This window comes from Castor canadensis, chromosome 3 (genome assembly GCF_047511655.1).
Source record: "Castor canadensis chromosome 3, mCasCan1.hap1v2, whole genome shotgun sequence".
NCBI classification, from domain to species: domain Eukaryota; kingdom Metazoa; phylum Chordata; class Mammalia; order Rodentia; family Castoridae; genus Castor; species Castor canadensis.
The window spans coordinates 91,919,713-91,991,801 of record NC_133388.1 but is presented as its reverse complement, the minus strand read 5'-3'; the positions used below and the strand labels follow the sequence as shown (position 1 = coordinate 91,991,801).

General features: G+C 38.1%; 3 protein-coding genes, 1 non-coding gene and 1 pseudogene across 4 annotated transcripts; all 5 read right to left on the bottom strand.

The window, feature by feature from the left end:
- Nucleotides 1–7,384: 7,384 nt before the first annotated feature.
- On the bottom strand, nt 7,385–8,326 carry LOC109681060 (olfactory receptor 4M1). The gene has a single exon (XM_020155642.2). The coding sequence runs from the start codon at nt 8,324–8,326 to the stop codon at nt 7,385–7,387; it is 942 nt and encodes a 313-aa protein (XP_020011231.2).
- Nucleotides 8,327–29,569: 21,243 nt separating this feature from the next.
- Nucleotides 29,570–30,508, bottom strand: LOC109681037 (olfactory receptor 4S2-like). The gene has a single exon (XM_020155625.1). It carries the CDS (start codon nt 30,506–30,508, stop codon nt 29,570–29,572), a length of 939 nt encoding a protein of 312 aa, XP_020011214.1.
- Nucleotides 30,509–39,690: 9,182 nt separating this feature from the next.
- Nucleotides 39,691–39,854, bottom strand: LOC141421921 (U1 spliceosomal RNA). The gene has a single exon (XR_012446610.1). It is a non-coding gene; the product is annotated as a U1 spliceosomal RNA (small nuclear RNA).
- A 281-nt stretch (nt 39,855–40,135) lies between these two features.
- Nucleotides 40,136–41,172, bottom strand: LOC109681036 (olfactory receptor 4Q3). Its single transcript, XM_020155624.2, is given in 2 exon segments — nt 40,136–40,167; nt 40,170–41,172. Coding segments are annotated over 2 exon segments (939 nt in total). The 5' UTR covers nt 41,077–41,172.
- A 3,176-nt stretch (nt 41,173–44,348) lies between these two features.
- On the bottom strand, nt 44,349–45,166 carry LOC109681035 (high mobility group protein B3 pseudogene; annotated as a pseudogene).
- Between the last annotated feature and the right edge of the window lie 26,923 nt (nt 45,167–72,089).

Below are 72,089 nucleotides of genomic sequence, written 5' to 3'. Positions count from 1 at the left end.
CTTTTTATGCTAATTACAATATATCATATATTGTAAGAAAAAAATCACTCTGAGATCTAGTATTGCATCTTTCATAGGTACATTGGTATCATCCAGTTCAGAAATCGTATGTACACAAAATAAAAATGCTTAAAATATTTACTTTATACTATTGTATATGAACTAAACATTACTTTCAATAGCTATTTTTTATTATTATTGTACGAGGAGTACATTGTGCCATTTACAAAAGTTCTCACAATATACCATAGTTGAATTCACCCCCTCCATAATTCTCCTTTATCCCCCCTCTGCCTTATTCCTGGAATAGTTTCAACAGGTCTCATTTTTCCATTGATTTACATGTGTACATAATATACCCACCATATTCACCATCCTACAGCCTTTCCTTGTATCCTCCCCCCCGCCCACTGGTACCAACCCCCAGACAGGACCTGTTTTATCTTCCTGTTCTCTTTTTCTAATGATATTTTTGTTCTTTAAAATAGCTATACAGATAGTTTCATTGTCACATTTCCATGTATATATGTATTATGATAGCTAATTTTTAAAAGATTTTTAAATGTGATTTTTTTTTCATAATTATAGGCATAATCAGAGACCTTGGTCCCTAACATGTGCCACAGAACTGAGACTTGAATTTCTGCTGGGAAAGACTTGTCCTCATATATTATCTTAGAAACTAAAACCAGGTATGTGGTAGTGTTAACAACACAGCATTTAACAAGACACAAGGCCCTTTTCTTCTGGGAATTTTACATTCTCATGCATAAAGACAGACGATAAAGAGAAACCTCCCAACTGTGATGAAAGCTATGTTAAAACATCAAAAAGGTAATGTTCTGAAAAGAGTCAGAAAAACCAGCTATTCTAGGTGAGCTGGGTAAGGCTGGACTTTCTGAGGAAGTAATGTTTCAAACAAGATAGGAATGAGTAGAATAAGCCAACCTTGTAAGAAATAACAAAAGGCCTGTTGAAAGGCCATGAAGCTGAAAGGGTGGTACATTGAGAAGCAGAAAGAAGCCCAGTGTATTAAATTGGTAGTGGTCAAATGGGAAAATATATGTGGCAAGATGAAGAGGGAAGGCCAGATATAGACCAAATGACAATTGATCACTATTTTATGTGAAATGTAACAAGTGGAGGAAATCTTTTATCTGACTTACATGTTTAAAATGTTACCCTGGAAACAGAATAGAGAACTGGTCATAGAAGAGTAAGAGTGGAGGCAAGGAGACCAATCATGAGGGATATGAGTACTATATACCACAGATGATGGTAGTGGCAAGGAGGTAGAAGAAAAAAATGTAGGAAAGAATTGATATTGAAGATAAATTTTGGAGAGACAGTCAATGGGACTTCTTGATGGACTGGCTATGAAAGTTGTGGAAGCAAGAATAAGTCATTTTTGGTAGCATAACTGTGTGGATGGTTGTATAATTTATAAATAGTGGGTAAATGGAGCAGGTAAATATTATAATTTAATCATTATGATATAAACATTTGATTTTAAATACATATTTAATTTTTGAAGAAGGAATATATATTTTTCAAAACTAAAATATTTAAATATTTACAGTGAGAAAGCTCCTTCCTATCTCAGTCTTCCCCTCATCTCTAAACAGAGATAATAATTTCTTTTGTATCCTTCAAGAAGTTATATGTATTTACAGGTGAGTATTAAAGTAATTTTTATTTCCTAAAATATGATTTATGTACATTAAAATGCACAAATCTCAGTGTTCAACTTGATAACTTTTGTTGAATGTATGCACTCAAGGAACCACTATTCTGAACAAGATAAAGACTGTCTCCACTACTCCAGAAAGATGCCTGGGGATCCTTGATGATGTCTGCTCCACCCATGACTGCCAGAGTGGGCTGCCACTTTGTAATTCCTGATATTATCAAAGAATACTTTTGTCTTTCTTCAGGTTTTATAAAAATAGAAGCATATGGCATACATTCTTTTGTATATGTCTTTTAAACTCAGCATTACAATTTTGAGATTCATGCATGTTGTTTCATTACCTACAGTTGTTTTTTTGTTCTGAGTAATATGTGTTTGGATTTTTATCTTTTCTACTTTTTTTTGCAATGCTGTGGATTAAACCCAGGGAAGTGCTGTATCACTATGCCAAATCCCCAGCCTAGTGTTTAAATCAATTTTATCCTTTAATTGACATTTGGGTTATTTCAAATCTCAGGTTATAAATAAGGTTTCCATGAGCATGCCAACAACCATCATTTTGTAGATGTGCTTTCACTTCTCTTCATTAAAGACATAAAAGTGGGATAATTGGATGATAGAGCTGGTGTAACTTCACACCTATCTGAATTTCTAGTTAGCCATGTTCAATTCCAAACAGCAACGTCTAAGAGTTCAAGTTACCCTACCAACTGATCAATATGTAATGCTGTCTTTTATGAATGCTTATTTTTATTTTTTATTCCTGATGTTCTGACATCTTGGACCTTTACTAACTAGAGAAATTGCCCTTTCCAGGTAAGGCAATGTCTAGAGGTAGTGAAGGCCTCACCTCCAACTACTCCAGAGCTCATATTCCAGCCACTTTTATCAGGCATTCAATGGCCTATTACTCTCCAGGCCATTCATCTCTACCCCATTACCCCAGGGTAGGTACCAAGCAACAAGGGACAAAGCCCACTGAAATTATTCAAATTAGCCAATCCTAAACACTTTTACCCATCTTACCCATTCTTTCCTGTGGAAACCATGATAAGGGCTCACTCTCACATTTTTCTGCTCTCTCCCCATTATCTAGCCACCTCTGGTGCTTCACATAGCTCTCTGTGTGACATGCCATGCCTATTATTTCTAGGGATCTGTAAGTATAAAAGCTTTTTCCTCCATGACAGTCATTTTCATGACTGCATGTCTTACTATGCTTACTTAAAATAAATCCTGGGTGCCTTTACAACATTGGTGAAGCAGAAAAAAAGGCCACACCTTTGTGCACAAACTTTCATGTTGCGTTATTGCCAAGTGGTTGCCATGGATTCCAAACAAAATTGTGTAGCTCCAAAAGCTGAGTCTTTCCAGAGCTGTTGGAATCTAGAGTCAGGTGCTGGTGACTGCATATCTAGAGGCATTCAATATTTTTCTCCATGTCCGCAGAGCATCCAGGGTCCAGGACAGAGTACCTGGGGCACCTAAGTTTCCAGAAAGGACCCTCCAAAGGGGATAAGGAGTGACTTCCCTCTTAGAGGTGTGGAATGATCCTTATCCACTGTCCTGACAATGCTGATAAGCAACTGAGTCATCATATAAAAGTGTCTGATTTCCAGGTTGTGATCCTAGAGACACTCGACAAACCACTTCCTCTGTTCCTTCTGGGCTTCACTGAGGAAATTTCAGCCCATTCTGCAGAGTAGTGGAAAAGTGCTCTGCCTGAATGTTCAGTTATGTGCTGTAGAGCATTTCCTCTCTGATTAATTTCACTCTCATGACCTTGTATATTTTTCTGCAACGTGTATTCCAATCTTTTGCATATTTTTTACTCAACAAGGAAGGAGAGAGCAAGAGAGTACAGTTTTCCCTCTCAATGCATTAGTTTGCTTATTAATTTCATAATGCTGTATCTTAATGTTAGTAATTTTTTTAATTTTTGAGATTCATTTTACAATAATACCTTTTAAAGATGTTTAAGAAATCATTAACTATCCCAATTTTATAATAAACATATCTTTCTGTTTTCTCCTTGAAAGGTTGTAATTCTGCTCACTTCATTTAGATCTATGATCCAGCTCAAACCAATTTTTGCCCAGGCAATGAAAAGGTCCAAGTTTGTCACTTTCCAATAAAAATTCAGTTCCTCTAACATCATTTGTCCTCTTTCTCACATAATTATATTGCTGTGTTTTATCAAAAATAAATTTACCTTTTGGGTGAATCTTTGCACGTCCTATTTGGTTCCATCAGTCTCTTGTCTATCTTTGCATCAATTCCACATTCTTTTGATTACTGCAGTTTTATACAAGTCCTGAAAACTGGTAGTAGAAGTTCTCAAATTTTAGTTTTCCTTTCTTTTGGCTAGTCTATATGAGATAAAAGCACTTTTATCATTATGGTAAAAAATTGAATATTTAAAATTATAGAGCAGGTGGACAATGGAAGATGTACAAAAGACTAGATAGCTTTTGGGACCTCACCTATCCATCTCCCCTTACCTACATTTCTGGCCTTGAAAAATAAATACATCTTCACAGCAAAAGATTCTATGCAGCTATTTCTGCTCATTTATTTCTCTGGGCTCTCAATGTCATTTTATATTTAGACTCATTATTATGTCTAGTCTTAGGGCTTAATTTTGACAACTTATAAAAATATTCACAAATATATTTATCCAACATGTATTTTTATTTTTAGTGAGAAATTCAGTAAAGCCATCCAACATACCAGTAGACAGAAATGGGGTAAAGTTCCATAGTATCTGCACTGTTACAGCATTTTATTTCTAAAGGGAAATGAAATATCTAAGCTGGGGTTTCGCAGTCTTGGCACTAGTGACATTTGGAATTGAATAATTCATGATAGGGGTAGTCCTGTCCCTTGTAGAATGTTTATCAGTATAAGATGTCAGTATTGGTCCCCAGTCGTGATGACCAAAAATGCCTCCAGGCATTGCAATATGCTCCCTGGCAGGGACAGAAAATTACCTCAATCCTTTTTCTAATCATTTCTTCCATGAATCAGGCTAATCACTGCTCAGCAGTTTGTCAAGGGTTCCCCACTTCCCTGTTAAAATTAGTTACTAATCCTAGATATATGAAAAATTATTCACCATACTACTATTTTTCCCTTTTTATTGTTACCTTCAATATTTTCAGCAAGTATCCTGTAGCAGCAGCATACTGATCTTTGAAAAGCATATGAAGTCAGTGGTCTCTTTCCCAAGAATATTAATCTTGGTTAGATTAGGTATAGATCATGTAATGAATAGAATTTGGCTGGGTTAGGTACACAGAACTGACAATAAAGTAGTATAAAATCTGGATCATTTATTATGTACATATATATCTTTTGTATTTTACATATTGCTTAAAATGTTCAGTTGCAAAACAAAAAGTCGACTGTTTTATTTATTTCCAGGTGATGAGTAGTCAACTCAAATATCAGGAATCATGACTCCAGTCTGTGCTGTTGTGTCCCTTAAAAAAAAAGTCATGTAGCATTGAAGATGACATGTATCATATGAAAAATTTTCTAAAGAAAAAACAAACTATGCACAATCATTCTATCCTTATACCTGTGGTATGCCATGTCTAGCATGAATTATCTCCCCAAGAAATCGATCTCTGTATGTAAATAGTAACTCTGCAATTATTTTTATTTACATATATTCATTCCTGATTCTGTCAGGAATCTATTTTCCTCAAAGTCTAGTCATATTAAAACATCACATAAAACAAAAGACTAAAGCCCATGGCACACAAAGTGAGTGCTCTTGTGCTTTTAAGGAATGACTCCCATTTTTTTAGAAACTGAAGAAAACTTTATTCAGATAGGAATATTCTTCAAAAGCCGGTTTCAAAATCCTTTCATTTCAATCTTTGTTCCACAAACTATATTGTGGTGGCAGAAGTTGCATGATACATTATTTGTTTTCCCACTGAGATCTTTTTTGAAAAAAATCTACTGAGTTCTGCCAGAAGAAACTCAAGACATGTTATTAGTTTAATTATGTTCAATTTGTTAGCACAAGTAGAGCTGTGAACAAATTTATTGACACAACCAGAATCATTAGCAGGAAATAAGTCATAGATTAAAAAGCTTATACTTTCATGCCTCTATGGCATGGGAAATTAATCTTTAGTTCCTTGGAAGAGTTTTAGGAAACCTGGCCAGAGGTTGCCGCTTACAGTTCATTGCAGGAATTGTTCATGGATTAAGAATGGTTCTTATGTCCCTTGGAATACAAGTTGAATCCTCTTGAAATGCTACTTTTCACTTTAACATAAGTGATCCAAACAGGGGGATTTGATGAATATGTATTTGATTTTAGCTTAGCTGAGATGCCCTCTCTTACAAACAGGAAATGAAAACACAGTCTTACCTTTCTTGTGAAGGTCAAAGGGATACTCTAAATTGAGATGAACCTTAGATCAATTACCTTTCCTTCTGGATTATCCCTTCCCAGGTAAAATTTCTGTCCTTTCTCCAGAATTGTTTTGCAGAAATAGTGAGGAAACAATGTACAAGTATGAAGCACGTTTCCAAAAAAAGATTTTAGAATCTGAGACCCCTAATTTTGAGATTTAAAACATAAATTTCAATAAATAAACAGGTTTTAAAAGGTATCTAATCTACCTTTTACATTATGGATCATGGTCAATAATTGAGTTCTTAATGTCAGGGATTAGGAAATCAATCCTTAGCAAATAATTCACTAGGCAGTCATGGAAATGAACCCATCTAGGTAGGTATCATCCATGTACATTAAAAATGACTTACTGGAAAAAGAAATAACTTTGAATTATAGTACTAACAAAAGCAGCACTTTTCTAATTTAAGTTTAACATTAAAGACAGAATTAGCATGACAGAAAACAAACAAAAGTGGCAGACAAAAGACCATTTTTTAAAAAATCATATAGCTATGAATCCCATCCAACCTAGAGAGAGCCCTTTTCCTTCAAGCCTGCTTTCATTCTGAAGGATGTAAGTAGAGATGGCTACAGAATCTGCTAGTTGGCTGAAGGTCCTTTGGAAATGAGAGGAATCTTAAGTAGCAACAAAATTCCATTCTACAATTCATAAAAATTGTTTCCACAACATGGTAAAATCCTGAGTTTTATCACCAACACTGTTGAGTGGATATCACCTAAAATACAAGTAGAGATAGCTTGTAAATGTATCCACAGTTTCCATCAAGTCTGGGAAGAGGAGAAGGTAAAAGACAATATAGATAACCTGTTTTCCAGACTCAGGAAGATGGTTTACCAAATACTCCTACTCGGCCAAGGCTAAAATAACTAATTTGGTAACAAGAAGTTCCCAGCACTCACATGCTGACACTTCTTAATATTCATACTGGTTGTGTCTCAAAAGTCTTATTTAGCTTACTGTTCCCAAAAAAATCTCAGCACACATTCTCTTCAGGGTCAGAGTTTCTCCAGGGTAGTTACTCAATAAACAATTAGTGAATATGTGTGTTTTAGCAGATCTGTCAAATATTTCAGGGTAGGTGTGAGTAAATTTATTTCTATCTCAATATTTTTGTTTTCTCATCATAAAGTAGAGGAAAAACATAATGAGAGTTAGTGAACTCAGATGAAAGAAGGAAGTGAAAACAGCATTGTTACACTGCAAATGCTTCCTACTTTAAGACAACGATCTTCAGAAGGACTATAGAGTTTAACTTTCACTTCTCTTTACATAAATTATGTCTGTTGAGCAACTTCCCCATAGCTGTCTTTACTTCCTTGTTTCTCAATGTATAGATGATGGGATTAAGTAAAGGGAATATCACAGTATGAAACACAGACACCACTTTATCTAGGGAAAAGGAGTCAAATGGGCGAGCATAAATGTAGATGGATGGCCCAAACATTAGCACCACTATGATGATGTGGGAGTAACAGGTGGATATGGCCCTATTTGTGCTCTCACCTGAGCCTGAGTGTTTCTTGAGCATGGCCAGAAGGAAAGCATAGGACATTAACAGAGCAATGAAACACACCACGGAGATCAAACCGCTGCTAAAAATCATCACTAACTCTTCTGGGAATGTGTTGGCACAGGCAATCCGGACAACCTGTGTGATGTCACAGAAATAACTGTCAAACTCATTGGGCCCACAGAATGGAAGCCGTACAATGAGAGCCACTTGTATTATAGAGTGAATGAAGCCTCCCATCCAGGAAAGAGCAACCAGGATGAAGCAGAGATGTTGATTCATGATGGTAGCATAGTGGAGGGGGCGACAGATAGCAGCATAGCGGTCAAAGGCCATCACTGTGAGCAGGAACATCTCTGAGGCCCCAACAAAGTGCAAGAAGAAAAGCTGTGCAATGCATCCCCCAAAAGAAATTATCTTCCTTTCTGCAAAAAAGTCTACAAGCATCTTAGGGGCTGTGATAGAGGAGTACCAAATGTCAAGAAAGGCCAGATTAGCCAGCAAGAAATACATAGGATTAGTCAGATGAGGGTCAAGCCTGATGGTGCAAATGATAAGGATGTTTCCTGGAAGAATGAACAAATAGAAGGATAAAAATATAGCAAATAGGACTAATTGTACCTCCCGAGTCTGGGACAGGCCAGTAAGAACAAATTCTGTCACCCTTGTGTAATTATCAGGCTCCATTTCTTCAATTAATTTTTCACAATATGGCTATAAAAATAAAGAAATTATAATTATTCCAAATAGCATACAACTAGAATTATACCACTGTTTTCAAAATTTCCATAAGTTTCCTGTCATTAGGAGATTGCATTAGGATACACTTGTTTCCCTCATTTTATATTTAGAAAAACCAAGTAAATGATGATCTTATAAATTAGAAATATTGAGATCATAATAAATGTATCCCATATTTGAAAGTCAAATATCAGCTGTAAATGTTATAAAATCCTTTTGTTTTATGAAACTCACCACTAATCTTTCCTTCATATATCTAACTTATTAAACAATATGTGCACCTACTTCTAAGTCTAGCCAAATTTGACTGGTAACTGGAAAGGCAGCCTTTCCTTCTACATCTTTTTTATTGATAAATCCTGCCAATTTGTTCACAAATATAGCACTTGTCCTAATATCACACATATTGGTCTGTCAGCTTTTTAAAATTCTAATTTATAACCAGACTCCAGTGGCTCATGTCTATAATCCTATCTACTCAGGAGGCAGAGATCAGGATGATTGGAGTTCGAAGCCAGCCTGGGCAAATAGTTTGAGAGATCCTATTTTGAAGAAACCCATCACAAAAAAGGACAGTAGTGTGGCTCAAGGTGTAGGCACTGAGTTCAAAGCCCATTATCGCAAAAGAAAAAAAATTGTAAAAGCAATCCCAGGTTTTCATGTGTGGGAATAAGCAAAACCTTACTGCTAAACCCTTTGTAATAAATAACCACAATAGACAGCAATGTGGGATTGTCTTGAAGAAAATGGGAAAATGATTATTTTTAAATTTTTGCTTAAGGCCCACTGTTAAACCTGACACTACTAGATCAAAGAAATTCTATCAAATAAAAATGAGATAATTGAGCCAAGTGTGATGGTAGTACGTACCTACAATCTGAGCTCTTTGGAGACTGAGACAGGATCAGGAATTCAAGGCCAGCCTGGGCTATGCAGCAAGATTCTGCCCCCAAAAATGAGATAATCATTCACTTTGGCATTCCAAAGTAAGTATTTCTTATATCATGGTGCATCTTTTCAATGTTGCTTAGAGAAAGAAAGTTGAAGTTTTATAAAACCAAATAATGTCACGGGTACTTATGAACACTATGCATACTATCAAATAAGGATGTCCAACGTTTGTTCCTTGGAACCTAATGATTAAATTTCTACAAATTTTAGCAAATACACATGTGATTCCTAATATGCTACAGGATCATTGAGTTATGAGAAGATGGCTTAATACAAGTAGACACACAAAGAAAAGATCAGTGTGCTCCAGAAATCTAACAGCAGGAAAACAAAAGTGTCCAGAAATCTCAGTAGTGTGACAGTGTAGAAGAGGACTAAGTCTCTATGGTCATGACACACCCAATATGGCCTCAGTGACTTAATAATTGTATAGTAAGATAGGGAAATCTAAAATTCAGTGTAGAAATATTTTTATAATAAACAAATAAATCTACCAGCATTAAACTCTCAGCCTTCTTGAGATTTGTTTATCTGGATAAACAAATATTCCTAATTCCTAATATTCCAGAAGTTCTACTGCCTTCTCACAAAACAGAAGATTCTGATCCCGGCCAGCATTTTTCACTTAACACATGTCACAAGAGGCTCAATGCATGATATTTAAAGCTCTCTTCCAAAATAAATAACTTTACGTCACTTTTATAACTTGTTTGCTTGTTCAACAGATATTTAGTGAGTAACTACTCTGTACTAACTGCGAAGACTGCACCAGTGAACAACGAAGACTCAGACACCACCTACCTCACTGAACTTCTGTACTAGAAATACAGAACAGACAAAAGTAATAAGTAAAATAAAATCATGACCATATGTGACAAGAAAACAGTGTCATGTCAAGGAAATCATGACAGAGATGAATGCAATAGGTTGTGGTGATGAAGCATTTTAGATAAGTGTTTAGGGATAGGGAACAGTAAGTGAAAAGGCCTGTTGCAGGGAAAAGTATCCAATAACTGTAGAAGACTGGCAACTGTTCAAGGCACAAAACAGTATAAAGAGGTCGCCAAATATCAAGTAATATGGCACACAATAAGAAAATTGGATTTTAATATTTTCAATACATTTTAGAATAAAATTCCATGGGATTGTTTAATAAAATTATAACTTAATAATATCTTAATCTGATGCTATGTGAATAAAACTGAAGTAGACAAGATTGCAAAAAAAGTGAGGCTTAACTAAAGATATACCAATAGCTATTAGAGAAATAAACAGTTTGTTTAGAAAATATTTAGGAGACACAACTGGAAGTATTTAATCATGGATTGTGTGTTGCTATTGTCATACCACCAAAGACAGGTGGAATGTGAGCTACATAATGGCAATTAAGAGAAGGTTTTATATCTTCTGTGTCTAAAATGAGGCTCATCCAGCAGCATTCCAAGTCCTTAATACAATTTGACAGAATCTACCAAACACTTAATTATGTCCTGTTACATTCTAAGAAAGGCTAGGAACTGTGTCTATAAAACCCAGAGCAAGGGATTATGTTTGTGAGGAATACATGAAGTCTGAGCTAGCATATTTCTTTCCAAAGTTTCCATTTTTGTTTGGCTATTCCAAACAAGTGCTTACTCTAAAATAACTAGAGAGGTTGGTTTAAGGTAGTTTTACTTCAACCCACACCCACCACTTGCTTCCACATTTCTAGACTCAGGCTTGCTAATCTCCTAGCAACACCTAGTTATTTCTCATTCTTTACTTAGTTGCAGGGAAGTAGTATCTAGAGGATGCCTATAAAAATGCCTAGGAGTACAAAGACCCTCCTCACAGTGAGTGAACTATAAATTTTCCTCAAGGGAACCAATGCTTTGGGGAAAAATAAGAATCTGTGCAGAAATTATTCCTCACTAACAATGTAAAATACATCCAGAATAATGACACAGAGAATATGAGGAGACTAAGAACACACAAAGAAACCAAAATAGTGAAAGATTAAATGACTCAAAAGGTATTAGGTTATACTCATACAAGAGATTTTATAAAAATCAGCTATAATCTGTAACCAATGTCTATTTGCTTCCCTTAAATGAAATGTGAACAAATAAGCCATTGTCCCCCAAGGTAAAAGTCACAATGCCAGACACTGTTGTCTTGGTTTGAACTCAGGGTTTTACCCTACAATGCAGGTGCTCCACTACTTCTATCCCTTTTGCTACAGTTAGTTTGGAGATAAGTTCTCATTTTTGCCCAAGGAGACAGACACCACCATCCTCCTATTTTATGCTTCCCACAGTCACCACGCTGGCAGGTGCACACTACCATGCCCAGCTTTTTTGCACTGAAGTCTCACAAACTTTTTTACGTTTTTACACCCAGGTGGCCTGGAACCCAATCTTCCTGATTCCAGCTTCCTGCATAGCTTGGGATGACAGACTTGCACCACCACAGCAAGCTATGGGTTGAGATGGGGTTCTCAAAAATCCCCTGCCAGGGATGTCCTCAAGCTGCAATCCTCCAGATCTCTCCCTCATAGGTAGCTAGAAGTATAGGCGTGAGTCACTACAGCCTGGCTCCCAGCTACTCTGTAACCGCAAAACTCACAAGTGGGAGAAAAGCTGCATGTCCTTCAATAACACCAGGAAGAAGGATTAAGATGAAACTGAAAGATGAGGGAAATCAAGACAAGAAAAAGTTATATTGAAACAGGAAAAAAAAGCTGTAAAAGAAAAATATCAGTCCTGTTTTTCTTCTGAGGATACCACCACATTGTTATGGGCTATATAGCTACTAATAAGTAGATTGAATATGCTATAAAAAGAGAAAAGTGTTCATAAATAAATTCCTTCAAGTGGTATTTTATTGAAAACTCTTCTCCAGAGCAGTAAGATATGTTAGCCTTTCCTGGGGGAAAAGGTGCAGGTTATGTAGCAAAGAACAAAAGAAATACCTGAGGGATCAGGAGGCCAAAGGCAGAGGAAGAGTGCAGGGGAGTACAACAGGATGTCACTAGACTGTTAGAAAGTATGGAAATAGATAATTTCCAGACTATCCTTATTCAGTAAGAGCACATAACTGAAAAGATAATAATGTTTAAAAAAGCAGAATAAGGAAATATCTCAAATAATGAAATAAAATCATTATTTGAAGGATTTTATTGTATTTTTACAACTGTAAGTGTTGCCCACATGTACATACATCTAATTATATATTTTAATGTTTCCAAAATCTTCTCAGGAAGTTGAATTTTAAGAACTGTGGAGTACTGTGTGGGTGCTTGTTCACACTCAGTTTGAGAGACAGCTATAAAGGATGCTGAACAATGTCCAGCTCAGGCTCACGTTGCTGCTCAGCCGCAAAATCTCTACGATGTTGAGAATGCCACTCGAACTTCGGAAGCAGTTTTTTTCTAGCAACCAGAAAAAAATGGAGTTTAACTACAATTTTAAGGCAGATCCTAGGTCTAAGATTCTAAGATTTCCTGAAAATAAAATTTGATTGAGAGCAAAATCCAGAAAGAATTATGTTAGTGACCATGTGCAGAAGACCTGATGTACTCACCCTGTGGATATACACAAGACCTAAAAGAAACAGCTTCAACTTATTTTCCTGTTGAATTCATCTGTCTTATTTTGTGAGATGTGAGGAAGGAGTACACAAAAGCACCTCATCACATAAATAGGTATGTGCAGGCGCAGGGACCTTGAATCTCATTGTAATAAACCAGTAGCACACACTGTTGCCCATAGTAAACTACTCAAGAGGAAAGCATTAGGATCAGAAAAGGGCTGATCCTAATCTGAGAATTTTTGAGGAACATTTTCTGAAAGAGTATTTCTCTTAAGAGATAAAAGTACTAGTGCCTTGTTCCTAAGCACAGCTGAACTAGTTACTAGCAACTCACACACCTCTCTCTCCTTCAGTGTGATGGAATAATAATAATATTCACTTCATAGGTGTTACTGTAAGAATCAATTAATGCATAGATATAAAGTTTAGGAAATCTGTCGCATAGCTAGGAATAATATATTATCATCCCCCCTTTCAAAGTGCAAGCTCAACACGAACACAATCATCCTAACATAAGATTTCTAAAATATTGCCATTTAGTATCTGTTTATATTTCTCTATCTCCAGCCATTATCCTTGTATCTGTAAAATAAATATCTAAGAAATAGCTTAGAAAAGAGAGTAAGAATATCTGGCTTCTAAACACCTACCCCTTTTTTTCCAGATTTGCAGTCCCAGGTGTCTTTGATAAAACACTGTAAGTCGGTCCCATAGTACTCCCAGAAAGCCGCCTTTCCAAAATGCCCAAAGGTTTTTATGAGTTATTTTTAAAAAACATTCCACACAGATGTCATTTGGGCTCCCATAGCAGTATATGGTCCATAACTCATTTCATTGTAATTTTACAGTTTATGTTTTAACCAAAATAAACAGAAACTCTAAGCCTCTTCAGGTCATGGAACATGTCTTTCACACATCTATCTAGGGCCTAAGTTAGGTCCTGGCACACAATGGTCTTCAGTGTATTTAGTGCATGAATGAATGGATGAATAAATTATTCTGAAAGAAATTTTTCAAATACTTCCAAACTTAATTGTTTTGCTAATTCATTTAATCATTCCTAATTCTACTCTACAGGTCCTGACTTTGTTTGCTGGACTTCTCTTTTCCTTTTTCGCTTTTCTTTTTCTTATTTGAATTCTATTTTTAAAACACCCATTCTACCCATATTACTTTAAGGCAAGATTCTCTTTGACTTGAAGTGTTTTTTTCTCTTTACTATTCACTTTCAAAATTGTTAGTTCTACCACTCTAATCCCTTCAAAGTAAAACAATCCTACCTTCTAGATCCCCTTCACAGGGCTCATCCTACAGAACTATCATAAGCAATAACTAAAAATAGCCTGCCCTCCTTCCAAGAGTGACAGGATTCACAAGATTTTTTTTAGAGTATCCTTTTCTGTTAGAGCATGGATGGTTCATTCTGTAGGTATGAAATGGCCAAGATGTCCTCTCAATGCAGTGTTCAGATGTGAGTTTGAAATGCTTTAGTTGTTGGGTTCAATACAAAAAAGGAATAGTTTGTCCACCAATTCAATGTCCTACTCTAGACTATCACCATTTTCCCTAAGATATTTCCTTCCTTAAGGCTTTCTGTTTCTTACCACTGGTCTTAAGCATTTTACATGGTTATTCCTACTATTATGCTTTCTTGTCTCAAAGATGAGGTGATTAATATAAATATTATAACAGCATTCTTCTACTTACCAATTACTCAAATTACTTTGCCAGTCTTGGTTTAGTCAGCAGCTATGAGGGTGATGTAGAAGATGCTTCTTCCCACATCCACAACAGGGTGGTTGTCTTCTATATTTTGGTATTAAATCAGTTTCTGCCCTTATGTAACTGTGTGCTAACTAGCACCAGGGATTATAACTACGAAGACGAACTCTCTGGTGTCCAAAGACAGCCAAGTAGGAATAAAAGCCCTAAGGGAGCAATTTATACATGATTTATCCTATTCAATGAGCACAGAAATTTTGTGTTCACAGAATAAGTAAAGAAAATGGCTGAATTCCCAGGACTGGGTTGTAAATATCATGATGTGCCCTGTGGCATATTATGTGCATTTCCAATTCCAGTACCCCAAAATACTGTATCACTGAAATATGCTGCATCCTTGGGAAAATGGAAATATGCCCAAATCTGTATTAACATGGAATAAATTGTTTGAACAATTTACCTTTGTTTGCAAAGAACGTCTTTGCACTAAGTCCTCAATCCAAAGAATATTTCTAACTCTATTCACTGTTTTCCACATGTGCTTAATAATTACCTACCATTGTATGCACTGGATATATGATAATGAACAAGAGAGAAACAGACTTCATTTGCATAAATCAAGCTATAATTGACTCTCCCATCTAGGAAACGACAAACAGCTCTATATCTTCCACCTAGAAGTAATAGGCTTGCGCCAGACTTTACTTTTCTACCTATATGTGCCATGGATCCAAGGATGATCAGTTACAGGAAGTAGAAATTGTATACAGCTAATCCTTATTTAATATAATTAACCATAGTAAATAGCATACTATGTACATTTTATGTAAATATGAATATTAATACACACATGGCAAATGTTGAGAATGTGTGGTTAGCTAAATTGTATTTTACTACATAAATGGTCTTCATTCCTACAGCTTCACTCTAAGAGTTCTTACAGACTCAACTTTAACAAATTAAATGCTCTTTGATAAAAACATTAGGTGCCAATTCAGTTTTATTCTGTCAGATTGATCTAAATCTCACATCTTTCAGAAATTATTCTAAGAACACTTGCTGATACTAAATTAGAATAATATGGGATTGCTACAAAAAACAATGGAGAAACAATAGAAAAGGAAGAATACATTACACTTTTGACAGAAAACAAATGTGCTACATGAAAATACAAATAATGTTAATTTCATAGGATATTTTGTTAAAATTAGTTTTAGTTATTTATTTATTCATTGGTGGTACAGAGTTTGAACCCAGGGCTTTGTCTTAATAGGCAGATGTTTTACCACTTGAGCCAAGTCTCCAGCCCTTTTTGTTCTGATTATTTTGGAGATAAGTTTTTGCTTTTGACTTAGTTGACCCTGGACCACAATCCTATTTTATACTTCCCAGAGTATCTGGGATGACAGGTGTGCACCACCATGCCTAGCTTTTCTACATTGAGATGAGATCTCACAAACATTTTGCACAGGCTGACCTTAAACCTCAAACCACAACCCTCCTGATCTCATCCTCTCATTAAAGATGAAGGTTTGAGTTCAAACTCCAGTACTGCAAAAAAGAAAGGAAGGAAGGAAGGAAGGAAGGAATAAAAGAAGGAAGGAAGGAAGGAAGGAATAAAAGAAGGAAGGAAGGAAGGGAGGGAGGGAGGGGCAGGGAGAAAAGCAGGGAGGGAGGGGCAGGGAGGAGGGAAGGAAAGAAGTGAAGGAAGGAAGGAAGGAAACAATACTAGAACAATATTTGGACAACAGTAAAGAAATAGAAAACAGAAAGGAACAAATCCAAAAATTTTGAAGCTGATGGATGCAAAAATGAACAAAATATTTAGCAGAGGCTTCAACAACTACATACAACAAAATAAAAAGAGAACTAGAACTCAGGTTATATGAAATCATCTCATCAGAAGACAAAAGAAAGTGGAATGAAAAGGAATGAAGAAAGGCTACAATATCCACAAGATGCCGTAACGAGAAGTAACATGTGGATTATAGTAGTTTGGAAGAGTACAGAAAATAACAGATAGAAAGCTTACTTAATAGTGGAAATCCCAGGAAAAATATGAACATCCAGGTATATAAAGCTCAAACTTCTCCAACAAATGCACCCAAAATAAAATTCTAGAACATGTTATGATCAAACTGTCAAAAATCAAAACCAGAGAATTCTTAAAGTTGCAAGAGGACCATGGGTGTGACTCAGTGGTAGGCCACCTGACTAGCAATTTGAAGCCCTGAGTTCAATCGCCAGTAGCACTAAATGAAAAATAAAGTAAATAAATAAATAAAATAGAAAAAGAAAGAAAAAATATTACATACAAGGGGATCTAAGACAAGCTGTCAGCATATTTCTCAGCAGATACCTTGAAGACTAGGAGAGGATGTGATAATATATTCAGGTTACTGCAGTAAAATAACTGCCAATGAACATTTTCACCAGCAAAGTTGTTCTTCAGAAATGGAGATATACTTTTCCAAACAATCTAAAGCTAAGGGAATCTATGCTCACCATATCTACCTACAATAAATGCTAATGTTTTTCAAAATTAAACAAAATGTACCTACTTAGCAACATAAAAATGAACATATAAAACTAATTGGAAAAGGTAAATTCACAGTGAAATTCAGAATACTCAAGCACTATATTAGTGGTGTATAAACCACACATAATTGTGGCCTAAAGGTATAAAAGTATGAAAAATAATGATAGCTAAAATAACTAACTTTTGGTAGTCACCATTATTTTTCTTTTTTTGGGTTTTATTTTTAATCAACAAATAGTAAGTGAATAAATTTGTGTGCTACAATGTAATGTTTCAATCCATATTGAAACTTCAGTTCACGTATATAAGTTTCATAATGATCAACTCAGTGTATCAGTATAACCATCATCCCAAACACTTATTTTGGTTGCAGTGAAACATTCAAAAGCCTCTCATCAAGCTATTTGAAATGCATGCTGCATTATTGCTGACTACTGGAATATGGAAACTTATTCCTCTTCTAAAACCATAACCTTATATCTAGTGAACAAACCTCCCATCTCTCAAACCTCTCACCCTGTCCAGCATCTAGTGACCATTATTCCACTCTCTGCTTTTATGAGACCAACATTTTAAAATAAATATAAATGAAACATGATGTGGTACTTGTCTCTTAATGCCTGGCTTATTTCTCCTAACATAATCTTTTTGTTGTTAGTAATGTCATCATCCCTATTGGTCTTGGACTACACTTCAGAAGAAATGAATCTGACAAGTATGCAGAACATTGCACCCAAGAGCACATGCTTCTCAAGTGCACAGAACATCCTCCAGAAGCAAACAGTAGGCCACAAACAAGTTAACAAACTTTACAAGTCAGAAGTAATATTAAGTATCTTTTCTGACCACAATGGCTTGAAACTAGAAATTAATAACTATAAGACCACTGGAAAATTTACAAACATGAAGTTGAACAACAATCAATGGACCAAAGAAGAAATCAAAAGAAAAATGAAAAAAACATCTTGGGACAGATGAAAATGGGCACAACATACCCAAAAGCATGAGATACAGAAAAAGCAGTTCTAAAGGGAAAGTTTACTGTGATGAATGTCCACATCTAAAAAGAAGAAAGATCTCAAATAAATAACCTAATGTTACATGCCAAGAACTAAAAATAAGAAACAAACTAAGCCCAAGGTTAAAAGGAAGGAAATAATAAAGATCAGAGAAGAAATAAAAGAAATAGAGACTAAAAAATAATTGTATAAACAAAACTAAGAACACATTTTTCAAAATACAAACAAATTGAACAAACTTTTGCTAGATTAAGAAAAACAGACAAACTCAAAATCTGAAATGAAACAGAAGACATTACAACTGATACCAAGAAATACTAAGGATCATAAGGTATTACTTAAGAATAACTAGAAGCCAACAAATTCTATAACCTAGAAGAAATAGTTAAATACCTAGAAATATATAATAACCTACCAAGCCTGAGTCAAGAAGAAATTGAAATTTTGAGCAGACAACAACCAAGGAGATAGTATCAGACATAACAAATCTCTCAACAAAAAAGTCCAAAAGCAGATGGACAGCTTCATGGTTGGATTCTGACATTTAAAAGCAACTAATTTTAAAAGATTTAAAACTAATTAATGATAAAATTTGAACAGAATTGGTGGACACTTTCCAACACATTTTATGGAGCCATATTAACCTCATATCAAACACAGATAAGGACACTGAATTTAAAAATTACAAACCAATATCCTTAATAAATAGATGTAAATATCTTCAGCAAGTCACCAGTAAATCAAGTTCAAAAACAAATTAAAAAGAGCATACATCATAACCAAGTGGATTTGTTCCTTGGATGCAAGGGTGATTTAGCAGATACAGATCAATAAATGTACTACACCACACTAAAAGAATGAATAATAAAAATCACAGAATTATTCAATAGATGTAGAAAAAGCATCTGACAAAAATCCAACATTCTTTTATGATGCAAATTAGTTATAGAAGGATTGTATCCCAATGAAATAAAGGTCATTCATCACAAGTCCATAATTAATATCATACTCAATGGTGAAAAGTTGAAATGATTTCCTTTAAGAAAGATCTGAAACAAGGAAAGGATGCTTATTCTCTCCACAAAATACCGGAGGGCCTCACCAGAGAAAACAGCAAGAAAAAGAAAGAAGCAGCATCCAAATCTGAATGGAGAAGTCTACACTGTCTCTGTTGAAAGATGATATGACATTCTATATAGAAAATCCTGTAGATTTCATGAAAGAAAATTGAAAAACAAATGAACTTAGTAATTAAAATCAACATACAAACTTCTTCAGCTTTATTTTATTACATTAATAATGATCTATCTATAAAAGAAATCAGGAAGACAATCCTTATTATAATAACATCAAAAAATAAAATAGGAATAAATTTAACAAATGAAGTAAAATATCTGTACAAGAAAAGTATAAAGCATTGATGAAAAAATGATAGAAAATTTAAAAATGGAAATTTATACAGCAGTCATATGTTGGAAAAGTTAAACTGACAGAACTAATAAACTAACTCAGTGAAGTTACAAGACACAAAATCAACCTACAAAAATTAGTAACATTTCTATACACTACCGTGATCTCTCTGAAAAAAGAAATGAGCAGGACAATAGTTACAAAAAATAAGAAAATACCCAGGAATAAATATAACCAAAGTTTCAAAATATCTACAATGAAATTCATAAAAATAAGATGAAAAGAATTTAAAAGGTCACAAAAACCCGAAAAACTTCCACATTTATGGATTAGAAGAATCAATATTGTTAAAATATCCATACTACTCAATCTACAGATTCAATGCAATCTCCATCAAAATACCAATGTTATTCTTTGCAAAATTAGAAAAAAAGGAATCCTGGAAAATCACAGAAGAACCTGAGCAGCTCAAGTGATCTTAAAACAAAAAGAGGGAAAGCACCACACTTTCTGACTTCAAAATTTAGAACAAAGCTATTGCATATGAAATAGCATAGCACTGATACAAAAGCAGACACATAGCCAGGTACAGTGATGCATGCCTATTGCCCTAGCACTTGGGAGGTTAAGACAAAAGGATCTCTTGGCCCCAAGAGTTCAAGTTCAAGGAGATAGAGAAAGAAGAAGAAGGAGGAGGAGGAGAAGGAGGAAGAAGAAGAAGAAGAAGAAGAAGAAGAAGAAGAAGAAGAAGAAGAAGAAGAAGAAGAAGAAGAAGAAGAAGAAGAAGAAGAAGATAAAGAACAATGGAACAGAATAAAGAGCTCAAAAATAACCCCATGCATTTACAATGAACTTATTTTTGATAAAAGAACCAAGAATATACAATGCAAAGGACAGTCTCTTTGATAAATGGTGCTAGGTAAACTGGATATTCACAAGCAAAAGAATGGAACCTGACCCCTTTCACAAGTTATGCATATCAACTCAAATTTAAAGACTTAAATGTAAGTCCTGAAAGTATGAAACGCCCACAAGAAAATATAGGAAAAATGCTCAGGATATTGAAGTGTGTGAGGATATTTTGGGCATGACTCCAAATGCAGAAGAAACAAAAGCAAAAAATAGCAAATAGGATTATATCGCACTAAAAACCTTCTGCACAGTAAAGAAAGAATCAACAGAATGGAAGAAAATATTTTCAAACCATAAATCTGACAAGGTATTAACATTCAGAATTCAAAAATATTCAACATCAAAAAATAATCCAATGAGCTGAACATGTGTGACAAGCAGTAGAGCACCTACCTAACACATGTGAAGTCCTGTGTTCGAACCCAAGTACCACCAAAAATAAATAACATATAAATAAATAAATAAATAATAAATGAAATAATCCAATTAAAATGATCAATAGATTTTCTTTCTCTAAAGAAGATATACAAATTGCCAACATACATATGAAAAAATTCTCAAAATTAGTTACCACCAGGGAAATGCAAATCAGAAGCGGAATGACATATATCACTGCAGTTAGATTGGCTATTATCAAAAAGAACAAAATACTAGGATATGGAGGAAAGGGGAACTTTCACATTCTATTACTGAGAATGCAAATTGCTACAAGCCACCATGGAAAAGTATGGAGATTCCTTTAAAAGCTAAAATTAAAACTGCCAAATGATCCCAAAACCTCTTAGTGGGCATATAACGAATGGAAATGAAATCATTATGTTAAAGAGCTATCTTCACATGGTTAGTGAAGGTGCATTCACAATCACCAAGAAAGAGAAACAAACTTAAGTATCCATCAAATGATTAATGGAAAGAAAATGTAACACATTTGTACATGGAAACAATGCTAGGAATCTCTCTGCATAGCTATCCTTATCTCATCTAGCAAAAATGCATTGCCTTTCTTATTATTGCTTATACTTTCTTTTCAACAAAATTAGAGATAAGGCCAGAACAGATTCTGCCTGGAAGTGAGGGAGGGCGGGGGGAGAGAGTGGGGGGGGTAGGGGGGATAAATGACCCAAACAATGTATGCACATGTGAATAAACTAAAAAAGAAAATGTGGTGTATGTATAATGGAATAATCTTCATCCATAAAAAAAGATGAAGACTTGTCATTTGCAACAAATGGATGAGCTGAGAGGACAAAATGTTAAGTGAATTATGTCTGGCACAGAAAAACAAACACTGCATGCTCTTACTCATATGTAGAACTAAAGTTGTAGAAGAGTTTCATACCCCAGTGGAACCACCAAAAATAAATTTTTAAAGTAAAATAGTTAGGACTGGAACATAGCATGAGGTAACATACTTCCTGATCTCAAACTCAATTTCGAAGTTGTAATATCAAAACAAATGTATCTAGTCAGGTACCAGTGGCTCACACCTATAATTTCTAGCTACTCAGGAAACAAGAGATCAGGAGGATTATGATTCAAAGCCAGCCCTCAGCCAATATTTCATGAGACCCTATCTCGAAAAAATCCATTACAAAACATGGCTGGTGGAGTAGCTCAAGGTGTAGGCCCTGGGTTCAAACCCCAGTACCACAAATAAATAAATAATAAATAAACAAAGGTAACTGGCAGAAAAACAGGTATGTACACCAATGCAACAGAAGAGACAACCCAAAAATAAACCTACATGTATACAGTCAACTAATTTTCCACAAAGGCAATGAAAACACAGAATGTGAAAATGGTTGACCTCAATAAATGGCATTGGGAAAGCTGAATATCCTCATGCAAAAACAATAAAATTAGATTTTTCTATTACAACAGTCACAAAATACAATTCAAAGTGAATTAGCAACATCATAGGAAACTGAACCCATAAAACTTCTAGGAGAAAACCAAGGGAAAAATTCTTTGATTTTGGTCTCGGGTTGATTCCTTTTTAATAAAAGAGAAACCTATAAAGTTGGAGAAAATAATTACAAGCTATATATCAATAAGAAATCGATACACAAAATATAAAAGTAATGAATAACTCAATAGCAAAAAGCTTAATTTTAAAAGTGTGGTACTAAAACACAAATAAATAGATTTTAAAATAGAACAGAATTTAAAACCCAAAAATAGACCTAAATATATATAGAAATCCCTTATCCCATAAAGATGGTATTGCATCCTGCTCAGGTGTCAAAATTGTTATTTTAAGAATATGTTGAACTCATCCTAGATTTACCATCAGTTATGAATTGCTACGTGTTGACAATGGTGGTTTAACATGTTGAAGGAGAATCTGTGTGCTTTAAGATATTTTTTCTGTTCCTGTATTTGAATAGTATTTTTAAATGCTCTTAACTAATTTAAATATGTTCTTCAAAAGTGAATGTTATCATTTAAAGACATATTTGGAAAATCCAGGTCTAGCTTGAAAAATACGCCACACTTCATGGTCATATTTTGAAGATATGGGGGTGGGGGGTGTCAGTGCCAAAGTGGCCATGGGGAGTGTTTCTTTCCCAGTTTCCAAGTGTTCCAGAAAGCCCATCCTCCCAAAGAGTATGAGCTAAGAATGTACAAATCAACAAATACAAATAACAGCAAATATGTAAAGCCATGTCTGTCTTAATTCACAGTAAGCAAAGAAATGCACATCTAAGCATAACTGAACAGGGAAACAAAATAATGCATAATGATTAATGATTGACAAATGCTATACAGAAAAACTTTCAGTTACTACCACAGTTGAATTTGAAACTATGTACCTATATGTGTGGTCATACCCTTTGTCAAAGAAATTTGCATTAGAGAAATTTATATCCTAAAGAATCATATTAGATGTACAATTCAGACTTGAAATTTTGCAGAGTGGTGATACTTGTGAGATACACACAATTGATACATAGTAAACAACCTAAACCTATGAATGATTTGAATGATAAACTAATTTAAGGAAATCTGTACATGTATTGAACATAATTCTGCAAAATATTTAGTGACATGGAATATTTGCTAGTGATTTATTTATTCATTTAAAATTAACTTAACTTATATTTTTCAAATCTATGATGAAAGAGTGTTATTTTTTTAATTAGTGGAATCTACATATGAGAAAATACAATATAAAAGGGTAATTATGTGGAATCTAAAATATTTAAACTGAGAGCAAAATGGGGCTTGTTGGGGTAGAGCAGAAGAACTGGGAGAGGAGAATGAGGAAATGTTGGTCAAAGGTACTGAAGTTTCACTTGTGTACAATGAAATATCTCTGGAGATCTAATGTTCAACATAATGACAAGAGTTAACAATATTGTACACTTGAAATTTGCTGAAAGTAGATCTTAATTGTTCTCACCACACACACAGATGCATAGAGAGAGGGAGAGAGAGGAAGATACTCATGTGAAGTTATGAATATGTTAATTAGCTTGAATGTGGTGATCATTTCACAATGCATAAATATACCAAAACATCAGGTTTATTAAAGAAATGATCAGTTTATGTCATAATAGCTCTGCAGGTGTTGGTAATCATTAATAATGAGGGCAATGTTCTCAATTCTCAATTTACAAAAGACAAGAGGCATCCTCCTTCTGATAAAAGATAAAACCAAAATTTCTATCAACTATAATCCATAATACTATTATAGGCTTTATTTCCTTATTTTTATTGTGATTAGCATTAGCACTAGAAAAACAATCCAGGCTGCAACTTTTTCCCAAATATTTTTAAATATTCTGTTTTTGTGTGAGGGGGCAAAACTGGAGGTTAAACCCAGGGCCTCATGCATGCTACACATAAACTCTATCACTGAGTCATGCCCCTGCCCTTTTGTTTTTATTTTGTTTTTGAGACAGGGTCTCACTAACTTCTTCCAAGCTGAACTCTAACTCAAGATCCACCTGCCTTTCCTTCCTTAGTAGGTGGGATTATAAGTGTACCATCACGCTTCGCTAAAAATTCTTGAATAGACTATCAAAGTCCAAATTTTAACAATATCCTAACCGTAAAAACTCTCAAATATATTTTTTCATTTTATGTGGTATTTTTTATATGTTCATTTCTTCTATTTGTTTTTTATTATTTTATTAGCATACATTAATAATACAAGTAGATTTCATAGTGATGATTATATACATGCATGTAGTATACTTTGAACAAGTTCACTCCCTCTATTATATTGTTAATCACCTGTACTTCTCCACCTTTTTAAAACAATGGTGGGTTTCATGATGCTATCTTCATTACCTTTATATATATATATATATATATACATATAATATATAATATTATTCTATTTTCTAATAGGATAATATTCTAATTTCATAAATTCTACTTAGCTCATAAAAATTATTCAATGTTAAGCATTCAATAATAATGTTTCAGAATTAGTCTTGTTATATACAAAATATAACTGTTTTCTTATATATGATTTACCATGCATTACGAATAACATGTGAATTTTAACATTAATTGATAAAGATTAAACCATTTTTTAAAATCAGTTTGCACACTAAAACATAAATAATTCATATATGTCAAATATGCTTTGATAAAGCTAGGACGTAAAGAAAGCAAACAACTTGCCCTTCCACTGAGGGTCACTGCTTGTCTTGATCAGCTGTCATGAATCTCTCTTCACATCTCTGCGTCTACCCCTCCCCCAGTCACTTCAGACTTACTTGGTATTACTACTGTGCTGTGTCTATCCCAGCTATGATACCGGCCCATTTGGGCTCTATACTTAACAACGTTACAGACAGTCTCTTTGTAAAAGCTTTCTCAAATTTCTATTCTGAGTGTTTCATAAGATTCTTCAGCATACCAGAGAATATATATATACTTTCCCACTTTCCCTACTCTGATTGCTGCAGCCTTCCATCCTTGGGCCCTGCACACTTCTGCCTTCATCCATTTCTGTGCCTGTCATGCGTAAGAAACAGCAGTCATCTTGAAAGTGCCTTTGGCCTCACCCTGAGGTCTATATGTTGATTTCTTGATCCAGTCTCTTCCTCTTTCTTTTGTGGGACAGTGTCCCATACATTGAAAGATTACTTATGAGGTAAACCGTAGAAATCTTTGCATGACTTAAAATGCATTACTCTGTCTTCCTACCTGATGGCTGGTTTTATCTCCTGCCAAATAATGGTAGACTGAAAGTAATGACGAGGCACTTTTCCACAGTACTCTATGGTCCCATTATAATATGGAGCCTACTGTTATGCTCTTTAGATTTTTGTCTATTTATTTGTAGACTTTTCTTAATAATTTTATAATTTTTCCAATCTCTAGGGTAATAAAATTTCTTGATGTTATCTGATATTTTTATGTCATTTTAATCTTTTATATCCATGGCCTTCAAACTTCCTGTTCTAAAAGATCTATTTTCTTTTTTTCCCTTTAATCCTTCCCTTGTTTTTTCTCTGTTCCCCTGGAACAAAGGTGAATATTTAGCCTCCTAACTTGATTCTTTATGTGTCTGGTGATTTTTTTCTTATTTTCAATTTATTTAATTTTTGTTCTATTTTCCTGGGGATTTCTTTACTGCTATAATTTCTGAGTGCTGTCTTACTTCTGTCAACCTTCTGTTGGTCAATTTTATTTATTTAGTTTCCAAAAACATTTTTCTCTGTCTGTCCAAAACATCACATAATAATGAAAATATTTTCTCTCATTAATGCCTTTTGTTAAGTTTATTTTTCTGTCTGTGTCACCACTGATTTCACCACACTCCTTTTGGCCTTCATAAGATTTTCTTTTTTTTGTTCAAATGTCTTATACATATTAAAAAATGAGGCGTTGAAATTTTGATCTTTGAAGATTTGAATCAATAAGGCACACATAGTCCTTCATAGGTTTCTGATCAAGGTTTTACCAGAGAGGTGCCATTCCATTTGTGATCTCTAAAGGTAGAAAGTGACTTTTCTCCAGTGTCATTTAGTTTTGTTTGGAGGGGGAGGGTTGTTTGTTTGTTTGCTTGTTTCAGTGCTGGGGATTGAACCCAGTGTCTCACAGCACTAAACACGTGTTCTTCCACTGAGCTACCCCCCCAGCCCATGATTCTGTTTTTTAACCAACGATGGCACTATCTTGCTTATGAGTTATATGCCTGTTAGCGATTGGGAGTGACCTCAAAAGAGAGGACAGGAGAGTGAACTATTCTTTTATCCTCATCTCTCTTACTAGCCCTGAGTCTCACCATCCTCCTTACCTCGTTTCCTGGCATCCAGAGTAATTCAGAAGGGCCAGAAGGGGAATCTGTCCACTGGGAAAGACTCTGCTGCCTTAGTACATGGCCTCTGGAGCCTGCCAAATCAGTTATCATATGTCTTCTCTCTTTCAGATGTCTGTGAGCATCTAATGTCTTATTTTCTTTGTTCTTATTGTTCTAAACATTTTTTCCTTTGCCATTGTTGTTCTACTCAAATATTAAGAGAGAAAAAGAAACATAATGGAGTTTGACATTTTAAGTCTAATTTCAGTGTGTTTATTCTTCATCTTAAAAATCAGGTGTTAAAGTATGATATATTTGATACATCATAAGAACTTTTGTAAATGCCACAACATGCCCCCACCCAGCAAAACAATAAAAAAAAAAGAACACAACACCAAATGTTGGAAAAAAAGTGGGTAAAACAAACCGTTATACACTGTTGATGTAATATAAGTTAGTACAACCACTATGGAAAACAGTATGGAAGCTACTCAAAAAAGTAAAAATAGAACTGCCATATGATCCAGCAATACCTCTCCTAGGAATATACCCGAAGAAATGTAAATCAAGATAAAAAAAATCAGGTGTTATGTAAAGAACAGGATGAACCTTACTGCAAACAAAAATAATATGTCAAATAACTAGAAGGAATTACAATAAAATATTAATGGTGATCATATGCAGAAAGGTCATAAAGAAATCATTTCAATAAAACGTTCAGGCATTAACATCATATAGTCCATATCCAGGGGCAAAGGAGAGATTGGAAAATGCAATATTCTCACTGGATTACCATAAATAAGGTTTCTTTTGCTAAGGAAATTGTACAAGGCACAATTATGCCAGGGTGATAACCCGCAAACTCTGACAAGTACCCACTGTGCAGCACACTCTACACAATACAGACAGCACAGAACAGGAATAACGTGCATTATTTATGTCCTTAATAAGTTGTGGAGATGAGTATCTTAAACTAGCAAAAACTCTGTGTTTTTCTTATTATCTCTTATGTTTTCTCTTCAACAAAATTGTAGAAGATGGAAGTAGAGCAGGTTTTCCAGAAGCTGGGGTGGGGGAGGTGGCACAAACAATGTACACACAAGTGAGTAAATGTACAACCAGTAAAATAAAAAGGAGAAAAGAAAAAAAATCATTAAAAACAAAACCAAGAGAAAGTGTATCTGATGACACAGTTATACACAGGATTGTTTAAGGAATATAGAAAATAAATATGGAATTCTTTTTTATTTTTAATTATTATTATTGTTGTCCTAGGGGTACATTGCGACATTACAAAAGTTGTTACAATAGATCAGTTGAATTCATCTCCTCTATCATGCTCCTTTATCCCCTCTATCCCCATTCCTGGAACACTTTCAAAAGGTTTCAGTTTTCCATTTTCACATGTGAGTACTATTTCCACCACAGTCATCCCTTCTCTATACCCCCTCCCTCACTGGTGCTGACCCCCAAACAAGACCTGCTTTACCTCTCTATCCTCCATTTTTGAAAAAAAGACATTTTTGTTTGTTTAAGATATCTATTCAGAGAGTTTCATGGTGATATTTTCATGTATATATGTATTATATCCTGAATTGGTTCATCCCTCCATTTTTACCTTAGTCCCCTTCTTATAGTAATTTCAACAGGTAAAATTCTATATTCATTCTTGTATAGATAGGAAGTACTCCACCATATTCACCTTCTTCATCACATAATTCTTGAAAAATAAGAGTCATGAGATAAAATCTAATGCAATTCCTCAGAATTAAAATACCTTTTCCAAAATATTAAGAATACCCAGTTACTCTCCATGCTCACTAAGTAAACACAGAAACAAAATGTACTTATTTCATTTTGTTCTTTCTGAGAATTGAAAAGAGTTTTAACTAAAAATTTATAATACATCTCCTTAACTTATTTCAATAGTTCAAATGTCAATTCATTTTGTTTGCTTTAATTAATCATCTAATCTGTATATTGGGAAAAATAAAAGTAAGTTTGCTTTAGTAAAAGTAGTATCACAGTATTGAAGTTGGAGAGTATTCAAATTCTCTCAGAGAATCTGTAAAATATTCCCCTCCTCTTAAAATATGTAAAATACCTCTTCATATACAGAAACAATCTTTTGGACAGTTTGTCAATTTATACCAATCTCCTTCGTTGTGTGAAATATATAATTCTTGTCTGCATTTGTTATATTGCATTATAACTATCTTTTTACAAATCTGTTTTCCCAACTAGATTCTGTAATATTTGGGGGAAGAAACTAAGGAAGAAGGAAATACAAAGGGAAGAACAAAAAGGAAGGAGGGAGGAGGAGAGAAAGGAAACAAGAATAGAGCACTTGGGAAGTTAAACTTCCTTTTTTAGGAGAAATGATCTGATTTCTTGGGAATATCTCTCTCTTGTAACACCACCCTAAATCATTGAGTCATAACTGAATAGAGTTTGATGTGAACAGAAGTGATCCAAAGCAGGTCAACAAGATACTGAGTAGGAGTGTTGACTATTCCACTCTAGAAGAAAATAAACCTTACCAGCATGAAAACATGTAAGTTTAGCTCACTGAAAATAAACTCAAATAATTCTCTGTTAAAAAGTTCAAGACAGTGCTGGTGGTGTGGCTTAAGTGGTTGACCAATGCCTAGCAAGCACAAGGCCCTGAATTCAAACTCCAGTAACACCAAAAAAAAAAAAAAAAAAAACAGTTCAAAAAAGTTAAAAGACTGTTCTTTAAAATTGGTGATAATTAGGGACATTAAAGGTGTCAAGTAATTCTCTGACTTTGCAATTCTGACAAACTATCTCCTCTGCTTTTCCTTGGAGGAGAACTTGCGATTCCATAGTCGCTTCATGGCATTTTTTACATCCTCATTCCTCAGAGTATAGATGAGTGGGTTTAGCATAGGGGTTATGGCGGTATAAAACACAGACACAGCCTTATCCAGTGGGAAAGTAGTGGATGGGCGGAGATAAATAAAGATGCAAGGGACAAAGAAGAAAGCTACCACAGTCAGATGAGATCCACAGGTAGCAAGAGCTTTGCTCCGGCTCTCAGCAGAGTGTTTCCGAAGACTAAATAGAATGACTGTGTAGGATGCCAGAAGAATGAGGAAACACCCCAGGGAGGTGAGACCACTGTTGGCAACCACCAACATATTTACCAGGGTGGTATCAGCACAAGCAAGTTTTAGGACTGGGTGGACATCACAAAAGTAGTGATCTATAACCTTAGCATTGCAGAAGGGCAGTTGAAAGGTCAGGAGGGTCTGGACAAAGCTATGACCCAGGGCCCCCAGCCAGGACAGTGATGCCAACACGGTGCAAGCATTGGCACTCATGATGGTAGTATAACGGAGTGGGTGGCAGATGGCGGCATAACGGTCAAAGGCCATTACAGTCAAAACAAAAATCTCAGCACAACCAAAAAAGTGGAAGGTAAACATCTGGATTATACATCCCCAGTAGGAAATAGTCTTTTTCTCAGAAACAAAGTCTGCAATCATCTTGGGTGCTGTGGCTGAGGAATAGGCAGTGTCCACAAAGGACAAGTTACTTAGAAAGAAATACATGGGTGTGTGGAGCTGGCAATCAGACAATACTGTAAGCAAAATGAGTGAATTTCCCACTACGATGATGGCGTAGAAGAGGAAGAATAAGGTAAAGAACATTAATTGCACTCCAGGATCTTGGGAAAGTCCCAGGAATATGAACTCAGTGACATTGTTGGCCACTTCCATGGGATCAGGCAGGATTGGTACAGTAGCTCTAGTTCTCTAAAAAAAATAAGCACATATTGTCATTATTGTAAGACTAGGACAATCTAATAGGAACAGTTACATGAAAGCATCTAAGGGATGCTGAATATGGTAAAGAAAATTCTTCATATTTTTCAGCATGATTTATGCATATTTTTCTCAATTTTTATGTTATTGACTCACATTTGATTTTTTGTTATACCTACTCTTATAGTTTCTTTCTCTGAAACAAAAACCTAGAGAATCTGAAGTTTTATTAGAATTGGATTGAACTTATTTTTCTTAATCACATCTCTCTCTCTCCCAATCTCTCTCTCTTCTCTTTTCTTTTCCCTCCTCTGCCTGACTCCTTCTCTTCATCCTTTCCCTCCTCATAAGAAATTCTCTTTAGAAATTTAAAACCTTTATTTATTAAATGGATAAATCAATTTTTGAAGCTGTAGAAAAAATAAGAACTCACGATCTGAGATCAGATAGCTAAAACTCTAGGTGTATCTTTAAATATAATATTCTAAAAACCACCAATAAAACATAACATTCTATTTAATCAAAAGAGAAAGTCTCAGTTCCAGTTTTTTGAATCAGATTAAAAGTCCAATACAATTAACAATTAAGCCATTTTTAATGTTTGAGAACAACAGTATCCTAGAATAACACAGAGTAGCCTCCTGCTTACAAACAATTTATGCTTATGAATCAGCTTTGGTGGAGGTGAATCCTAAACTTTGACCTACATGTTAAAATTCCTTCACTTGCCCATTAAGAAAATATGACAAGTAGTTAACCTGTATGGAGAAATATTTCTTCCTACATTGAACTAAGAAGCAGAAAAGTTTAAAAATGATTGAAGTCTGTCTTATTCCCTACCTCTCTGCTTCTAAAAAGACCCAGATAAGTCTCCATCCTTGTAGTCATAAGTAAGAATTAGGAATAAAATTTTCCATACAGGTAATGCTATAGTTGGCACTTTAAAAATAAAAATCTATACCATTTTATAATCTGTATTAGAGGGTGCTTAAGGCATGAGGGGGAAAGTGTTGGATAAGAATAATCAAGGAGCAATTCTTAAAGAAGATGATTTGTGAGACAAGACTTAAGAAGATCCTGAAAATGAAAATGACCTTTTCTGAAATACTGAAAATTACTAGCTATTCTCCATCTACTAGCACCACCTAAAAGCTGAGTAGCATCAGTTTGAGTCCTTCCCACACTGGGTAACTTTGGGTAAATCTATTATCTTCTCTGAATCTGTTCTCTCATCTATAAAAGATGGATGATGAAATTATTTTTTAAGAATGAAAAGTGTGCCATGGGGTGGGTACAAAAGAGTGCATAAGACAGGAGATGTTCCTGGGTTCACAAATAGTATAGCCAAATGTAAAATGTTATAAATCATCATAACATTTTCTATGCATAATGCAAACAAGTTTGATATAATCCAGTGCCAACTCCATGTGGAAGTGTTAGGAGATGAGGGTGCAAAGAAAAACATGCCAAGTCATGAAGGGTCTTGATAGTTAAACCAAAGAGTTAGAAATAAAATCACTCTTACAGCAGAAAGTCAGCTAGAATGGAAAGTGATGGACAGAAGTTGTTAAAAAAAAAAAAGGATGTGTGGAACCCTTCTTCCCCAGGTTTAAATTCCATCTCTTGCATTTGCTAACAGAATAACTTTAGAAAAGTTACTTAATTTCCCTTTGCTTCACATATCACATAAAGTATTATAAGAATTAAATATATATTACATATAAAACACTTATGTACATGACATATTTTGAGTGAATATATAACTATCATTATTCATCCTAGCTACTGAAGAACATTCTGACCAGAAAGAGAGTAGAAGCCTGGGTAAGAGTAATCTTGAAAACACTACCCTAATTCTCATTTGTCCATGTTTGCCAAAATCTTTGAAACTGTATCTACTTCTGACACCTATTCTGTCAAACACATTTCTTTGAATGTAGCAATAGAAGAGTACAGAGAACTCTTTAAGAGTTCAAGCAAGGATACACAAAGATGATTGGGCGGCTGTTCTCTTCTTCCTGAGTGGCAGCATCACAGCTTTCTCTAGGATACACCCTTTCACAGAAGCAACTAAAATTAGTCAAAGTGTAGGAGCCAAGATCTTCATTAGAAGATAGAGATCTGAAGATAGAACAGCTGGGTTAGACTTGCAGCTCTGGCTCTTACAAGCTATGCAATACTAACACAATGTTCCCAATATTTTTTCACCCCTGAGTTGTTCCATGTGAAATAATGCCACCCACAGTGAGCACCAAATTAAACAATGGACATAAAAGCACTAACTGATCTATAAATCTTTTAGTAATGGCATTTCAGGAACATTAGTATCAGACATCCAGACTATATGGACCACGGCCTCTATGGAACTAATCATTTACATGGGACTGCTCAGGTACCTTAATCAAACTCAGACTCTAGAACAAAGCCAAAAAATATGTACTAGTTATAATAGGGTCTACTCCCTTTAACTCCATGAGCCCACTTAAATTACTTCAAATAGAATAATGAGCAAGAACACAATTTCTGAAATCCTCTGTGAAAGATATGGTCTTAGTTCCCCTTGCAAATGATTTACAAAGAGCAGAAATCAAACATTCTGGATTTCTTCCCAAGCAGCAAGCACCATCTCACAGAAGTTAACAGTGTCCATGACTTCAGTATTCCTCCCAGAGAAATTAGGATACGTGCCTGTTTTCAAGTCTCTGGTCACTTGATATAATTTTGTTATCTACAAATTCTAATCTGTTTCTCTAATAGACCACAATTGATTAAACAATTTACTAATTGTGGAACTGAAAGGTAAGGAACATTAATAGTCTGAACAAGTAAAATCCCTAAAAAAAATCTGCAAATGAGTTAGTATAACACAATATAGAAAGTATCATTGATTTGATCGTCTATATAACACCAATGTGAATTTATCTTTCACTGAATGAATATCTGTTGAGCACCTTCCCTATGTATTGTAATGTGAATATAAAAGACAAATAAACCAAATTCCTGATGTAAAGTCATTCATTTTAGAGTACCATTTTTAAATGACCTCACCAAGTCCTCTTAGACTAGACCATGCAAGTCCTATAAAAAGGGGATCTTAGAGATCACTTGATTTTATTCCACTCTTTTAACTGTTGGTAAAATAAATGAAGCAAAGAGGGGAAAGTGAATTACCCAGTTTCACTTTCAGGACTAAATTACAATTACAATAATATTGATATACCCTTTTAAACTACAATATAAACTATTCCTTAAATTATTTAATGGAATTCCTAGAACAGATATTGAAAAATAAATGGAGATGCAAACATTCTTTTTCATCCTTGAAATTATGTTCAATGAAAATTACTCTTGCTTCTTTTACTCAGGGTAAAGCTGACACTTCAGATGGATAACTTACTCTAGTCTTCTTGAGTGTGGTCCCTCAACTGATTTGAATGCACTGAGATCCTGGATCTATAAAACTTTCAAGACAAAAATGTGATGTATATTCTGATATTCACAGTAAAAGATCAAGAATCACAAAATGATGCTTATGATGATTCTCTGATTTTCTCCTGTGTTGTCATATTTCCTCTCCAAAGTCTCTCTCTCTCTCTCTCTCTCTCTCTCTCTCTCTCTCTCTCTCTCTTCCTCCCTCTCTCTCTCTTTCTCTCTATCCTCTCTCTTTCTCATTTATAGCCATGCCATTGCTTCTGATAAATTTATAAGAGCTTCTTTCTGTGTTCCTGGCTACCCTGAGGAAAAATCTCTCAGCAATTTTTATGCATCATTAAAACCCTGGGGAATTACTGGGCATGTGATCTGGTGGCAACTGGAGACTATTGTTAGGCAGAGAAACTCAAGTGTAACCTGCACCAAATAATGCCTTATAAAACTTTATTGAAGGCTTCTTAGCAAGTCACTAGTTAATAAGTAGTCAGGACATTTCCACAGTTTTGCATAATTCACCCAAAGTTGAGGAAAGGAAAGGGGAAGTGTGGAGCTTTGCACCACCATTGAACAACTAATCCAGCAACAACGTAGTTTATTTGCTTATAAAGTATTAACTCTTTCGCCGTTTAAAAATTGATTACAGGCACTGTGGAGACACTGCCTCAGCCCTAGAATTACGTGGATGTGTTTCTATGGGATTAAGTCAAGGGAGCTTAATAAGAGCTGGGGATTACATCTGAATTTTAATATAAAATCACAGTATGAACTTCCAGGTCAAGCCTAAAGTTCTGTATGTTTGAATGATACAATCATAGCAACGGAAAAAAATACAATCCCATAGCAATTAACCTCAGTTAGAGTAATTTTCTGAGGCAAAAGCATTAAGATGTTACCACATAAAAGTGCCTTTTGTTGTTGCTAACATTTTACTATCTGTGACTCTGGATTACCAATAAAGCAATAAACAAGAAAATACCTAAGTGTGGTAGTCTATTCTTACTGGATTACTCCATTTAAATGTCTTTTTAAGTAAAAGACAGTGTCACATACTTCAATAACTGGCATTTTCCTATTTATTAAGGAAAATTTAATGAAATTTGAATAAAAGGTAAAGTTCAATTACTAATAATCCATCAGTATTGCTTCATTAGCTGTGACAAATATAGCATAGTGAGGTAGATAAGAAGAGGGGAAATGACCTGAGGTATGTTCTGTCTGTGCTATCATTGTGACTTTTCTATAAATCTAAAACTATTATAATTTTTATTGTTTAAAAACTGGCAGAAGAAGGGGACTAAGGTAGAAAGGAAAAATATAAAAATAGAGGGGATACCAATTTGTGATATAATACATATATACAGGAAATGTCACAATGAAACACCCTACATAGCTATCTTAAACAAACAAAAATGTCATTTTATTTTTCATTTTCAAAAATGTAAAGTAGGAAGTCAAAACAGGTCCTGTTTGGGGGGGTGGTACCAGTGGGAGGAGGATGATATAAGGAAAGGGTGTAGGAGGGTGAATATGGTGAAAACATTTTGTACATATATATGTAAATGGAAAAATGAGACCTGCTGAAACTATTCCAGGAATGGGGAGCATGGGGGATACAAGAAAATGATGGAGGGGATAAATTCAACTATAACATATTATAAAAACCTTTGTAAATGTCACAATGGATACTCAGTACAACAATAATAAATAAAAAAAATCATAAAGATTAATAAACATATGTTGTTAAATAGAACATATATAAAACACTTAAAATGTGAATTTTAAGCATAGTTTTGTAGACACTTATGTCACCTAACTTGGCTGGTTTCAGTATGACTAGAGGGTCATTAGGGGTTTTGCTGTCACGTGGCAGTGATCTAGAATCAAGTTCATATTTTTGTTCTGTGATTATCTTGGATCAAGCAATTATTTTCTCAGCCTTGATTCCTGTTCAACTTATTAGAACAACTAGTAAAAATAGTAACATAATCAGTCCAATTTATTGAGTCCTGACTATATGTAGATACACTCATTAGAACTTTACAAGTGTTAACCTCATTTTCTTAGAAACTTGTGAGGTGAATACTATTATTTTCTTCATTATACAGACAAAGGGATATTGAGAAATTAAGTCATTTGCACTGTGCTAAGTGGTAGAGCTGGGCCATGATGACTTCATTCAACTAAAGAATCCACACTTAGGATCTCTCTGTTCTACTCCCTCTAATCTGCCCCAATCATCTTGTGAGGGGAGCCAATGTGAGGGGGAATAAACAGCAGAAACGACTCTGGGAATGGAAAGGAAGCAAATGGCAAAGTAATTTTGTCTTAGATAAAGGAGATGGGAAGGCATCTTTAAAAGCAAACATCTTAAGAGATGTGAGAAGCAGGCTTCTCACCCATATAAGAATGTACAGCAGTCTTTTTCCTAGATAAGGGAGACAAAAAAGCATTCTTAAAGACAAACATCTAAAGAGATTAAATATAGACCCCTTAAGGATGATAACATGACAAACTTTCCCAAGATAAACAGAAAGGGGGTCTTAACAAAATAATGAGTGGTAGTCATAAAAACTGTATAGCAGCTTTCAAGGACAAGATGAACTAACAAGGACCTCCTGGAATGTCCACTCTGATGAAGATGGGGGTCAACAAAAAAAGTTAATTAAACAGGCCAAGTATAGATGTAGCTTCAGAATAAAGTAGGGAATGCCTGAGTCAGGCCCTCTGTTATCTCTTAGATTTCAGCTATTCTACAGTTTAGCTCTTTCACTAAATCCCACGCATCAGGGTTCTTTGTTATCCTTTCAATAAACTTTGTGCTTGCTTTACTCTTAACTCCAGGTCTGACATCTTCAATCATAGACTATGCCAGGACACAATCTCTGGAACAATATTCCAGTACCAATCTGGCCTCACATATTATCTTATAGGATATACATCTCCCTCTGTTGAATATTGACAGAATCCATAGTTAGATATTTGGGTGATCTATTGATGCTTGGTTAAATACCCAAATGATAATATGTCTATCCCATTTCCAGTCACATGATATGCACACAGCAAATAGTTGCAGAATTAATTAATGTATAATAATTTAATAATTATTAGGAAATTAATGAACACTAAAAGATACAAATACCACTAGGATTTATTTATTATAGGAACATCTCAAAGGAAATGTTTCTCTCTAAATTAGGAGTAAATGTCATGATAACATATTGACTTCTCCCTAATAATATAGTCTAGTTTCTAGGGCTTTTAGAGTGAAATTTTTGGCAATATGAGGGAAGGGTTTCCTAATTTATATTGGCCCATTTGCACAATGTGGACTTGGAGCTGGGCTATAAACATGTATAACCTCAGTTACTTCCATGATGCAACTTGGAAACATAAAGTCTACATTTCTCCCTTTATTTCATGAATCAGACTTTTTTGTGTCTCTATTCAATTATTTTAGAGCCCCAGAGTTGGTAAAAAGAGATAGACATACCCCATCAGCACCAAATATCTGTGGGACCTAGGGCAAGAGTAAAAATGGATAGCATGTAGCATATGTCTAAAATCTATAAATCAAGCTAACAAAATCTAAATGTGCTATCTCCTCATGTCTTTGTAATTACTGGAAGGCTAGTTTGCAATTTAAATTGCTCAGAATCTTTGAATTTCTGCATCAAAAAAAATAAAATAACAGTGTGGACAGAGCAGATATTTGGCCCTTAGCCTCCAGGCCAACACTTCTCCTGGTTCCAAACCTTTCCACAAGAGGCCTTTCGTATATGAATGTGGACCACATAGCCCAAATGTCCAGGCTCTGCCACACACTTCACATAATGTCACTCTAACGCTGGCCTAAGGCAGTCACACACTACCATATGTTCCACTCTCAGGAGAACCAACCCAAAGAAGAGGCTCAGGCACATTCTCAAAGTGGGACAGTGATAGCTGAGCAGGGAATTCTTCTGCATCAAACAAAGAATACCAATCGTGTACAATCTGAAAAACAAGAAATTTCTTTGGTTTATTAATGAAGATAATTTTAATACAGCTAAACATTTAATCAAGAATTGGAGGATTGAAACTGAAAAAGGGAACGCAGAGCCTTTGCTTTTCTGAATATAATGTTGCCAATCTTAGCTATCAACAGGACATTTAAAATGACTTGCCAAGGCCCCAAATTTTGTGTTGAAAGATAGACATCAGAAAGTTTATTGCAGCCACAGTGGTGCAGAAAGCCTGACACTTCATGTCCTTACAATGTGCTTTGCTAACAGCGCACAGCACAACTTCCTGTCAACTCACACACTACTCTCTGGTTGACAGTTTTCTGCTCTTTCAGGATATTCATTGTAGGGAAAGGATCTTTGTGCAAATGCTAAGTACAAAGAAAAGAGGAGTGGGTCTTCTGTACTGGGGATGCTACTCCTTCCCTGAGCCATCCTACTTAGAAATATTCCAGGTAGCAACCTTTTTCCTGTTCTGTGAGTACTCCTTCCCCAGCAATGCATGGATGCTTACATGAATCCATGTATATATGGTTTCTTAAACACAAAGTTCAAGGATAAAAATGAAAATCCATTCTTTGTTCTAATATGAAGATAGCCTGTACATGACCAAGAATATTAAAGATTAGCTAGGAAGTCCTAGCTATTGTTGGAGCTTCAAATACTTTCTCACAGGTATATTTTCAGCTAAGTGGTCAGAAAAGCATCCATAGCAATTCTTTTAACAATAAAGTGAGCAAATATAAAAGTATAGCTAAAAGTTTATCACTACTATCCTATTACTTAGTGAATAGAATAAATATCCTCCAATATCCATAAAAAGTTGTAGGAAACTTTATGTCATTAAAAGATAACCTTAGATATAAATGCCCAGTGAATCCTTTTAGGGATCATCCTAGCTCTGTAGGTCCTAAATCCATACAGTAGAATTAAGCAATTAGTCTACATAATTAGGGTAAATGCTTTTTCTGAGACTAAAAAATACTAGCTTAACTGTCTAAAATTACTAGTTTTCTTGGTTGCTTACACTTCTTCTAAGTATTCTTAGACAAGTTATGTCACAGCTCTCAGTCATTGGCAAAAAAACCCTGAAGTCTAATGATATTAGCCTCAAAGCACATTTGTCACTGAGAAGTAATAACCATGAGTACCTCAAGAACAGAGAGAGTGCTTTAAACTATGACTCATTTCTTTCTCTTTTTCTTTTAATTTAGATTTCTGAGCTCTTAAATATTATGATCATATTATGCTTTTCAGCTTGCTCTCACTATAATTTGACTCAAAGAAAAATTCATTGTGAAATGGAACACGTCCTCTACTGGAGTTCCCATCACCATAGCATTCCCAGACTTCCTTTCTCTCACACATAAACTCTGCTAAGAAAATATGTTCAATCAAACAACCTGGTTGCATTTCTAAAAAGTGGCACACTGTGGAAAACATTTCCTAGGTGAACACTAAGATACAAGGAGTATAGTGCTGTTTCCAGGCTTAGCTAGCAATGAGATGAAATGAATTCACATTGCTTCAGAAGAGGCTGTGATGAAACATCAAACAGATCTTCTTATCACTAAGTACTATTGGAACAAGTCACAAAAGGAAATGTAATGTTTTCCTTCATTTGAATATAGTTAAGTAGTAAAATAATTTGAATAAATATAAATCCGTTATAGACAAAAGGATAGAGAAGTTGACTTTTTTTTTAAAGAGAGAACATGAACACAGTACCCCACTACTACAAATTATGCAGTTGAGTTTCCCACATTTGGGGAAATCACAGGGGTCAGCACATCCGGACTGCAATAGATAAACCTCACCCTGGGAAAACCACCTTCGTGATCATGGTATCTCTCCCACCAGGTAAGTATAGAGAAGTTGATACTTTAAAGCATTCTCTTAAATTCATCTTTTGTTTCATTTCTATCATTTGACAGCCAACAAATAATCTTGAGTTCTCTGCCTAATATGTACCATGCAGGAAAGCCATCTATCTCTCTCAAATATCATCAAAAGTGATCCTTTATAAATTTTATGCTGGCTTCTTTTTTATACCAAAGTTTTCAAAATGGTTCTCATGCACACACTCTTATAAGGTAAGAGTGTCCCAAGAAAGGTTATGCTTTCTAAATAACCTTTCCCTGTTTATCCTTTAACAAGGAAAAATAATTCCAAATGCTTTCTTCTTTGTTTCTTCATAGCAGTCTTCATATCAGCATTTCTGAGGGTATAGATGAGGGGATTCAACGTAGGTGTGATCACTGTGTAAAATACGGCAAATACCTTATCCACAGAGAGGCTGCAGAATGGCCTCAAGTAGATGAATACGCATGGCACAAAGATTAGACTGACCACTGTTAGGTGGGAGGCAAAGGTAGAGAATGCCTTGCCCTGGCCCTGGTGGAAGCTAGTTCTCAGAGTGATCAGGATGACAGCATAGGAGAACAGCAAGACCAAGAAGCAGATGAGAGACAGCAGACCACTGTTGGAAACCATCAGTACCTCTACCATGTAGGTGTCCATGCAGGCTAGCTTGATGACCTGTGGGGCATCACAGTAGAAGTTGTCCAGTTCATTGGGGCCACAGAAAGGCAGCTGGATGACCAGTATTACCTGTGTGATAGAGTGGATGAAACCCCCACACCAACAGGCAAACACCAGTTGAAGGCATAGCTTGTGGTTCATGACTGACAGGTAGTGCAGAGGATTACATATGGCCACGTATCTATCGTAGGCCATGACTGTCAGCAGAAACATCTCACTGGCTCCCAGAAAGTGGAGGAAGTAAATCTGGGCCAAGCATCCTGAAAAAGAGATGGTCTTGTCCTGCTGTGGGAAATCCCCTAACATCTTGGGCACAGCAACACAGCTGAGGCATAAGTCAATGAAGGAGAGATGGCTCAAGAAGTAGTACATAGGAGACTGGAGCAGGTGAGCATCAGCTCGCACTGTAATCACTATCAAGAGGTTTCCAAGGACAGTAGCAACAAAAAACAACAAAAATACTAAGAAGAGAAAAAGCTGTAGCTCCCAGGAGGATGATAGACCCAGAAGTACAAATTCTGTCACCTTAGAGTCATTTTCCTTTTTCATCAAGCCGAGTATACCAAATGATCTAGAGAAAGAATTAAATTAGAACAAGAGACTTAAGTTAGACAAAATGAAAAAATGATAAGGAAATATTTCTCACTCATTTTTGTAACCAAACCACAATGCTTAGTGTACAGAAACTCAATAACCTATCAAATTGATAACATTGAGAAAACTTTATAACCAATGAGTTGCTATGCTGTATAAAGGTTAGCAGCTATTATGTGTGTTTAAAAAACATAAATCATCTGGGAAGAATTAAAAGAAGCACATATTCTTTGTCATTATTATTAATCTCAGATCACAGAAATTGGGGACTTTATAGAGATTAGGTAAGGAGAAATAAAATACTGGCCTTTAAAGTTTAGGGAAGCATCTGCCTCAGGATGAGAAACAGTGGCTAGAAGATAGTAATCACCAAGAAAAGAGATCAAGTGTAATGACCCATATCACTGAGGCAGAAAGAAAAGCCCGCCATGATCCATTTTGAAGGAAGTGATAATAGGAGAAGTCAGAATCATGCTGCTTCTGGACTTTTCAACAACCCCAGATACATGAGGAAATAAAGGACACACTGGAACATCATTTTACATACTTTCTTCTGCTCTACACTCATAGTCAGCCCAAACATTGAGTGAGAATATCTTGGATTACAAAAAAAAATCAAGGAACACTGATATAATTCTTCCATAGAAGTAAGAGTTAATAGATGCCTCTATTAACTCAAAAAGCTGTCTGGTATTAGCTCTAGACAGAATGATATGAAGTTTGTATCTTTTTTCCTCCTAACTATCTATCATTCCATGTTGTAGTTAGTTCTCTCAAATCATTCAGAGAAAATTGATCTGATAAAATCATCTATATGAGATGTCAGAGATTTGTGCAGAAAATGCAGAAAAGCATCTGAATTTTGAAATGGAAAATCATTAATAACAAGAAATTTTCCTCCAAGATATTATTTTAAAATAAGCAGGTGTGAGAGAAAGTTGGGACTCAAACAACTTTTGGATGCCACTATCAATGTTTGTGACTGTCCTCTTCACTTTTCTCTAGAGTCCGGTGCACAGGTACATCTAGGTCTCTATTTTCATAAATGAAACACCTCACTTTCTAGAATCAGCTGGAAATTAAAACAAAAACACAGGTTAGTAAAGTATTTACTGTCATATGCATTGCTTTCAGATAATATGAAAATATCAACCAATATGGAAAGTTCCCTTTCAGTTTTAACAAAATTGGCACACTTAGTAGAGGCATCTTCCATATTTCTGAAATCTCTGATCATGGTAAGAAACTCAACTTCTTACTATTCTACAAAGAATAACAGCATTGTGCCCTTCAGCAGGAAGCAACATCCATCAGCAAAACCATCTCCCACCACAACATAATTTCCCTTTCCAAGAATGTAAATTAGCACATTACACTAATGAAGATACTTTAGTTGACATGTAAATGCCATCTGAATCTGTTGTTTTCTAATTTCTCCTGAAATACCAAGAAATGGTCACCATTAGTTGGAGATGCTATTTCCTACTGAGAAAGACAAAACCTTTTTGCTCTAAACATTTTGAACCTTGTTTGAAAATTGCATTTTAAATTGCATTTGGAGGGAAGTAAAGAGATTTGGCAAATAGCAACTGAAATAATTAAACAAATGGACATTAGGACCTATGAATAGGTCTTGAGGCAGTATTTTTCTGAATCAGTGCCTTCAAGGACCTAAGGTTAGTCCTGTCTTATCCAAACCTAGAAGTTCCCTTCCAAGATTTTGCCTACCCTAGAATCCCTTCATGTTGTCAGAATTTGATTTTCTGTGAATCTAAGTATAAAACTTAGAACTAAACTGTGAATGATTTCTCAAATTTAAAATTATGAATGCCAGATTACATAGAGAAAAAGACAACAGCAGTGCTACCAAAGCATCAGAGGTAAAAAGGTGAGTAGGAAGGTGAATAGAGTTTGAATAAACATGTCTGAAGAACTTACATCATCGCTGATTAAGAGCTATGTACTTTCAAGAAACAAACAATATTCTTGCCATTTATCACATCAGGGTAGGAAGTGAACAACTGAACAATCCTCAGATACTGTCACAGCAGCCCCACCTATGCCCTCACTGCTTCCTTATAAGCCAAGCCCTGGTTGAGGACAGGCTGTGTAGAACAGAAAGATCTGTCCCTAGAGCTCTGGGGCTGTATTTAAGGTTTTTATTGCTCTTACAACACTGCTCAGCCTAATGAGCCTTGGGATTCCCTAGGCTGCTGTTGTTTGAGATTCCTGCATCTCAGTTTTTGCTGGGAAGCTGACCTGGAACCCGGCAGGCTCTGAAACAGTCAGGCCTGGTGCATAGTACACCCCATTCTTCCTATTTACTTTGGATTGATTAATTTGGGACTTCATCTGCTATTTTCCATATCTCAGTCTGTACCTGAGTAAAATGTTCCCACCTGGTTCTACTTTAGGAATGCTCTCTAGATTGGCAAAAGCTGAAAGACCAATAATACTAATCTGTCCCTGAAACCTATAGAAAAAATACATCCTTCATATCCAACAGCTGAGTCTTTTTTTTCAATGTAACACTTTATTTAACTTTGAAAACGTTTCGGCATTCTAAACCTACAAAAAACAACAGAAAGTTGCAAATTGTGTTTAAGTACAGGTTCTTGAACTTTTCATTGATACAGTGGCTCTTTGCTGAAAATGAAGAGTTTCATAGTTTAAAGTCTACTACACTTAACTAAAAGAGAAATTCAAATTTCTTATGCCAGCTGACTCCTCCCCATTTTTCCACAGCTGAGAATGCTATGGCACTATATGCAAAAATGAGACAAACTGAACCTGAATGGATGCCCACTGCAGTGTCAACAGGTCCATTCTCAAGTGCACACCCTAAGCTACAGCCCCTCCAAAAGTATCTTCCTCCACAGCCTCAACGCCAAATAAGAAACATTCATAGTCCGTCTCAATTGTTTTATTCTTTTTACAAATTATAGATGTGTACTGTTGGTAACTCAGGATTTCTAGCCAATAGCTAACACCACTTTACGATTTGAAAACAAAATGCCAGAAACATTTTCAATTGCCTTGTCACACCACCAGCAAAGTGCACAGAGTGAAGAGAACATGGGAGTGCCTTTTCACTGTAAAAACATTTTAAAACTTTGGTACTATTTCAGGGTGCTCCAGACACCCATGGCCACTTTATATAAACCACTAACAATTTCTAGAGCTTTGATAGACTACAATTGGATCATGATCAAATTATATAATTAAACTTAATGAGGGCGATAGACACAGATATTCACAAGGAGACAGAGAAACAGGTTTTTTAATTCATCCTTTTCCTCCTCCCCCTCCTCTTCTCATCTTCCTCTTCTCCCTGTTTCCTGGCAACTTCAGTTGGACCCTTTGTGCCATAAAACTTTCCTTTAGACTTATACTCTGCAGCATCTTTCTCATACTTCCCCTATAGCTTTGCTGCCGTAGTGATGCACAGCTGCTTCTCACTGTCGCATAAGTTATTCCACTTCTCCCATAGAGATGCCTGGGTTTGTGGGTTTGATCATGGGTGGAATTCTGAACAGAACATGAAGAATTCACATGGTAGTCTTTGAGGGGCATTCAGGTCCTTTTCCTTCTTGCCTCCCTTAGTTGGTCCATAATCCTCCATTTCTTAATCATGGCATACTGGTTTTTCTCCCAGCACTGGAGTTTGAACTAAGGGCCTCACACTTGCTAGGCAGATGCTCTTACCACTTGAGCCACTTTGTCAGCCCTTTTTCATGATGGGTTTTTTCAAGATAGGGTCTCAGTGATCCTCCTAATCTCTGTCTCCCAAGTAGCCACAATTAAAGGCATGAATCTCTGGCACCTGGTTCATAGCATACTTTTTCTGCTTTTGCCATTTCATATATTTTAGATTTCTCTTTCCCAGACACTCTCTTCCACCTCCCAAAGGATTTCTTGGAAAATTCTGCAAAATTGTTGGGGACTTTGGCTTTTTCTTCTTATACTCTCTGCACATCTCCTCAAAGGAAGCATAAGAAGAAATCTTGTCCTTTGATTTTTTGGCATCACCTTTGGCCATCCTGACTGTATTATTTGCTAATCTGGTCAGTACAGACCATGACCATGACATGTGGCTCAAGGTGCCCCTGCCCTTCACTAACTTTGGCCTCAAACTGCAAACCTCCCAATCTCTGCCTCCTGAAGAGCTATGATTATACATGGACACCTGGTCTAGTAATTAAATGTTTTTATAAACTGTTGACAATGTTTATTTTTAAATGCCATTAAAATATTCTGAAACAGATGATGAATACATGTAAAAACTGTAGTTAGCTTAATAATGACAGAATAACAAAGCCAGTGAAAGAGAGACTATAAATCGTGATTTTTAAATAATCAGAACTTAGAAAGAACACTGAAATAAAATTTCTAAATTAGATATTATCCAGTTAATGTCTTAAAGGGCAATACAACCCCAACATTTAGGATTATTGTTTCTACCATACATAACAGGAAATCTATAAAATTTAGCTGATTCATATGTCCCTTAATTAAACATAATTGTAAACTGACTGAAGACTTCATAAACAGTAACTTAAACACAATTGCATGTTTTAGAGACTCAGTTGGCCTGTAAGTAGGCTTGTGAGTACTGAATGTGGCATCAAAATGTCACATGATCACTCCTTTGCCTTCTTACTGGTTCTAGAAATTTTTCTTAAGTAGTTAAGAAATGAACATAAAATAGCCTCCAACAATTCTAAGCCTCAATTTTTATCTTATTGTATTTAAATGTTATTTGGCTGAATTTGTTTTAAATGTGTGCTGCAAGAGGTTTTCCTCAACACAAACACATCTCTTTGTTATAGAGACAACAAATTATGTTCAACCACCAAGGCCAGAGAAACGACTTCTGTCTGAAAATCACATAAGTAGTCCTGGATTGCATTTTTTCAATTGGATTTCTATCTCAGAGATACCTTTCTATTGCTCTTATTAATTGTCTACTCAGAAGCTAGGAAACTAAAACCAAAAGTTAATATAAATTAGATTTTACTGCAGTAATTTTAAGTGTGAATGAATCTCTCCTTTCTCAATGTCCCCAAATTCTCTCAGATATTTGGCCAACCAGGAAATAAACTTTCTTTTTTCCTTTAAAGTTAAAACTGATAGTAACATTCATTAGGAAAGGAATGCGCTTTCAATAGACTGTTAAAACATAATAAGCAAAAGTCTAACCTGCATTGATATAACAACACAATAAGTAATTCATAGGTTTTTTTAAACCTTAAGAATAAGTCTTTTTAGACAGAGTCAACCTGGTAAAATTTTAACACATTTTATTGCTTTCTTTCTGTAACAAATCTATAGTTACAAGATCAAAAAAAAACATACTTGGATTTCACCTTAGGGTAAGAAGAGGAAGCACAGCAGCAGAAATTTCACTCTTGAAGGAGTTCTCACGTAATTCTAGTGATTGGAAGTTTCCTTTCCAAGCAAGCCGACAGCTCAGAGAGGGAAGAGATACACATAGGAGGATGTAGAACATCCCCTCTTGTGTTCATTTTATGGTCAGGATTACAGTTATAAATTTCTCTGCAGTTGTAAATTCCCCAGAAAAGACAAGGAAGTCTTTTTGGCTAGTTCAGACTGAAAAGGGAATCTGTTCTCAATCTGACCCCTCAGGTAAATCCCTATATATTAAGAAGTTATGACTACTGGTCACATCTTATACATACAATAAAAGACTTCAGAATTAGCATAAGTGTGCACACAGAATGCCCTGTGTTATATAAGAAGACCATGTCAAATAACCCTGTCAATTACCCTAGCTCCTTCTGAAAAGACTGTCCAGATTTTCCCACCATTTGCCCTCACAAAGTACAAATTGCCCATTGCACAAAGGTCAGCATTTACAGCCATCTTACCAGGGCCCATGGTACCTCTATTGTGCATCTTTCTGTCAATATTTTCCTTTCTCTTTCAATAAAACTTGTGTCTCTGTCATTTTCCACACAAAATCACCAGAACTTGAGAACCACAAGTAAAAAGCATTTCAAGGTGTCTCACAAGGTAAAATTTTAGCAAGAATTTATTTTAGTATAACAGGATAAAATATGGAGAAGTGGGGAGGAAGGGAAAAACATTTCTTGCTCCCCACATAGAAAATGAGAGTAAATGACTCAAAATAGTAGTTCTTATCTGTAGTCTTTATACTTTTTGAGATAGGGGATACAGGTGGTCACATCATGTAGCAATACCTACTCATTAGATAATGGATATGGATGCCCAAATTGGGTGTTGTTTATTATTTTAAAACATTCAGGACATAATCTAGGCCTACCCAAAACTCAGAGAGGGTAGGTAAGTTTTAGGTCTTCCTTTTGCCAGGCATGCCTTTCATTTTCTTGTCTTTCTTACCCAGTCGAGAAGTTTTGCAGCTTCTTAACATCTCAATGGGAAAAGCCGATTCAGAGAGCCCCTCCACCTCTCCCTATCCCTGTAACATCTAACAAGAGGTGGGAGGGAGCCAGCTCTCTGGCTTCTCAGTTTTGTTTTGTTTTGTTTTTTTTGTTTATTTGGTGCTGGAGTTTGAACTCTGGGCCTACACCTTGAGGCACTCCATCAGCCCTTTTTCGTGATGGGTTTTTTTGAGATAGGGTCTGGTGAACTATTTGCCAGGGCTGGCATTGAACTGTGATCCTCCTGATCTCTGTTTCCTGGGTAGCTAAGATTACAGGCATGAGCCACCAGTGTCCAGTCTGCTTTTCAGTTTTTACTTCCTCCATCCAATGTCTGAGTCTGGCCCTTTTAATATTCATCAAAAATAATGTAATTTTCCCATCTCCTCATCTATTTTATCCTGCCTCAAAGCCAGTATAGGAAGATTAGCTTAGAATCATTTTTCTTTTTCTTTCTTTTTTTTTTTTTTCATGGAACTGAGGCTTGAACTCAGGGCTTCTACCTTGAGCCATTCCACCAGCCCTATTTTTGTGAAGGGTTTTTTGAGATATGGTCTTTTGGAACTATTTGCCCAGGCTGGTTTCGAACAGCATTCCTCCTGATCTGTGCCTCCTGCATAGCTAGGATTACAGGTGTGAGCCACCAGTGCCTGGCGAGTCATTCTTTTTCCATTAGATAACAAAACAAAGTCTTACAAAAATAAAATGTATGTGTGTTATACAATGGAGAAAAACATACAGTTGTTTCTAAATCAAAATGATCAAACCAGTTGGATTTGAACAGAGATTCATTCTAAATATGTGAATTTGGATTCTTATGTACAAAATGCTTCTGAGATGTTTGTGTAGTAAATTTCATTGTTGTCCATTTTTTTCCTTAAAAAGCTAGCACATTTAAATCATTAGAAATTCAGTTTCATTTCTGGACTATGAGAATCAATTAAAGTCAAATCTTTTCTGTCAAAGGAGTTACTTTATAATTTAACTATCATTGTAGAGATGCCACCTAACCTCCCTGAATTGCTGTCTGTATGATTTGTAAAACATTGCTTGACTTTGCAAGGTTCTTGTGGTCAAAGAGCTGTTTTTCTTAACTGTATAAATTCCTATTATTGCCAGGTATCCTAGTCTCAAACTGCTTACTTAAAGATATTTTTTGCCCAAATATATTTTCTTGTTCTCCCTGCTCTAAAATCCCCCTTACCCCACAGGCCAAATTAGCCAGTTGCAAAGACTATGAACCCAAACCCATCCATCAGGGTGAGGGGCAAACTTGTTTTACAGATAAAAACTGAGCAGCCCTTCTTCTGGGTGTACTTGCTAACTGGACTCTTTGTTTGTGGTGCACTCTTCTACAGAAGTAAATTCTGCCTTGCCAATTGACTTCTGAGTTGTGTTATCTCTCTCATGACACCCAAATATCCTAAATCTATTCCTAACATGGGCATTCTTTTATTTTAAATGTATGCAAGAATGTATTATTTTTTATAATCAATAAATTGAAGAGGCTTAATTTAATTTATGAATTTCTTCCAGGAATCTTATCATTTACAGACACAAAGAGCTTTCAGTTTCAACTTAAAAATTAAGTCACAGATTAAAAACTAAGTATAAATATGTGAATAATTCCTGCAGAAAATCAATGGAGCAAAGAGGCAGTCTTCTGGTGGTGTTCAATATTCAGCTCATTTTTTTTAAAAAGTGATTCAAAAACTGATTATTCAGATGTAGTACATTCAGACTGTCATGGGCTCAAGATGTCATGGGGAAAATCCATCCATGTGCTAGAGGGTTCTTGCTCTCAGAGCACTCTCAAGAATAACAGGCTAGAGCACTGGAGTTACAGGCAGGAAAGAAATTTTATTGATAGAGAAGTGCTGAGCTAAGAAATGCACATCAGGGTCTGGGAACATGTTGCCCTCTGAGCATTGGAGTGGGGGGATAATATATGTAAGCCTTCCACCTTCACCTAAACAACAGTTCATAGTGGAATCCTATAGGTTCATTCTTGGTGTGCACGGGCCTCCTGTACCTCCTGAGCCTCTGGCCAATCTGGTTCCTCTCCTTCTCCCAGGTCATGGGGGCTTCAGCATTCCTAGTATGTCATGGGATTGATTTATGTTATGGGACTGCTACAAATCCCTGCTATGGGTTGGAGCCCCTAACTGCCATTAGAGAGATAGAATACCAAGATCCAGTCTTTAACTGCTGAGAGGGGGTGAAGAGGGGCCCCAGCAGGAGTCAGGGATCCAAACCCAAAGGAGTGTCCAAAGGCCCACGGTAGTAAGAGTGCAGAGTAACATTTGGAGTTTGATAGAGTCTAGGCAAAAAGAAATGAAATGCATGAGAAGGTTAAAGAGGCATGGACCAAAGCACAGGACAGTTCTGATAACAGCAATGGGTCCCAGGAGAGGGAAAAGCCATGAGAACCAGCCACCAAGCCAGCTGTTAGGTTTCTACCCATCCCAAGTTTGTATGGGGACATGGGCAATTTTTCTGATGCTAGTGGCAATGTTTGTCACTGCTTGTCCATTATCATCAATTTGAAGGCAACAGTCTGAATGGTTGAATTTGCCATATATGCTACCTTCCTCAGCTAGACGATAGCCTAAGGCCAGGAAGTTTTGAAATAAAGTGGCACACATTTGGGTCTGTTGTCTGGCCAGTAATTCTAGGGCAGAAGCAGTCTGGTTGGTACAGATCATTTTTACCACTGCTTATAACCAAATGATTTGATTGAGCATGCAAATGGAGGTCTGGTAACCCAACAACCATCTTGTGCCCAGAGATCCTTGGGACAAACCAGCAGTTGGTGAGAATAGTAATTTTGGCCAGGAAGTTAATGGTGGGGGTCCATGGGTGGCGGTGAAGGACCTGTCCCATTAGAACAGGAAGAAAAAGAAGGATACATCTCATAACATAAGGCAGATTATGGGTGGGAGAGAGCACAGAAAGAGGAAACCAAAAATTAGAGCCCTATACCGTAAGCAGGTCCACTCTTGGGGAGAAGTCACACACAGATTAGAGTGAGATACAAAGCGATGAAGAGGTGAGGGGAGATCTGATATAGGTTACTTCCCTGATGGAGTCTTCTTAAAGACAAATTTAAGATCTGAGATGAGCTCACATGAGTAGTGAGTCTCCTCAGGAGCAGATTTAACAGTGGCCATGTTGGTAGGGGAAATCCAGCACTTGACTCTGGAAATGTGGATCCAAGATTCCAATCCAGCCATTCAGACTCCTGTTGGGGTGAAAAGAAGCACTGGGTATGACTCTCCCATAAGGGCTCCAAAGGCTCCCTGAATACATGAGGAATTTTAACAAGCTCCAAATCACTGAGACAAAAGAGTTGAGGAGAAGAAGAGGGGTCATGAGATATGCCTTGGTATAACTTGGTTAGAATTTGGTAGAACTTAGCCAGGTGATATAGGAGGTAAGTCTGGCTGTTCCACTGTCCATAATGAGGCCATTGGAGTGTTTCTGAAGCAGAGGAGGGCCAAGGGCAGGAGTTTGGGCCAGGGAAGATGTGTTTCTTGGGCCAGTTTGGTTAGGGGGAGCTTTAGTAACCCATTGGCCTGCTCCAGCTTCCAAGGACTGAGGCCTCCAGGCACAGTAGAGGTGATCTTTTAGGTGAACCCAAACAGGAGGGGCTGTCCTTGCCTTCCCAATGGTGGAGCCACACATCCAGATTGTTCCTCAATTAGCAGCATGCAGAAATACTCTACAGGGGTAGTAGTATTTGGACTTTAAGTTTGGACAGGAGGTCCCTTCTCAACAAGGGGATAGAGGTCTCAGGGACCAATACAGTGACAGAAGTGGGAGTTCCCCCAAGAGCATGCCAAAGGCTGGGTAAAATATTATTCTAGGGGCTTGCCTGATATGCCCCAAATGCTGACTTTGTTGTTAGACCTGGAACCTGGAGAGAAAGGAATGACAGAGAAGAGGGCTCAACTATCCAAAAGGAAGACGACCTCGCTTCTCAATTGTCAGGACAACCTGAGGCTCCTCAGTCTGGATGTTAAGACCAGAGCCTGAACAGGAGGCCCCAGGACCTGTCATTCAGGGGAGACATCTGGTTTCTTCTCCAAGTGGAGATGGGGACAGTGTGACTTCCAGTGGTTGCCCTTACAGAGAGGGCAGGATCCCAGAGGGGGCTGGGGCTGTCTCCTGGGCTGCCCCCCCCACAGTGGACACTCTTGTTTGAAGTGTCCCTCTTGTCCACAATAGTAGTAAGTCCTGACATTTGGTCCCCATCAAAAGGGGATTTCCCTAAGAGCCACAAGGTCATAGTGCCTTCTGTCTTTTTCTCTACTTCTAGGAGGATCCCAATTATAGTATACAGAAGTAGCTGTCTGTACCAGCTGACCTAACATTTTGCCACCCTCAGCCACCAGCTTTTGAAATTTTCTATGAATGTCTGTGGCCACTTGGATAAGGAATTTATCTCTTAGGAGGACCTCCCCAACCTGCAACTCAGGATCTACTGTGGTGTGTTCTGTAACAGCCTCTTTAAGACACTGTAAGAAGGCCATTGGGAATTCATCAGGTCCTTGTTGGACAGTGGCAACCTGGGAGTAATTAAGGGGTTTGACTCTACCCCTTCTTAAACCTTCAATGGTGAGTTGAATGAAATGGTATCCAGTGCATTTGTCAGCCTCACTTTGGGGATCACATCCGAGATCTGTCCTGGGAAACACTTGGGCCACAGTTGGGACTCCAGGGTCTTTGGCTTCCCTTTCTAGGGGTTCAGGATTAACAGAGGACTTTTGTAGGTGATAATCATTGCCCACCTGAGTGGCCTGGTCAAGGATCCTTTGCCACTCCAAGGAAGTGAGTGTTTGATTTAGGAGACATCTTTCCAAGGCAGTTCAAAAGTTGAGATAACAACTTAAATGTACTGGTCTGAGTCATCAGTAAAGCTCCCAAGTGCCATCTAATTTCCTTAAGGTTGCTTAATCTGAAGAACATATGGATTCTTTCTGGAAAGCCACCTGTCCCCCTGCGAACTGGCTAGAGGGGGTAGCAGACAACAGCCACCCAGTAAGGAGGGAAGGGAACCGTGGGGGTTGGGCAGTCACTCTCCTCATTTCCCTTGGGTAGAGGGGAGGAAGTGGCTCCCAAAGGGGCAACTGGGGGGTGTCTCAGAGGTATCCCTTTCTTTAGGTATGTTTTTACACACCCTGGTCAGGGTTTGGGCACCTCCCTTACACTGTTCCACCCTTTGGGGATGTTCTTTAAGGAAAAAGAACAGCTGCACGTATGGGATTTCTATCCATTTGGCCTCCCTCTTGTGAAACAAATATAACTGGAGAGTATTATTTTAGTTAAGAGTCACACCCTTAAGCCATTTTTCCTCATCTCTAAGTTGATATTAGGACCAGGCCTAAGTGCAAAAGAAAATCAAAGCCTTTTTGCAGAGGTTGTCAGGATTGATATCTTTCCAGTGTTTTAGCAGGCAGGCAAGGGAAGATCCCTCCAGAACTCAAGAGGAGGATGTTCCCATCTGGAAAAAGAACTTGTGGTCCACAATGGAGGGGGGATTCCTATTTATCAGTGTTGCAATAAGGAAACCCCTCCCCAGGGAGACTGTTCTCTCCTCTGTTTTGACCTTTTGCTGTCTGTGACCAAGACCAAGAGAAAAGCTGAAAGGGCCTTCTGGGTTGCAGTCACCCCACCAACATGGCCCTGACAACATGTGACTATGCCAGCCTTAAAGCCCAAGTACTTACAATTTCTTCAGTTAGTGAAGGCATCCAGTTCAAAGAGAACTTGCCAGAGGGCTCAATGAGAGACATAAGGGCATAGAAGTCTAGGGGGTATTGGGTGAGCCTGGGGTCTGTCATGTCTCTGGAGAAGACTGCAAGGAAAAGGTGTGCTTTAGGAAAATATGATCTCCCTGTACTCTGGGGATGGCCATGGGAGAAAACCCATGTGATGTGTGCCATAACAACAGTGCAAATACATTCCCTGAGGCAGTCCTAAAGGGTAAAGAAGGGGCAGTGGGGTGTAAGATAGGACAGTGCTCAGTGAGGTGTAATAAAAATCCCCAAAATTGGCACTCAGTCAGGGAGGCATATGTCATCCAAGGAAAAGTGGGGAAAGAAAATGGTAGGGAACCTCCTGAGGGCAAAGGCACTTTATTATCTCCGTATTACATGAAGACATGGTGCCCTCCCATATGCCTCTAAAGAAGGTCACCCAGGTATTGGGTCATAGTGCAGAATTGACAGAGGGGAAAAGGTTGGCAGCTGGAGGGATTCAGAGTGCCCACATGGCAGTAGGGCAGTCCTGTATAAATCCTGGGACAGGCTCAGTGCATTGCACTCCAAGGAGATATAAGCTGGATTCTGCTGGAAGCCTTAGTGGGCTTGAGAAATCCTCCCTCTGCTTTCAGGAGAAACCTTCTTACCAAAAGAAGGAGAAGGTGGCCAGGGAGATCCGCTTTTAGTTACTCTGTAGCAGGGGGGGCTCTCCTAGTAGGCAGAATCCACAAGAGTGCCAGATGATCACAGTCACTTCCCAGGTAGACTGTCTCCAGTTAGGCACAGCCAATACCAACCTTACACCCTGGAGAGAAAAGGACCCTTCATGGGTTGCCAAGATGTCACAGTCATGAGATGTCATGGAGGAATCCAAGGATGCACTAGAGGGTTCTTGCTCTCAGAACACTCTCAAGAATAAGGCTGGAGCACCAGAGTTACAGGCAGGAAGGAAATTTTATTGATAGAGAAAGGCTGAGCTGAGAGATGCACAGTGGTGTCTGGAAACCAGGTACCCCTGAGTGTTGGAGTGGGGTGATACATATATATACGTAAGTCTTCAACCCTAACCTAAAGAACAGTTCATAGTGGAATTCCTTAGGTCCATTCTTGGTGTGCATGGGCCTCCTGTACCTCCTGGACCTCTGCCAAGCTGGATCCTCTGCTTTTCCCAGGTCATGGGGGCTTCTGCATGCCTAGGATGTCGTGGGGTTTGAGAGCTGCTCTTGGATCCAGGGTCTTGTGGGCTTGTGGTTTTTTTAGTTTTTGTTTGCTTTTTAGGACCTGAGGTTTGAACACTGGGCTTTGTGCTGGCTAAGCAGGTGCTTTACCACTTGAGCCACGCCTCCAGCCCCAGGAATACTTTTCAGACAGGAAAATTTGTACAGTTTCAGTAGGTGGGCTTATTGTACTGTTTTTTATATGCCATATCATTTTTTGTATTGTTTTCAACTTTTTTATTTATCAATATTACAACATTTAATTATACTGATGTATATAAATTTATTGTGATCAGCAGGAAATTTTTTTGAGCTACTTCTATGTGGTAACACAAAAAGTTAAGATACATACTTACAAATTGCAACAAGAAGATGAAATACACATAAAAATTATTTAAAAACAAAACAGAACAATCCTATAACATGCCACATAAAAGGTATTGAGCAGTGTTTCCTGTTGGCAATAATGGCGCTGATGGGTTTCAGTTCTTACTGCACCCTTAAGTTTCTGTTTCCCAAGGTCACAGTTCTGCCTCAAGTCTAGCTTGAATTCCCTCTTCCTCCCCAACCTCCAATCAGCATGAATCATAAGATCCTAACCAATCAGATCATGCCGAGTCTCACTGAGGGTATTTAAGCCCCTGCCCCTCTCTCTCTCTCAGCTCTCCCTCTCTCCCACCCGGCAATAATCTCTTTGCCAGATCACTCCTCTCTGCATGGTCACTTTGGGGCCTACATTTGGTGCCATGACTCGGAGCAGGTTTCCCCACTAATCCTGGTGGGACCCTGATTCCAACTCACCCCACAACCACCCTGAGGACGTGACTGGCCAGGACTCATACTCCTGATCACCCTCACTCACATCCGACACCAGACATCCTTTGGTGAGTCCACATACCCTTATTGGGCTCCCCTTGTGGTCTCTCCCTTTGGTGTCTCTGGGGTTTAAACATTCCTCCTTTTTGGCCATCTCTGGGACTCAGATAGTAGAGGGGGGTTCCCTTTCCTCTGTTAGGCTTGGGTCTATTTTTGTCATTGGTCTTGGAGACTGCCCATCTGCAAAGCCCAGTGCCAGATGACCCACAGCCTCTGGGCCCCAGGGGCCCTACAAGCCACTTGAACACAGTCTCATGCCACTTGATTGCTTCTCATGCACCTTGTACCATTCTCAGGATATTCGAGCCATGTGGGGATGCCCAATAATTCCATATATTCTTCCAACCGGCTCCCACTATAGGGGCCACCTCCTCTTTGCCACCTGACTCCCCACTGAGATGCCTCCTCAATAATTTAGACACCTTGGGTTTGACCCCATATATAAAACCAAAAATTTGATCTGCTTTTGATCAAATCTGGCCCACTTATCCTTTAGACAACCAAAGTTACTGGCCCCTTTTGGGATCTTTAGATACCAACCTTTTATGGGACATATAACTACTGTGAGCGATCAGGACAATGGGGAGAGATTCCATTATGTCCAAGTCTTTTCATACCTCTGTCTAAATCTGGTTCTCTGCACCACTTGCAAGCCAAAACATGTACTTCAAACCTTCCCTCCATACTTTCTGTTCCCCTGTGCAGATTCTATTAACCTATAAGCCAGTTTCTACCTATCTCCTCCTATCGTCCTGAAAAACTTTCCCTGTCATGGAGTTAAGCAAGCCACTCCTTGCCAACTCTGGCCTCAAGGCGATTCCAGCTCTGGGAGAGCTCATGCTCCCTTCCTGTGGGCTGAGACCAAGCCCTGGATTTATTCAGTGACCAGCGAGTGGAGGTTTCATTTTGCTGAAAGCCTGCCAGTACCAATCAATGGGAGCAACCTACAGACACAGGTGATGGCTAATCCCTCAGGTCTGTGTCATGCCTCCAGGCTCTGCCTTCCCCTCCCTTACCTAAGATGTCAGCACACCTTTCTGCCTCTTCCATGGTCTCACCATGTGTCCTCTGTCTCTGTCTGCCTTCCCCTCCCTGGGCTTACTGGGACCCTGCCTCCCATAAAAAACTTGTAGCATGGTACCTTATGACTTAAGTTATTCCAACTAGTTTGCCAGGCTTCTCAGTCTAAAGTAACCTTAAGTCAGCTGCTTTACAAAAGTGCTTACAAAAAACTGCAGCTGCCATGCTTATGCTGTAACTCCACCCCCACAAGGGAAGGACGGAAAGCAAACAGGCGCAACTGTGCACAGGATGCCAGCTTCTGGACACAGCAAAAACACCTGTCATAGCTAAGAAAATTCATAGAGAGGACCCAGTGCATCCTGAGTCGCCAGCCACACGTGGTGATGGCTGTGGCCCACCACCACTTCCCCTAGGATAAACATGCACAGAGTACACAGGAAGGGGGGAGGGGTGACGGGCCACAGGATCAGGCCTAGGCAGTCAGGGTCATTTGTCCTGGGTGTGTGTGCAGGGAGTGGCGCCTTGCACAAGTCCTGCTCCTAGCTTCACCTCACACCTTGGGGCATCAGACCCAGCCCTTGTAAGCCAATTGTTAGCTCAAGGTTATAGTTCCAGAAATAATTATACCTTTAGCCTCAACATAAATTTTTCCCTCCAAATATTAACACTAGTTGTCCTGTATGGTACTGTTATTGGCCTGAAATGCCCTCTGAATGCCCTTCTCTAACTTTACAAATGATTTCTTTGTTAAAAAGGTAGTCTTTATTAAAGAGGCTGCCTGCTGTTAGCTAAAAGACAGGATCCTAACGTTTTGTTCTTTCTAGATGGACCTGCATCTTCCAGTCCTCTGGCTGGTAGATGTTGGAAGTTTTGTACTGAGGTCGGCCTCAGTATGCCCTGGGTGACCAAGAGAAGTGGCCTTTACAGGGTTCCTTAAATTACAATACCATACTCCAATTAGACCTTTTCTATAAAAGTAAAAAAAAGTAAACTGAGGTCCCCTATACAAATTTCTCTCATGAGAAAAGCAATGGGTTCTGGCCCAGGCCACTCAGGTTGGAAATGATTATGTGGCTCAAGCAGTAGAGTGTCACTTTACAAGCAGAAAGTCCTGATTTCAAGCCCAGTACAGCCAAAGTAAAAATAATAATAATAATAATATTTGGGGCTGAGGAAGTAGCTTAATGGGAGAATGTCTGCCCAGCATGTGCAAAGCCCTGGATTCAATTCCCCAGCATTACTAAAAAAATTTTAAAATAGTAAAGAAGATAAGTGGCATTAATGTCACTTCAGCCATCTCATAGTGGAAAAATGTAGTTTAACCTAGACCAGATCCCTCATTCTTCAAGTGAGGAAACTGAGGCCCAGAACAGTTCAGAGACTTGTTCTCCAGAATGTCAGGTGTCAATGTAAAATAACAACCTTGCTTTACAGCAACAACCTAAAAAAAATCCTCTTACCTTTCTACAGCATCTTAAGGGTGCTATCAGAAAGCATACCAGGGTGGACTCAGAGTCACAGGTGAGAGAGTTTCTCCTCAAAGATAAATTTCTAACAGTCAGCCCCAGATATCTGTAAAAAAAAAACTCAGACTGTGGCTAAAGGGAAAAGTCATTGAACCAATATATACAGCTAGCCATGTCTGAATTTATACCTATGTCTGTATGTCTGGGACCTTACTAACAGGAGAGAAAAAGATTAGAGACACCATGGCCTCATTGCTGCTCTCAGAGAGGGCCCCATCCTACTGGGGCCTGTATCCTGAACTTGCTACCATGGTGGACAGGAGGGGCACTTCTGTGGAGAATGCTTAAGGGGGGACAGCCCGGGAGACAGCCCAGTCCCCAACCGGGACCCTGCCCTCTGCAAAGGTAACCACTGGAGGTCTAAGTGCCCCTGTCACCAGATGGAAGGCAAGGTGCCACCTCCTATGGACTGATGGGTGATGGGTCCCACCCTCCTGTCCACACTCCACTTCTTGGCATCAATGTTGAGGAGCCATAATGGCAGAAAAATAAAAGGTCATTTTCCTCCTAGACAGTGGAGCCCATTTCTCTGTTTTACATTTTTCTCCTGGTCCCCGGTCCAATGACAAAAGTTATCATTTGGGGCAGATCTGGCCAGACCCTAGAGCACTAGTTTACCTAGCCTCTGGCCTGCTCTTGGGGATACCTCCTCTTCTGTCACTCTTTCCTCATAGTACCTGAAACTCCAGTGTCCCTGCTGGGACAGGATTTACTATCTCACTTAAAAGCTCAAATTCTCCTCCCCCCAGGCAGCTATCTCTGCTGCCCCCTCCTTCAGGAGCAAAGAAGATTCCAGTGTGGACTGATGAGATGAGTGTAGGGTGAGCCAGGACAGCCCTCCCTATTCAAATAAAACTCAAAAATCCCTCACAGTTTCCACACTTAAAACAATATCCCCTCAACCCTGAGGGACGATGAGACCTTATGCCTACTCCTTAAAACAGTAAGGGCTACTAATTAGTTGCTCCGGCCCCTATAATAAATTTAAAATTCTTATAAAAGTTAATTTTAAAATACAAGTTACAAAGTAAACAACTGGAAAAGATATAGATAGGTAATAAATGTATTTTTTGAGAAGTTAAAGGAAAAAGGAATGGTTTTTTGGATGAGAAGGGATTTTGTAAAGAAGAGTTTGTCCGAAAGATTGTTTCAAATAGGAAGGATAAGGACAAACCATCAGAAGGGTTTAGTATGTTGTATGAAAGTCTGAGTAAGTTTGAAAATTGTATAATAAAAGCTTCGGTGTGTGATAAAGTTAAAGTTGACTACAATCTAAGAGTTGCCTAAAAGATTTTTAGGGTCATGTCAAACTAAAATCAAATCCTCTATGTCTATAAAATAGCAAGGTTATCTTAATATTGTTCTGCTCTGAGTAACATCTACAAAAAACCATTACAGGGAAAGATTTTATCAAAGAAATTATTTGTGTTTTCTGCTGATCTTGTCAAGCTTTAAGTACTACTAAATCAGTTCATTTACATATTTGCTTATGTGTCTTAAATGAACACCTTGTAACAGTGTTATGTTATACTTTATCTAAATATGGTACAAACATTTAAAAGTTTAAAGTGTCAATTTTTATAAAATAATAAGCTAAAGCTCTCTTTTATCCAAGAGTGTTACACTTAAATCCTCATCTGGTCATTCTCATGACACCCACTGCTGTCAAGCTCAATGGGTTCCCCCAATGGTGGCATCTCTCAAGAAACAATTAGAAAAATGGAGAAGGGAATTGGAGGACTCTTGAAATTGTCTAGGGAACAACATTTCACAGTGGTTCTCCTGGACAATGCCCATCCTAAAGCCTATGTTTCTTGCTCTCCTATTCTTAAGCTTCCTCCCTTGTATCATACTACATGTCTGCTATTGCTAATCAAAAATTTAACCAGTTGTACCTCCAGGGATACCAACCTCTCCAAAACGTGAAGATAGTTGGCTGATACCCACCATGAAGAGGTCAGAGGATTGGCTCGAGACTCTTTATGACCTGTGGCTAGAAGGAACCCTCATCAACTTCAGGGAAGAGGAAGTCTTCATTTTTGGAGCTTGGGAGTATGCCATCATGAGGCTCAGCACCCCAACATTGTTTGCCAACTAACCCTCCCTTCCCCTTTCCAGCTCAAAGAAGCCAGAGCAAACACAATGCCCCCCTTCCTTAACAAACAAAAAAGGGAGGAATGTTGGCAATAATGGCGCCGATGGGTTTTGGTTCTTACTGCACCCTTAAGTTTCTGTTTCCCAAGGTCACAGTCCTGCCTCGAGTCTAGCTTGAATTCTCCTTCCCCAACCTCCAATCAGCATGAACCATAAGATCCTAACCAACCAGATCATGCTGAGTCTCACTGAGGGTATTTAAGCCCCTGCCCCTATCTCTCTCTCTCTCTTTCTCTCTCTGTCTCTCAGCTCTCCCCCTCTCCCACCCAGCAATAAAGAATTTTTGGCCAGATCACTCTCCGCGTGGTCACTTTGGGGCCTACATTTCCCAAATTGCATTTCATACAACACCAATCCAAGAAGTACTCTGGAAAAGTTGCCAGGGCCTCTGTCTTCAAATAAGTTTGGGAATTACTTCACCCCACTATCTCATTTAGGAGAGTCACCATACTAAACCAAAGCCCTAAGACACTGGAGATAAAGAAATCTGTTTAACTTTATTCACACTAGTATTTACCACATTAATTTCAACATTACACTCCTTTTGGTAGATAGTGATTAACCATTAGTGATGGATGAGGTAGGACTAAAGATAGATGAGGAGACAGAAAATTGTATTATTTTAGTAAGTATTAAAAGGACAAGACTCAGACATTTAAAACTAAAAAGTAAAAACTAAAAGCCAGAGCAACTAGCCAACCCCTCCCAAGAACAAAACTATCTGCATTCCAGGGCTAAATGCATCTGCTTTTCTCTCCTTGAGATGTTAACAAGCTCCAGGTCTCCTTGGATAGGTAGAGGGACAAAAGGAATAAAACATATGTCTAGCAAATGGAAGTCCTAAAGCGTGCCTTTTGTCCTTGTGATTTTAGTAGGCCTGGATGACACCACCCTGTTTTAGCACCCGTCTTAGCCACTTAAATCCCCTATTTTTGACCATCTGTGTGGTGAACACATATAAGATTGCTGTTGTATTGATGGATTATATTGTGTTAAAGTATGAATAATTGTTGAAATAAGAATTATTAGCTAGTTTGTGCTAGGACTTAGAAACCAGCCAGAGAATAACAGGCTGATATGCTAATAAGCCAAACCTAAGGTGATGGCAATAGGCAAACAAGCTAAAACTAAGGTGGCAGTGCTGATAACAGGGGTGGTGAGGTCACCACTGGGTATATAAACTCAGGCTGGAACCCAAAAGCCTCATTTGTGCTCCCCACTCACCGGAGACCGCACTGTGTAGAGTCCATCCCTGGACTCAGACGTAAAGGCAGCTGCCACTTGTGAGAGTGCCTGTTCTCCCAATGACCACTGTGTGTCACCAGTGAACACGAAACTGGACCTGCACTGAAGGCAGCTGTGAGGATCCTCTGAGGTGCAGATTTGCCTCCCTCTTTAGCTGAGAAAATGTCCCATGGTGAGTGAGACTTGGGGGAAGGTCTGAGTAACTCCTGGTTGGCTACAGTAGTAGAGACAGGCCTTAGGATCCATAGGAAAGTGCAGTATGAATGTGTTTGAATAAAAAACCCTGTTTTCTGAAATAAGAGTCTCCTGAGTACTGTCTGTACTCAAATGAATCATAAGCACTCGCGACAATCTGTATTCCCCCAGCTCTCTGCAAAGTCACCATTTTGATTCTGTACTCTGCTTCCTCCCTATTTCTCTCCACTTTTATCCTGTTATACTAAATTCCTTTCCTAATATACTTTACTATTACTTTTACTACATTTTCATGTCTAACTTGAATTCTTCTCTTGACAGATGCAAAAACCATAGTATTTATCAGCTCTAAATTTTCTGGTAACATTTTCATTAATGTCTATCAATATTTCATGGAAACAGTGTTCAAAAAAAGATATATTTTTATTCAACAAGTGTATATTGAGGTGCAAATACATACCAGGTACTGTACTAATTAATGGATAATATTGTAATAATTTTGAATAGAATATAAGAGATAGTATCCCTTATGGAGTACAGACAATGTGAAAAATAATTGTAGATTTTGATAACTGCTATGGGAAACTAAAACAGAGCAACTTGAGAGAGGGTAAGTGTAAAGGATCAACTTTAGATAACAATAACAAATATGATCATAAGGGGAAAATATGGGACAACTTTAAATAGGTAGAACCTGCAGAGATTTACAGGTTATGAGGAGGAAATTTTAATTTATTCAAAGCTGGAGGAAATATTTGAAAGATTACCAAAATAATTTGAGAAGTATTTTATGAAGTCATTCTGGAAGAATCATATGGGGCATGTTGAAAGGGTAACTGGCTATCTTTCAAAGAGACCAATACTTACTTACAGTAGGAAATAGGCATAAATGGATGTATTAGACATTTTTAAGACAAGATGGATTAATGTGAAAGCAATAGAAATGTAGTAAAATGGACAAATAAGATTTTTTCATCAATAAATATGACAGGTGTTGCCTTAATTACTAGTAATATGCAACTAAACTATTTAAACTTACTGGAAGCTGGAGAAAAGAGAGCAGGTTGCTCTAAGGTCAGTTCAGCAATCTCAATTCCATGTCTAGCAGAAGGTTTGAGATGAAAGAATTTATATCAAACTTGGAAATCTAGTGAAATTGATGATAAAGTTTATTAGGAAAAGAATATACTTTTAGTCTACTGAAAGGCAGTTGTCTCTAGGGTGAAAATGACCATATTAGCATTTGAAATATGAGTACTTATTGAGATTGTCTATGAAAAATTCCTAGCCCCAGATCCACCTTAAATGGCTGAGGTCACAGATAAGCCACAGTGTCGAGAGGTTAGGGGAGGCTTACAGAATTGCAATATATAAACGATAATTGGCTCCACCTGTTCCCTAGGGTATGGTTTAGAGGTCTGGGTCTTTGTTTTGTTAAGTTAAAGATCTATTGTTCAAGGGAATGTTTGTTGTGTTCCACTTTAGGCCTGAACAAAGCCTTTACTTAATCCATAGGTGGGTGGGAGACTCAAAAATATTTTATAATATTATGTGACCTTGATGGGCTATTTTGATCTTAACAGAGGCTGGTCATCTGTGAGTTGCAAAGTTGAATTATAATGTTTTCTCTAGAAGACCTTGGGATCTCTTCTACCCACAGTCACTACTTTTGTTTTCCTGCTAATCAAAAATTTTTCCTCCTTTAAGGTCTGGAGACCTTGAAGAAGTCTCCATTTTAGGTTCTTTTTGCATGTTTCCAGCACTCAAGGCTAACTACTATCCATCATACAAATGTTAACAAAATAGAACAACTGTGCTGAATCCTTCAGGTAATTCAGAAGACAGAATGATAAACAAAACATTGCAGAACCAGGCCTTAATTCTTCCTGAGAGCATTCCCATCATGGCAAACAGCATTTGTTTCAGAAGCTCTATAAGTCACACAGAAATTGAAGCTCAGGATGTTCCTTATGTTGGAAACTTGATGGAAGACATGTTTCACTTTAGGCTTGAGACACAGGAGCACTGTTCTCAGTATGAATGGAAAACAGAACTCAGTGTACTTCACACCCCAAAATTCTAAGGAACTGTAGGGAGGTTTACCTTTGCAATGAGCATAAAGGTGTTAGGTAGCAATTAGCCATGAGTGTTGGATGAGGCAGGATGTATAGATGAGGAAACAGGGAAATTATATTATTTTAATAAATATTAAAATGGCCAAACTCAGACATTCAAGCTAGAAAGTAAAAACTAAAAAGCCAGAGCAGCTTTGGAATACATATCCTAGGATAGACTGAGAATCTCAGACTTTTACTTTGTTTAAAGATATCCATAAAATGTGAATCAAAACTACAGTGAGATATAATTTCAACCCAGTAAAGATAGCTATAATTAAGAACATTTTTAAATGCTACAGAGAATGTGAGGAAAAGGACATACTGTTGGTGGGAATATAAAAGAGTACAGCATTATGGACAACAGTATGGTGGGTCCTCAAAAAACTAAAAGTAGTTCTACCATATGATCCAGCAATCCCACTCTTTGGTATAGATCTAAAGAAAACAAAACATGCATACCAAAGACATAGCTGCATACACATGTTTATTGTGGCACTCTGCACAATAACTAAGATGTGGAATCAACCTAGGTATCTGTCAACAGATGAATGGATAAAGAAAATGTGAGAGAGATATATTGTTAGAAATGAACAAGCCATGGAAGAGGCAGAGAGATGGCAGCATGAGAAGGAAAACCAAGGGATCTTGCCATACAGACATTGGCTATAGGTTTAGGTAGACAAAAGAACTGGGGGCAGAGGACAAAAGTATGTATAGTCAATGGTCCCAACCATGGGTGAGAATAGGTTGGTCATTATCTCAGTTCTGGTTTGGGGAGAAGTTCTGTTGGGGTACTTTAACTGGCAGCCCACCTAGCCTAGAAATCAGCTATAACTGGCATGACCCTTGGGTAACCTCATGAAGAGGAAGATAGCCTTGAAACAGGGTTGTAAAACATGGTAAACTGTCAATTAAAAGCTGTAACCTCGGACAGAGCTGTGAGGAATTGCTCATTAGAGCCATGCAAGAGTTCAGGACCGAGATGAAAGGCACCATGCAGAGATAAGCACCCATCCCTGCCTTTCTTTGTCTCCACTTGTAAATAAACTTTCCAAAGCAGGACTCCCTGCTGTTCTTATCTAAACCTTAGGTTTCTATTCCACTACTAGCCCCTAATTTATGGGAAAACGCATTCTTTGTAACCTGATAAGTAAGCCTCTGGTGTTTCCCCAGTTCCCAATAAATAATATTACCCCACCACCAGGATGTGGGCAAGATCAGGATGTGGACAAGATCAGGAAAATGTGACCCCAGGGGCATGAGGAATTCCTATGTGAGGATGATTGATGCTTTAAAGAGTATAAGATCGGCTTAAACATTTCTCTCAGGGTCCTTGTTGAAACCTGAACAGACCCAATTGGGACTATGGGAATGCAGAAGGTAGGGAGCGTCTCTGGGTCTACCACCAGACTCTTATGGCAGGCCTCCGGGTGGCAGCTCGCCACCCTACCAATCTGGCTAAGGTAAAGATGGTAGTACAGGGGGAAAATGAAAGCCTGGCCACATTCCTTGAGCACCTTTACGAAACCCAGGGGAAAAGACTATAAGCCAGTCCAAGTTTTAAAAAAAGTAAATAAGAGGGTCAAGGACATCCACCCCACAGTCCCCAACCCCTATAACTTGCTAAGCCACTCGCCCCCTTCCCATGTTTGGTATACCACTTTGGACTTGAAAGATGCTTTTCTTTAGCATAGCCCTGGCACCCAACAGTCAACACATTTTTGCCTTCAAATGACATGATAAAATACGGGAACCCCTGGACAGTTAACAGACTAGACTCCCACAAGGTTTCAAAAACTCCCCTACTCTGTTCAATGAGGCTCTTAATCAGGATCAGGACTCATATCGCCGGAGCCACAGTTCCATCACACTTTTACAGTATATAGATGACTTGTCTCTGGCAGCTACATCTAAAGCTGAATGCCAGCAAGCCACTGGAGACCTCCTCCAGGAGCTGAGGAAATTGAACTATCGGGCCAGTGCAAAGAAGGCCCAAATTTGTAGACAAACAGTAACCAACCTGGGGTATAAACTAAAATGGGGAACCAGATGGTTAACGAATGCTATGAAAAAAAACTATTCTCAGACTCCCCGTCCCCACTTCAGCTCGAGAAGTTCATAAGTTCCTGGGGACGACGGGCTACTGCCAGCTGTGGATATTGGGGTATGCTGAACTGGCAAAACCCTTATATGAGACAACTAAAGATAAGGCCCCATGGGCCTGGGGGCCAAATCAACAAAAGGCCTTTGAGAAGCTCAAGACCGCCCTCCTGAGAGCTCCAGCCCTGGTGCTGCCAAACCCTCTAAAGCCCTTCACCCTCCCTACATGACTGTCAAGAGATCATAGCTGAAATCACCCAAGTGCACCCCGATCTCCAGGACTCAGCCCTACACAGCAGTGAGCTAGTATGGTATACAGATGGGAGTAACTTCGTCTTAGATGGGGTACATAAGGCGGGGGCAACAGTGGTGGACCAAGGTAAAAACATAATTTAAAATGCCCCGTTGCCCCCAGGGACCTCAACCCAGAAGGCCAAACTGATTGCCCTGGCAGCGGCACTTGAGTGGGCTGAGGGAAAACAAGTGAGTGTTTACACCGACAGCCACTACGCTTTTGGCACCATCCATGTACATGGTGCCATCTACCGGGAAAGAGGTTTCATTACAACAAAAGGAAAGGAGCTACGTAACCTCCCGGAGATCCAGAGATTACTGATTGCAGTGCAAAAGCCTCTGGCTGTGGAGATAGTACATGTTCCTGGTCACCAGTCTTCCCAGACTCCAAAAGCTATGGGGAACCGGCAAGCTGACGAAACGGCCCAAAATGCTGCTTTGGCCTCCATGACCCTAGCGCTGAATTTACCCATGCCCGAGCTTCCACGCTTACCACCACAACCTGAGTACACCCCGGAAGACAGACAATGGATTCAAGGTCACCGATGCCAGGAGTCCAACCAGCAAGGCTGGTATTGTGATGATGAAGGGTGACTGATCCTTCCTGAAAAGTTAGGACTGGTTCTCCTCTCCAACCTACATCAAGCCAACCATTTAGACAAAAAACAAAACAAAAAAAAAACTACTTGACCTCCTCGAGTCAGCCCGCCTCCAGTTCCCACACCAAACAGCCCAGATTCAAAGGGTTGTGGACCAATGTGCTGGGTGCCAGGCCATAAAACCCAGCAAAAAGGGACTCCTACATACAGGTACATGGGTACGGGGGAGGGCGCCAGGACGGAACTGGGAAGTAGATTTCACTGAGGTAAAGCCGGGAAGGTATGGGTATAGGTATTTGTTTGTTCTGATAGACACTTTCTCAGGCTGGGTAAAGGCTTTTCCTACAAAACAAGAGATTGCTCAGGTTGTAGCTAAGGTGTTACTAGAAAAAAAAAAAACATACCCAGATATGACATCCCCAAAACTCTAGGCTCTGATAACTGTCCGGCTTTCATCAGTAACGTCCTACAAGTGCTGGCCCAGGCAATAGTGACTAATTAAAACCTACATTATAAATATAACCCCCAGAGCTCAGAACAGATAAAAAAATAATAATAATAGTAAATAAACAAATCGGACCCTAGAGGAGACCTTATCTAAATTAGCCATCGAGACTGACGGAGACTGGGTGGCTCTCCTACCCTATGCCATCTTCTGGGTTCAAAATTCACCATATGTACATGGACTAACACCTTTTAAAATTCTATATGGGGCTCTGCCCCCCATTGTTGTCTAAACTCTACTGGACCAAGACCCCAGTATGGCCCCAAATTACTTGACTAGCTTAAAGGCCCTTAATGCACTCCTTGTATGAGACCAAAGATGCATCAAACCCGGAACATGGCATCGTCCCAGGAAATTGGGTATAGGTAAAGAGACACAGAGCCCACACTTTAAAAAAAAAAAAAAAAGATGGAAGGGCCCTTACATGGTCATTCTGGTTACCCCCACTGCTCTTAAGGTTGACGACATTGGGCCTTGGGTCCATCACTCCCATGTGCATCAAGCCAGTCAGCAAAAACAGGAAGAGGCTAATCCATTAAAACTGAAGTTCATCCGGCCCAGGAGACATACAGAGCAACTCTCCATGTGACTTTCAATGCCCCCCAGTGCAGTGACCTCCGGACCAGGGCAGACCCAAGGCCCATTAGCCAGCAAGATGGTAAAATCCTTCCTGTGCATTCTAAGTCTTCTATGTCTATGCAAGATGGGACTTGCCCAGAACTTTAATCCCCACCAGCCCTATCACCTCACCTGGATGGTCATAGATACGTCCACAGGGGAGATTCTCAACCAGACCTCCAAGATGACCCCTCCCAACGTCTGGTTCCCTGATTTAACCTTCAATCTCACAAAACTGCTTCAACTAACTTGAAATGACAAATTTGTTCAAAAACACCATTTTTATGTCTGTCCTGGATACCTAAAAGGTAAAAGTAACAGCAAGCAATATGGGGGGGGGCGAGAAATTACTTTTGTGCCTCCTGGTCTTGTGTGTCCACTGGTAACATCTGGTGGACACCCCCTGTGACAACCGACCTAATTAACATGTCTCGACCCCCAGGGTCCCAAAATATTCCATGTAACCAAGGCCACCCACTAGAGAAGACTGTGAAAAGTAATTGTAACCCTGTAACCATCAAATTTACTGAGAAAGGTAAAACTGATGCTCGTTGGATATCAGGTCTCAGCTGGGGAGTTCGCCTGTATGACCCAGTCAGGCTCAGGGCCCGAGACCAGGGAGCCCTATTTACCATCCGGATCACACAGCAACCAGCCCCTACTCAAGCGATAGGCCCAAATAAGGTACTTAAACTGCCCTATGTAAGGCCACCTCCCCAACCTCGTACAACCCTGGTCCCTTCCCAGCCTCACAAAAGTGCTAGTATTACAACTCCAGGACCACCAGGAACTGGCTTTTCCCTAGGAAGGCCCGGCCCCATGACCAGGTCCATAGACCCCCTTTGGAATTTGGTAAATGCCGCATTCCTAACATTAAACCACACCAGCCCTAATATGACTACCTCCTGCTGGCTGTGCTACAATGTGAGGCCCCCATTCTATGAGGCAATAGGACTAAATGCCACCTACAATGTCTCGACCAGTGAAAACCCCACTCAATGTTCCTGGGGAAACCGTAAGAGAGGTCAGACCATACAACAAGTGAGCAGCCATGGAACCTGCTTAAGGAAGGTGCCGGAGGGAAAACAGGACCTATGTACTGTTGTAGATAACAACCCCACCTGGGGCGATGGTATTAAATGGGTAATTCCAAAAGACAATGGATGGTGGATATGCTCACAGTCTGGGCTCACCCCTTGCCTATGGACTAATGTCTTTAATGGCTCCAGGGAATTCTGTGTCCTAGCAACTGTGCTGCCCCACATCATCTATCATTCTAAAGCGAGCCTATATTCACACTGGAATACAGGAACAGGTAAAAAAAAAAAGAGATAGAGCCTATTTCTGCATTAACCATTGCTACCCTACTTAGCCTAGGAGTGGCCGGAGCAGGAACTGGCATAGCATCCCTGGCTACTCAACATAGTGGGATGTCCTTGCTGCGCACGGCCATAGACGAGGACATAGAAAGGATAGAAGCCTCCATTAGTCACCTAGAAAAGTCCCTTACCTCCCTATCTGAGGTAGTACTCCAGAACAGATGGGGGCTAGACTTATTGTTCCTTCAGCAGGGGGGAATATGTGCCACCTTAGGGGAGGAATGTTGTTTCTATGCTAATCATTCGGGAGTAATTAGGGAGTCTATGTCTAAAGTGAGAGAAGGACTGGCCAAAAGGAAGCGGGAAAGAGAAGCCAAAGAAGGTTGGTTTAAGGCTTGGTTCAATAGGTCCCCCTGATTTACTACCCTGGTCTCCACCCTGGTGGGTCCCTTGGTTATACTGCTGCTTATCCTAACTTTCAGCCCATGCATTCTGAATAAGCTAGTGACCTTCGTAAAAGATCGAGTTAGTACAGTCCAAGTCATGGTCCTGAGGCAGCAATATGAAGGGTTACCTAGCCCTAAAAATGTTTACGCATATCATCCAAATGAGCATGATTCCTCATTATAAACATCTAAAGGGGATAATGTTGGGGTACTTTAACTGGCAGCCCACCTGGCCTAGAAATCAGCTATAACTGGCATGACCCTTGGGTAACCTCGTGAAGAGGAAGATAGCCTTGAAACAGGATTGTAAAACATGGTAAACTGTCAATTAAAAGCTGTAACCTTGGACAGAGCTGTGAGGAATTGCTCATTAGAGTCATGCAAGAGTTCAGGACTGAGATGAAAGGCACCATGCAGAGATAAGCACCCATCCCTGCCTTTCTTTGTCTCCACTTGTAAATAAACTTTCCAAAGCAGGACTCCCTGCTGTTCTTATCTAAACCTTAGGTTTCTATTCCACTACTAGCCCCTAATTTATGGGAGAACACATTCTTTGTAACCTGATAAGTAAGCCTCTGGTGTTTCCCCAATTCCCAATAAATAATATTACCCCACCACCAGGATGTGGGCAAGATCAGGATGTGGACAAGATCAGGAAAATGTGACCCAAGGGGCATGAGGAATTCCTATGTGACAATGATTGATGCTTTAAAGAGTATAAGATCGGCTTAAATGTTTCTCTCAGGGTCCTTGTTGAAACCTGCTGTGTCAGGCGGATGCTCGGAACCTAGCTGGCTAGAAATAAACCTCGCCTTGTGACTTCCTTTGTCTCGAGTGTCCTTTGTCCTCTCAGGAGGTGGCCAGCCTCATACCCTAACAACTCCAGAATTGTTATCTAGAGGGTGTTCCATTCTGAGCAATCTATTGTTGCTATAGACTATCCCTAAATATACAGATGTTATCAATCATTCCTGTCCTTTCTTGACTCCAAGGTGGCTATAGGAAAGAATGGCTCTGAGCACAGTACAATAGACAAAATGGAGAGATGCCATGTTTTTCCTGTTTTTAGCTAATCTGTGGGCTCAAGTAGGGCATCAGTGCTTTTCAGCAAAAGTAGTTTAAGTATCCAGGCAATTAGGGTTTTTGTGGCCAGTGATAATTACAGAAGAAGGGGACAGATAACTGACAGCTAAATCAAAAGTACTTTTTATTTAACTCTAAAACTACAAATACCTTTATCAAGTAGATTATACAGTAAAAGTCAGAATATTCCCAGTTAAATACACTGCATAGAAGAAAATAACTTCATGAGCAGAGACTACTAAAAAGGTAAGATAGGAGCCAGCAAAATTAATTTGTATTTACTTAAATAGAAGGTCTTGGCCAAAAACATAAATTTGCCTTCTGTCTGAAGTGCCTGCAAGGACTTGGATGTCTAGTAGCCCTGAATAAGATCACTTCTTTAAAACCTTTTGGCTTTTGTAAATTTTGTGAGGTCTGGCACAGGTGAGTCCATCTGGATTGTGTCAACTTTCTCCTCTTGTCTCCAAACTGTCTCTGAAGAGTCTCCTCTGAAGATTTTGTCAATTAACCATTCTGGTTAGTGAAAGTCCCTTTGTACTGGAATAGCTTTCTCAGATGTTTTCAGTGTTGGAGGTGGGTCAGGTAAGAATCAGTGCCAATGAAGACCCATTTGGCCAAATTATAATCCACAAAATAGGTTTAGAAGTGGGCTTGCCTGGCATCCATTTTTTAGTTATGTCAGAACTATAGGTGATATCATGACAACTTAAAAATATTGCATAATGTCAACAGACAACACTTAAAAGTTTTCCAAGAAGAAGACAAGAGCAAATATCTAAAAGGCTGACTCAGTTGAAAAACAGATACTTATTAGAGTCATAAAATACCAAAAAAAAATAGTGTCAATTAAAAATCAGGTACATATAATAGTCATTTTTGGAGTTTGATTGTAAATGCTCCAGAGAAGGACACAGACTATGAATGATAGTCATGGTTAAAATACTGAAAAATAGTTTAGGAATTATCAGAATATCTACCTATAATTATGACTGACAGCATTATGCCAACAACATTAAGTCCTCCTTATTACGATTAGGAACACATGGACACAACGCACCTGATTGGTTTTTTTTTTTTTTACTAAGTTTTGCATTTTAGAAGGCTTATATATTTGGGGAATTTAAATACATTACAAAGGAGCTGGCATCACAGCTACAAAAATGTTAGATAAACATATTAATTTAGCTTTTTTTTCTTCTTTGGAGTAAAATTTAGAATTTTTGGCAAGTAAGATAATAGGTGTATAGCACTGACAAAAGTCAAAACTTTAGATCTCTTACAATTTAGGAGAAAAGTACCTATAATCCCAAATAATCTTATTTCCTAATGCACAAGTATATTTCATATGTATGTTACCACTTATTTGGCTAAGACAAATATAGACCAGGTAGGATTGACCAAATGGCAGGCTTCTTGTGAATGTTTTGTGAACGCAGATGACAAACTGCAGAACTGCCAAAAAGTTCA

What these genes read in the sequence shown, in the direction of transcription:
- LOC109681037 (XM_020155625.1), bottom strand. Translation starts at nt 30,508, where the DNA reads ATGGAAGTGGCCAACAATGTCACTGAGTTCATATTCCTGGGACTTTCC.
- LOC109681060 (XM_020155642.2), bottom strand. Translation starts at nt 8,326, where the DNA reads ATGGAGCCTGATAATTACACAAGGGTGACAGAATTTGTTCTTACTGGC.